The following is a 72,089-nucleotide window of genomic DNA, read 5'->3' as shown; positions in this document are numbered from 1 at the left end:
AGCGTTTTGAACACTAAAGATCAACTTTGTCCCTTGTCTATAATTTGGTCCCTGAAATTACAATTTCCATTTTTAAATCATTGGAACCGTGTTTCATTCATTTAAATAACATACCAAATTGAACCAGCGGTTAGATTACACCAGCCCGCCAAATAATTAACTGGTGATGGCTCTCAGTCATTGCTTTCGGATTTAGAATGGATGAAGCAGGAAAATAACCCGTTGGGAAAGGGATCGCGGCAGCGCCAGTTTCAGGGGCTGTGTTTTTATTAGCCCCAACCCCAGCCCGCTCCTCACAAAGGCGCCTTTCAGCCAGAGAGCCGAGTCAATGTCTGCCACTCGCCACAGAGTGAAATTAGCAAGCGCGGGTGATCACAACCAACTCCCTATGACAGGAACAGTCCCCTTCCAGCTACAACCCCCCCGGCTCACAAACTCCAAATGCGTCTTCCAATTAATAATCGGTACACAGCGTGAAACCAGCAAAACATTCCGTTAAATAAACAAGCAGCAACATGTGGCAAACTTCCCCCAAAAACAACATCTGGGAAACCGTTTCTCATATTCCACTTGTAGCGCGACTCGGTGACGTCCTTGATAAATGGTTGCAGAAACCGATGGAGGAGAATGTTAATAAATCAACAAATTAATAAAATGGTGCAGGGAGATGAGATAACTCAGTGTCCGGCACTGGTCACCGTCGCTTCCTCTGCACCAGCGCTATTACAGCGCGGCTGGCTAGAATTACAACGCCGCCGCTGCGCTCACAACAACTTTCTTGGCTTTTCTCAAAAGTAAAGAAATTAAACAACACGTTTATTTCATATAAAAAAAAGAAAAACAAAAAATGGGCGCGACAAACCACGAGCGTTTAAGACCATATTTTCCATATTAGCAGCATTATGTCAAACTCACGTTCCAACATTTGCCAGACGCATAAACAAAACTCATTTAGGCGAAACCCTTCAGATCTTTTTGAGCAAAATAAAGATAGATTCGACTTACTATGTGCAGATTCTGGACAATCGAGTCGTGTGTGAGCGAGAGAGAGAGAGACAGACAGAGAGACCTCAACGTTAACAGCAAAGTCCCGTCAAAGAAACTTGAAGCTTAAAAAGTGGCCCCTTTAGTAGTAGCAACGCCCTGGTTACGCGCGGCGCCTGGGGTGTGTCTGCAGTCAGTTTCCAATCGCCCGCAGCGTGCGGGGGTCAGCAGTCATCGGCGGCGCTGCTGTGAAACCAGAGGGATGGCAGGCTACAGGACCAACACACTCACACTTACTCACACACACATACTCACACACACACACACACTCACACACACACACTCATACACTCACACACACACACTCATACACTCACACTCACTCACACACTCATACACACACACACACACACTCACACTCACACACACACACACACACACACACACACACACACAGTCACACACACACTCACACACACTCACACATACACATACACATACACACACACACACACTCACATACACACACTCACACACACACACACAAATTGCAGCCAGGAGATGCCAAGCCTCGCTGCTGCCAATTCCAACGGGCGCTGCATGAAGCGGGCAGCTCCCCGTTCTGAGTCAGACCCACTGTGTACACTGAAGGCAGACACAAAAATGCTGGAGCAACATAGCGGCTCAGGGAGCAACTCTGGAGAGAAGGAATAGGCGACGTTTCAGTCTGAAGGGCCTCACCCATTCCTTCTTTCCAGAGATGCTGCCTGACCCGCTGAGTGACTCCAGCTTTTAGCGTCTATCTTCGATGTAAACCAGCACCTGCAGTTCCTTCCTGTACAGTACTGTCACTGCCGTTTTAAAATGTTGCTGCATTTGGGAAAACCGCCTTGAGACCGGCCCCACACTCACGTATTATCAAATGTTGCACCTTTATCGTGAGCCTAATTGACTCCGATTATTTTTTATCTGCTTCAGAATAAAGCGTAGACGATTATCAGTGAATGCAGTAAAATTGTGTGTGTTTCATTGGGAAAAGTAAAGGGGCTGTGACGGGAGGATCCCAGATCTCCACAAGTTCCCCGCCCCGCTCACACTAGTGCATTCGGCTGTGATGCATCAGGGTGCTGTCCAGGAATGCCAGTGACTCAGTTCCCCTGGACACTGCCCTGACTTTTTTTTAGTGTCTGCAATGTTTATAGATACAAAGGGAAACAACACGGCAGAGGCAGCAAGGGAAATCCTGCGGATTACTCAACTGAAGGAAGCGCACTAATGTCAGTGGGAACTCCCTTTCGCCGAGACAGAAGGGAGTTGGTTGCAGTCCTTAACATTACTTCGACCGTTCCTTTTTCCGTCCTGTTCGGTTGAACCTCGCACCTTCATAGTTGAATGCAGCTCCCCCCCCCCCTCCCCCCCTCCCCCCCCCTTCCCCCCCCCCCCCCCCCCCCCCCCCTCCCCCCCCCTCCCCCCCCCCCTCCCCCCCCTCTCCCCCCCCCCCCCTCCCTCCCCCTCCTCCATTCTCTCCTCCATGTGCCCGATTTGGAAGTTAAATAACACCACTTCCCCACCTTTCCCCCCTCTGTTTGGAAGGTAAATAACTATCATTTCCCCCCTCTCCCCTTCCCCTGTGCCCCAGCTGGATGTGTACCCATTTCCCTCTTTCCATTGGAGCAGAGTTGACCCATCGAGCCTGCTCCACCTAGATGCCTGATCTATTTTCCCTCTCAACCCCAATTCTCCTGCCTTCTCTCTGTAACCTTTGACACCCTCACTAATCAAGAACCTATTTAAAAATACCCATTGATTTGGCCTCCATCACAGTCTTGTGGCAATGAATTCCACAGATTCACCACCCTCTGGCTAAAGGAATCCCTCCACCTATATTCCTTTCTCTGGCATCATATTTCACACCTCTGCTCTCCTTAACGCAAGCGTTTTGGCTTTTCACCTCTGGCCTTTGACCACGATCTGCTAATCAAACCATCCATCACCTGTATCTACCTATTACTTGCCAGGCTTTGTCCTGCCTTCAACTCTCTTCCAGCTTTCCTCCGCCTAGTCCCCCAGTACAATCAGTTCTTAAGACTCCCAGAAACATCGCCTATCCATGTTCTTCAGAGATGCTGCCTAACCTGCTGAGTTACTCCAGTACTTTGTATATTTTTTGCATAATTGGTTGAGCCTATTTTGGGACCTGTGGCTCTGATAAATTGTAGAAAATTGTCACTGTTCACACACATGCTCCAGAGATGAGTGAACCAAGAGCAAACACCAGCTCAATGTTCATTCACCAGAAGGAATTGTGGACATCGTCATGAAACACTAACCAATTTTCAATCACCACTAGTTTAGTTTAGAGATACAGCGCGGGGACAGGCCCTTTAGCTCACCGAGTGCACGCCGACCAGTGATTACACGTACACGTACATGATCTTACACACACTAGGGACCAAACTCAATTAACCTACAAACCTGCACATCTTTGGAATCTGGGGAGAAACCGGAGCACTCGGAGAAAGCCCACGCAGTCATGGGGAGAAGTACAAACACCGTACAGTCAGCACCCGTAGTCAGGATTGAACCCGTGTCTCTGGCGCTGTAAGGCAGCAACTCTACCGCTAAGCCACCGTGTTGCCCCCAATTTCTCGAAAATTGTCGCTGTTTTTAATACATGCTCAAGGGGTGAGATGGCACCTGCGGTGAGTGCAATAAGAGCAAACACCAGCTCGATGTTCATTCACCAGAAGGAATAATGGACATTTTTAATCTCCGCCACTTTCACATTTTTCTGGTTGCCCCATTACAGGAAGGATATGGAGGCTTTGGAGAAGGTCCAGAAGATATTTACCAGAATTCCATTTCGATTAGGGAGTATTAGCTCCAAGAAAAGGTTGGACAAACTTCTTTAGAACATTAGAGATTGAGGGTTGACCTGATAGAACTATATACATTTAAGTGAGGCATCGATAGCTGAGGAAGTCAGAATCTTTTTTTCCATTTTTTTTTTTTTTGTTTTTTGCGTGGTTTTTTTTTTTATCAGAATTTTTTTTTCCGGAGTGGAAATATCAAAGACGAAAGCTTGAAATGAAAGGGGCGAGGTTTAAAGGAGGTGTGCGGGACAATTTTGTTTACACAGAACGCACTGCCAGGGATGGTGGGGGAGGCAGATAGTGGTGTTTAAGAGGCTTTTAGACAGACACATGGATATGCAGGGAGTGGACGGATATGGATCGCATGCATGCAGAGGAGATTAGGTTTAACGTGGCAACACATTTGGCACAGACATAGGGGGCTGAAGGTCCTGTTCCTGTGCAGTAACTGTTTACTTCATGTTTCCAACATCTGTGATGTTTCTCTTTGCTTTGTTTTAAAATCTATCAATGCTGAATGATCTTCTGCGGCATTGATCACGGGTAGCTTAACATCTGCCATTTGATTACAATGTATATTTAAGTGGTTGTAGTTCTGTACTATAAATGTGTATAAACTGGTGCATTCCGATGTTGGATAGGAACCAGAGGCTCAAAGTTGTCCCTTCGTGACCCTTTCTACACCCATTGACTGCAAGTGGTTTGTTAACTCCCCTTCTGCACCACGTTGGGAAGACCAATATATTTGTGCTGAGAAGCTACAAGGCTGGAGGAGATTACACAGATAAGTAGAGAAGTGAGACTGTGGAGAGTTGGCGGTATATGTGAACAAGCAAAGAATGTTCACAGTCATGGTGCTAATAAAATAGAAACATAACATTATTTCTACATGTCTGAACAACCCTGTCAGAAAAGAAGGTTACACAAAAAAGCTGGAGAAACTCAGCGGGTGCAGCAGCATCTATGGAGCGAAGGAAATAGGCAACGTTTCGGGCCGAAACCCTTCTTCAGACTGTCAGAAAAGAGTTGGTCTTGGCATCATGGTCAGCATGGGCATTGTGGGCTGAAGGGCCTGTTCCTGCGTTGTACTATTTTATCTTCTATGTTCTGTCTTGGTAAATGTTACACCACATAATTTAGATGTTTACATGACAAATCTTTATATACAGTATAAGCTGGTTACAAGTAAGCAAGGACGAGAGATTGTCAAAAGCATCACAACAATATTTGCAATTGGAAGCAATTAATTACTGCAATGCAGATTAGGTTATTCTGGAAGTCGAAACGTTTAAGAGATAGGGTCAAGTGGAAGTGCCATAGTGAAATAATTAATTCTGAAAGTGCTTCAGTACAAATTAAAGTATTGGATGGATATTAAGATGATTAAGAAATGCCAGGCGAAACTGTAGGGAAATATACAGAAAGGATCTGACATTCAATTGTTTGAAGCAACAATTTACTGAATAGTTGATTTAGTTTAGAGAGATACAGCACAATGGTGACCATTGACCTCCCATTTTACACTGATTTAATCCAATTTTATTTTTTCCATGTATTTATCCATTTTCTCCAGATTCTACCACTCACTCATACATTAGATACAATTCAGGGCAGCTAATTAACCCACCAACCACATGCCTTTGGGATGCGGTTTCTGTGTGTTTCTGCAGACCCATCTTTTAAGTTTACAAAAAAAGACAAAAACCTGTAGTAACCCAATGGGTCAGGCAGCATCTCTGGAGAACTGGATAACTGAGGTTTCAGGCTGGGACTTTTTGTAGGGTCTGAAGTGTAGATGGGCATGTTGGTTGGCATGGGCAAGTTGGGCCGAAGGGCTTGCTTCCACGCTGAGTGACTCTAAAGCACAAGATTTTGTGGGATTGTTCCGAACAGTCACCCAGCAAAGTGTTTCATCAGACATTCTTATGTAGTAGTGACACCATCAAGAGTTTCCATACAGCTTCCTTTGAGTAAAGGCCCAACACTTTGTCTAAACAGGGCCTGCAGTTGGACTTCTTCAGTTATTGGAATAATTGTTCCTGGAATAATTGCATTGATTCTTCCTTCATCTTGAGCATGACATGGAGACCTGTCATTTTTAATTCTTCTGGTAAGTGCAAAAATAAATAAAAGTTTTGCGATATAAAGATGAAACAGATATCACCATTGGAGTTTTGTCCTAAGGTGAATAGCCCCAGAATAACTGATCCTAAAAGCAGACGGCATGAGCTTAAAATGAGAGGAAAGAGTGATTCGAAGATTAACTTTTTCCACACAGAGGGTGGTGTATATAAGGGATCAGCTGCCAGAGGAGGTGGTAGAGGCATGCATGATTATGACATTAAAAATACATTGTTAGGAAAAGGTTTGGAGGGATATGAGCCAGATACTGGCAAGTGGGACTAGTTCAGTTAGACCTGGACAAGTTGGGCCAAATGGGCCAGTTTGTGTTGTGCAGCTCACCATGACTACGATGCTAGACATTTCTAGACTAATTGCTGGCAAGTTATGAGCGTGACCACTTCTTCCAGAGGACCTGAATCTTTGGAATCTCAACCCAGTGCAGCGTGGAGACTGAGTCATTGAATATGGGAATGTAGGTTCTGGGGAAGGGGCAGGGAAATAAACTTGTGGCCAAGGTTTATTCAGATGAGTCATGCAGTGGCAGGGTTGGTTCAACAGGCCGCATAGAGCGCTGCTGCTTTTTTTTCCGATATGACAAAGGAATTAGTCATTTTATACTGAGTGTTTCTTAGAAAAAATCCAAACATTTCCTGCCACTCACTTATATCAATGAGAACATTCTATTTTAACTTGGATGTAACACACCCTGAATACTTCTTCCTGATCGACATTTCAGATGTATTTTTCATCTTGAGACACTGCCAGCTGAATGTTTGGGTTGGTGGACACCCCCTGAGTAATCGGATGTAGAGGCCATCGTCACCTTCTCTTTACACAGCTATAACAATTGACCTCCGTAACGCAAAAGATGACTACTCCTGGTCATTTTCCTTCCGAGAAAAGAGATTTCGAGCACGCTTGACCATGTTTAATATTGTATCTCGGGTTATTGAGTTGAGTTTTGAGATACAGCGTGGAAACAGGCCCTTCGGCCCACCGTGTCCACCCCGACCCTTTCACACTCATTCTATGCTATCCCACTTTCACGTCCTACACACAAAGGCCAATTCATCTACAAACCTGCACAACTTTGGAATGTGGGAAGAAACTGCAGCACCTGATGAAAACCCAAGTGGTCACAGGGAGAACTTGCAAACTTCACACACACACGGCACCCGCAGTGAGGATCGAAGCTGGATCTCTGGCGCTCCAGGTAGTAGCTCTACCTGTGCAATACTGTGCTGCCCAATTACATTTCATATTGTTTAAACTGTCAAGGAACATAAAACATAGAACAGTAATGTAAAGGAACAATGTCAAAGGCGAACATGATGCCAAGATCAATTCTTATCTTCCTGCACATCATCCATATCCCTCCATTCCGTGCAGATCCAAGAGCCCATCTAAAAGTCTCTAAACACCATGATTTAATCTGCCTCCACCACCACCCCAGGCAGCATGTTCTAGGCACTCACCACCATCTGTTTAAACTTTGCCCTTTAAACTTTGCCCCTTTCACTGTAAGGCTATGCCTTCTGGTATTTGATATTTCTATCCTGGGGAAAAGGTTCTACCGTATCTATGCCTCTCATAATGTTATATACTTCTGTCAGGTTTAGTTTAGTTTAGAGACACAGCATAGAAACATATCCTTCAGCCCCACTGAGTCCATGCAGACCAGTAATCACCAAATTCTATCCCACACACTGTGTACACTGTGTACAGAGGTAATTAACCTCCAAACCTGCACGTCTGGAATGTGGGAGGAAACCGGAGTACCTGGAGAAAACCCACATGGTCGCAGGGAGTACGTGCAAACTCCATACAGACAGCACCCATAGTCAGGATCGAACCCGGGCCTCTGGCGCAGTAAGGCAGCAACTCTACCGCTGCGCCACTGTGCCACCCCAGGTCTTCCATCAAACACCGACATTCCAAAGAAAACAATCCAAGGCTATTCAAACTCTCCCTGAAGCTAATACCCCCCCTAATCCCGCCTTCATTCTGGTAAATCATCCATGCATGCATGCACTCTCTCGAAAGCCTAGCCACCCTTTCTAAATCGGGGCATCCAGAACTTAACACAATACTCCAAATGTGGCTTATGAAGGAACACAATGCAGATTTTAATTTAGATTCAATAAATAATCTACAACTAAACCAAACTACAAATATTAGAAGCTCATTAATTTTGTACTTCATGACATTCACAATAATCGGGCTGCACCAACATTTATTGCCATCAGTTGATGACTGATTGTTTAATGTCCTTTGAGGCTTTAAGTTATGCCTAACATCAAAGATGCTATTAATTTAAATTGGCTCACAATATCCCAGCCTGTGTATGTCAAGAGAGAATTTAATGTCACAATGTTTAGTGTTGGTTCATTGCCTAAACCCTATTTCTAGTTCAAGTCTAAGAAAGGCACCCGGTATTGATAAAGAGAGCTGCATGCTTTTTATGAAATGAAAGAGAAACAAAATGAATGAGCCTAATGGGACCAAACTGCCCCTAAGCATGATGTCCCACAGTTGCATTTGTGAGCTATGGGCCAGCATTTGTTTGATTGTCTGAATCACATTTGGCTTTCTGATTCCCTTGCACCTAATTAGTGCTGGTCCAGAGCCATCAGTCCATTTCATGGTATTGCCTCATTAGGATTATACAGAAGGTTTTTATTCTCAACGATCCAGGTACAAATTCCATGCAGATTGCAACCTGAATTTCATCTGTTGACCAGGAGAATTCTGTCATTTTTGTTGTTGCTGCCTGCACAAATTATGTCCAAACGTACTTTTTTTTCTTACTGACACTAAGGGTGAAAAACCATGAAAAACATGGAGTGGGAACACCAAATATGAGACGAGAAGATGCATTACAGTAATTGATCATTTACAATTGCTATTGAGTTTGGCAGCATCTTGGCATAACCATAATTTTCAGATTTATCCCAGCATTATTCAACCATCATCAATCACTCAATCCCACTCCCTTCCTAGAACCACTCTTGCTACCACAGTACTGTCCTGCAGAGTTACTCCAATATTTTGTGCCTATCTTCAGAGTAAGCCAACATCTGCAGTTGTTCCCTACACACACAGATCTTTGCGTGGTGGTCTCAGAAGGGCATTTGCTATCAAAACCAACAATCGTACCTCTCATTTATTTGCGTATGGTAGTCATGTCTAGTATAATGTGACTGGATAGGACACAACACAATGTTTTCCACTGAATCTCAGCACATGTGACAATATAATTAACTGAATTATAGCTTGCATGCCCATTCATTAAGCCACATGATCTTACAGCTTGACAACTGTACAGTTCCACAATGAACACATGAATATGTAAACTGCTGATAACACAACAGCAGATGATATTTTTAGGGGAAAGGAAGATTTCAAGTATATAGATTAAAGAGATACAGCATGGAAACAAGACCATTGCCCCATCAATTCCTCAATTGCAATCATCTCATCCATTTACACTAATCCAACATATTGTCATCAGTTCCTGCCAGATTACACCATTTACCTACACACAAGGGGGCAATGTACAGTGACCAACTAACCTATCATCCCACATGTCTTTGGGTTATTGGGGGGGGGGGGGGTGGGGAACTGAAGCCTTCCGAGGAAACCCACACGGTCACAGGGAGAACATGCAAACTCCACACTGATAGCACCCGAGGTCACGATTGAATCGGGGGGTCTGCAGCACTGTGAGGCAGCAGCTCTGCCAGCTGTGTCTTTGTGCCAGCTGGATAGAATAAATGAGTAGACAAGAACACAGCACAGGGCCAGAGACCCGGGTTCCATCCTGACTATGGGTGCTGCCTGTACAGAGTTTGTAGCTTCTCCCCGTGACTAACTGCGTTTTTTCCAGCTGTACTGGCTTTCTCTGATATTCCAAAGATGGACGGGGTTTGTAGGTTAGTTAGCTTTAGTACAATTGTAAATTGTCCCTCTTGTGTAGTATAGTGTTAGTGTACAGGAGCTCGCTGGTTGGTGCGGACTTGGTGGGCCAAAGGGCCTGTTTCCACTGTGTGTCTAAAGTCTACTAACATGACACACGCAATCTGGTTACATGCCCTCAAATGTAGGATGGGTTCAGATTCCAGACAAATACTGTGAAGTTATCTACATGGATACACAAAACCAGATTTTCTTTTAATATGGTGAGATTGAAGTACTAATATTCAAATTGACCTAAATGTCCTTGTCCATAAGTCATTGAACTGCAACATGTGGGAGCAACAAGCTAATAGGATGGGATATTATATATTGGTCTTTGCATATCTCAGTACAGGCATAATGATGTTCTTATTTGTTCAAAGACAAAGATGTGATTTCTCAGCGAATGCCAGATGAGTCATGCCAAGCGGGTGTAATATTCTGAAGGGGTTGGTGGATTTCGGTTACACTTGGATATTTTTCAGCAACTTACTGTTGGTAGCAAATTCAAGTCTACTTTGTTTGCTAACATCCAAACAAATGCGTACGCGGCTTCAAGCTTTTATTTCACTGCGGCAACACCTTTTGAAGTACCGTGCATTTCTCTTTGCTGCCAATTAGTCTGAGCACCTACCATTGTGACTGATATTTGTTCCACCCTTATTGCTACACCCATAGCCTGTAGGAAGAAACTGCAGATGCAGGTTTAAACCGAAGATAGACACAAAATGCTGGAGTAACTCAGTGGGCCAGGCAGCATCTCTGGAGAGAAGGAATGGGTGATGTTTCGTGTCGAGATATCACCCATTCCTTCTCTCCAGCGATGCTGCTTCTCCCGCTGAGTTGCTCCAGCATTGTGTCTACCCACACTCTATTACGCTTTACTCAGATAGACACAAAATAAAACAGCTCGTAGATCAGTGGCGAGTCTATCAAACAAGTTGGTTTATTGAGGGCCTTAAACAGCATGCACTGGGAAACACTGAGAGAGCCCAAATTGTTTAAAGCCAGATACAGGGTACGGGTATAGCACAACATTCTCACCTCGCTCAGTACAGAAGAACTTCATGCAAATGTTTTAAAGAATAGTTTCTTCAACTAAGTAAGTAATTTTATTCACATACAAGGAATTTGCCTTGGTGCTCTGCCCACAAGTAACAACATGACATACAGTGACAATTACGAATGACTCAGAAAACACTAAACATTAATAATAATAAAACATTAATGATAAAACACCATTGATCAAGCATGTGAACCAACAAAATATCAGATCAAAGGGAGGCTACAGATTTTTGGATGTTGAGTAGAGCAACTACTCGTGGATAAAAACAGTTTTTATGTCTGGCTGTGGCAGCTTTGACAGTCCGGAGTCGCCTTCCAGAGGGAAGTGATTCAAAGAGTTTGTGGCCAGGGTGAGAGGGGTCAGAGATGATCTTGCCCGCTCGCTTCCTGGCAAATCTGGGACTGGGCAATCAAACAGCAGTTCATAACCAATTGCATTGGGCAACATACCCCTTGATGTCCATGCCCCATGTTCCATGCCCTGCATTAACTGTAAAAAGGGTTCCAATTCCAGATTAAAATCACATCACAATTCAAAAGGAGCCAACACCCACTTCACGAAGGCTGAACGCATGAATAGATAACTTGAGTTTGTGTAGGAAGGAACTGCAGATGCTGGTTTATACCGAAGATAGACACAAAATGCTGGAGTAACTCAGTGGATCAGGCAGCATCTGGAGAAAAAGAATAGGTGAACCTTCGGGAATCTACCAATAGATTATTTGATCAAGTTTTCGGTGTGTAAGTTTATCAATGAGATGACTGAAACCTAAGGAAGTGCAAATATAATATACACCTCTATTTCAGATTGGAACGATAAGGGTTAACGTAAACATAGACATCAGGGATGTGTTCCAAGCAAATTATAAATAAAGACTGAATGTGATGACATATGGGTGGTGCAATAAAGTTCCCATCCTAATTATCTGAATAATAATTGATGTCGAACTATCATGGGCATTGTAGCATTTCTGCCTTGTGGTTTTTTTTCCTTTTTACCACAAGCTTCAATTGTTTTGGATTATTAGTCACATTCCAATTGAGACAGCATCATGCGAGATCACAGTGTACACGATATTGGCAACTCAATTGTCTGCAGAGCAATAGAGTCTTTCATCTGTTTGTTTTCCCCAGTAAATGGCAGTGTTCTTCCTCATACTTGGTGTGCCACAGTCCCCAACAAGTTGTTCTGCATCTCCGCAATCAAGTTTTTAAACTGAGAACCGCAACTCAAGTCTGAATTAATTCTTGTTGCGACAGATATTTTTCTATTTCAAAAAATCAGCATGGAACCCACGCATTGAACAAGCTCGTAATTTATGTAAACCCTTCTATGTGATTGATTATTCTGAGAGATATGATTCAATCAAAACTATTTAATGCTGTATGAGTCACTGATAGCCATACCAACGGCAAATACATGATTTGTTTAGCTTTGGCCATTCTGATATGCTCCATTTCCTGGGTGCCAAACCCAAGAGTAAATAAGATTATTCTGTATGTTAAAAATGTCAATGATATTCCAATTATTTTTAACGTTATTTTAAAATGTTTATTACAGCAAAGTAAACATATAAATACATTGGCTCTTCAAATTATCACCAGGCCAATCATTCAGTGTTCTTACTGCAGCCCATGCTCATTCCTGGATATCCAAGGAGATCTAGAGAGTTCAAATCCCACCAATGCAGCTACGGAACTTAGTTTATAAAGCTGTACAGCACGGAAACAGGCCCTTAAGCCCACCTTGTCCATGCTGACCAAGTTCACAGAGTCACAGTCATATAGTGTGAAATCAGGGCCATCAGCCCAAATTGTGCACATTGACCAACATGTCCCATCTACACTTGTCCCACCTGTTTGCATTTAGCCTATATCCCTCTAATCCCAACCTATCCATGTACGTGTCTAAATGTGTGATAGTACCTGTCTACACGACCTCTCCGAATTGGTACATTATTTTGAATAAAATTTTAACATTAACACAAATCATGCAGACACACACTGCAGACACTGGAACCTTGAGCAAAATGCAACGTGCTGGAGGAACTCAGCAGGACAGGAAGCACCAGTGTAGGGAAATGGACAGGTTTGTTCAGAGTTAGGAGAAGGGATGTTGCCTGTCCATTCCCTTCCTAGATGCTGCCTGAGCCACAGTTCCTCTAGCACTTTGTGTTTTGTACAGTTTAGAGATACAGCATAGAAACAAGTCCTTTGGCCCACCGGGTTTGCCTGACCAGCGATTCCCACACACCAGTATTACCCTGCAGACCGGGACAATTTACAGAAGCCAAATAACCTGTATGTCTTTGTAAGTTAGGAGGAAAGCAAAGTACCCATAGTAAACCAACACAGTCACAGAGAGAATGTGCAGATTCCTTACCTACAGCACCCACAGTCAGGATCGAACTCGGGCCTCTGGTGCTGTAAGGCAGCAACTCAACCGCTGCACCACTGTATCGCCCCAAATATGTTTAATAATAAACGTGTTTGATACAAAGACACAAGCAATTATCAACTTCGGCATACAAATTAGAGCTTCTTATCATTGTAATTCGTGCCAATTCAGGACGTGTGAGTTATAACATACAAGGCGTTTCCCGGACAGCACGATGGGGCGGGAGCAGTGTTATACCAGTAATACTTTGTGCCTTGAATTGATATGACAACTGATTTGCCTGGTGTTCACCCTGTTGAATATATTGTCGGCTGTCGTGAGGGTCACATATCAACAACCACTCATTCACTGCGGTGTCTGAGGTTTTGTCCTGACATCCAGATCTCTACACAGAGGCTCCTGCAACTACTTTTAAATAATTACACTACCTGCTATCTACTAAACACCAAGCAAGCACAATGATGTTAAGAGAGGGTTCTCATATCCTGAGGACCTGCACCTTTGTGATAAGTTTCGCAGAAACTAATTGTGCTGATTCATTATTTAACTGGAGAAACTCAGCGGTTGAGGCAGCATCTATGGAGTGAAGGAATAGGTGACGTTTCGGGTCAAGACCCTTCTTCAGTCTGAAGAAGGGTCACCTATTCCTTCGCTCCATAGATGCTGCTGCCCGCTGAGTTTCTCCAGCATTTGTATCTACTTTTTTGAGGCAGTTCCCACAATAATTACCCCTCAGTCAGTATCTCTCAAAACAGTCTCTCTGCAGATTACCTGACCATGATTATATTGCTGTTATTGAAGGCTGCTCTGTAAAAAAAAAAATTTAGTTGCTGCATTACAAACATTACATCCAGTGGCTCCAGTCAAGTGTTTTATTGTCATATGTCCCAGATAGAATAATGGCAACAGGCCCTTCTGGTAGGCAATGTTTTGTGTCGGGACCCTTATTTGAGTCAGGAGGAGGTTTCGCCACCCGAAACATCATCTATCCACTTTGGGTGACATTTCGGGTCGGGACACTTTTTCAGACTGAAGGTCAGTTTTAAGGCTTCCGACACAGAACGTCACCTATCCATGTTCTCCAGGGATGCTACCTGACCCGCTGAGTTACTCCAGCACTTTGTGTCTTTTTTTTGTAAACCAGCATCTGCAGTTGTTTGTGGTTCCAACACAGATTTTCACTGGTAAATCAGTTATATAAATGCAAGAAGTACTTCATTGAAAAATCAGAATCAAAGACTGGTTTAGAATGAATGTAGTCTTAACCCCATTACAAACAGATGATAATATGTTGTTTCTTTGTTGAATGGATATGTCTGTTGGGTGGGCTGGGGAATCATCATTACTTTATGGGCAGACAAAACGCTTCCTTTTGGTTGGGTATCCAGCTTCTAATCTTCCCAGATGAAAGAATAGAAATCCACAAAGTGGATCTAAACTAGCTACGTTTTTCAGTTGCAGATTCAATCATTTACTTGTCAAGGGACAACATTTTTTCTTTGATGCTCCACCCACCCGAATGTTCTCATACGCACTCCAGTTTACTTTAGACGAGAGACTTTAGAGATACAGCACAGAAACAAGCTCCTCAACTCACTGAGTCCGTGCCGACCGGCTATCGAGCCGTGCCCTGGCACTATCCCGCACTAGGGCCAATTTTACCAACTTTACCAAAGCCAATTAACCCACTTTTGGAGTGGGGGTGGAGACCTGGGCACCCGGAGAAAACCCAAGCAGTCACAGGGAGAACGTACAAACAGGCAGCACAAAAGTCTGGTCTCTGGAGCTCTCTCCGTGCACCATTGTGATGTCCCTTTCGCCCTTTATGGAATCCTCTAGATCCAGTTACATGGTCTTCAGCCACTCTCCAGTATCTTTCCCGGTTACTGGGAGGGCAGGACATTGATACACTAAGGGTGGTACAGTGGTTCAGCCGCTAGACCTGCTGTTCCACAGTGCCAGAGACACAGGTTCGATCCTGACCTCAGGTGCTGTTTGGGTGGAGTTTACACGTTCTCCCTGCGACCTTGTAGGTTTCCTCCGGGTTTCCTCCCACATCCCAAAGATGTCCAGGTGAGTAGGTTAATTGGTCCCTGTGAATTGTCCCTGGTATGTAGGGAGTGGATGAAAAAGTCGGATAAGATAGAACAAGTGTGAGCATGTGCTTGATGGTCGGTGTGGACTCAGTGACCCCAAGCGCTGTATCTCTAAGCTAAACTAAACTAGATAGGGAGAACTTAAGGTCCTGTCCCACTGCTTGGACCTAATTTGCGAGTTTAGAAGAGTTTGCCCTGGACTCATACTGGTCCTAGGAGATCTATTTAACTCTCCTTCATGCTCGAGAGTAGTCCCCGCGTACTCGAGGCCTCAGTTTGGTCGAGGCATTTTTTTTTAGCTTGTTGAAAATTGTCCACCAGTAAAAAAACGGTCGACATGGAAAAAGCAATATTTTCTTTACTCGTAGATTTAGTTGAAGTAGGTCGTAGTAGGTCAGCATGTTACTCGTAGGTGAATCTAAGGCAATCAAAGGTAATCAAGGGTAGTCGAAGGTAATCGAAGGAAGTCAAAGGACAAATGTGTGGATGAGGCAGAGATAGGTTCTGGATGGTTAATGTTGACTTGTTGGTCTGAATGTCCTGTTTCTTGCTGTATCTCAAGGATTCTGTGACTCTAAGTATCATTTAAAACTCAGCGATATTACTCCTGAACAGCTTCAGTAATTGAATATTCAGTGTTTAAGAAGGAACTGCAGATGCTGGAGAATCGAAGGTACACAAAAAAGCTGGAGAAACTCAGCGGGTGCAGCAGCATCTATGGAGCGAAGGAAATAGGCAACGTTTCGGGCCGAAACCCTTTGGGTTTCGACCCGAAACGTTGCCTATTTCCTTTGGGTTTCGTCCTGAAACGTTGCCTATTTCCTTTGGGTTTCGTCCTGAAACGTTGCCTATTTCCTTCGCTCCATAGATGCTGCTGCACCCGCTGACTTTCTCCAGCTTTTTTGTGTACCATTGAATATTCAGCTCTGTGTTAGGTCATTACCACACTACTAACTGTTACGGCCAAAAGTGAAATTGTGGCTTATCCGACAAGATGTTAAATTAGCGAAGTGGTGGAGTTGCTCCCCTACAGCGTCAGGTTCGATCCTGACTATGGGCGCTGTCTGTACGGAGTTTATACGTTTCCCCCGTGACTGCATGGGTTTCCTCTGGGCGCTCCGGTTTCCTCCCAAACTCCACAGACATACAGGTTCGTCGGTTAATCAACTTTGGGAAAGATTGTAAATTGTCCCCAATGTGCAGGATAGTACGGGCTCGGTGGGCCGAAGGGCCTGTCTCCGCGCTGTAACTCTAAGCTAAACTAAAATAAACTTGCAACATTTTATGTTTGATTTTCTTGCAGAGACAAAGAAAACCTTTAAGTTTCAAGCATTCATTTTCAAGGAAAGAACTTAGTTGTAGTTGCCTGGTTCAGATCTTTTTATTATTTCTTTGTGGAGGTCTGTCATTTAAGGAAGTTAATATGTTTGCCTGTGGCACACATGTGCTATTCTACACAAAGAGCTACTGTGGTAGTTGTAGGCTGTACTTAAAGGTTCCAGCAAATTTTCACTTGGTTCCTTGCAATGCATACCATATATGATTTGGTTGGGATGGTTTTGTCTCAACTGTCTATTACACTTATGTCAGTTGGAGCTGACTTCCTTTATCATAATTGCAAGCAGACGATGCCCTGCACCCCTTAGATATTTATAAAATGCAAATCAAAATAGCCTTGTACAATGCCTATGGAAAATAAATACTCTGGGCGATTGAGAACCACGGGACATAGGCTTAAGGTGAGGGGAAATGATTCAATACGAAGCTGAGGGGTAACTTTTTTACACAAAAGGTGGTGGGTGTATGGAACGAGCTGCCGGAGGAGGTAGTTGAGGCAAGGACTATCACAACGTTTAAGAAACAATCAGACAGGTACATGGATAGGACATGTTTAGAGGGATATGGGCCAAACGCAGGCAGGTGGGACTAGTGTAGATGGTACATGTTGGTCGGTGTGGGCAAGTTGGGCCGATGGTTCTGTTTCCATGCTGAATGACTCCATGACTCTATGACAGGCAAGATTCTTTATACAGTGGATGGTGGGTGCCAGGGGCTGAGGCAGATATAGTCATATTTATGAGACATTTAGATAGGCACATAGGAAAAGGAGGTGGGGTAGCGTTGCTGGTTAGAGAGGAGATTAACGCAAGAAATCAAATTGGCAGGGGTGCTGAGGAAGAGGAGTTCTGGAATGTATGTAAACTAAATGCCATAAAGTTTAATGATCTATAACCATGATGTGCTCCTGATAACAATCCAATCTTTGTCAATCCTTTCCTGGCAGTTTGGGAGAGAAACAATGGCAAGGTGCTCCTAGCGAGTCAATGTCTGGATGATATCAACACCCATGCATTCGAGCACAGCAATCAGGAACACAGTGAAAACCACCAATGTTGGTGCACCTAAACTTTACTACTGTTCTGGCCTTGCCATTTAATCTAGGGTTCCTTCTGAATAGCCTCAACGGAGAGTCGAGATGCACTTTGTATTTGGTCTTTCAGCTCAATGCTGGCATATGACTAGTAAGGGTGTCAACAGTTACAGCTAAAAGGCAGAAGAATGGTGTAGAGAGAAAAATAGATCAGCCACAATTAAATGGCGGAGAAGACTCGATGGGCCGAATGGCCTAATTCTACTCCTATATCATATGATATTATTGTATGATCTTCATTCAAAATTATGTTTTTCCCCAGGCAACTGAGCCATCCTATCACCAATTAGAGAGCAGTCATGTCCTACCATGTACTTCATTGGAGACCTGTGGAAACCCGTGCAAGCTTTAATCAAACATTATCCTGCACTAAAACATTATCCATTATCCGTACACTGTAGACTGCTTGATTATGACCATGTATAGTATTTTCACTGATTGGATAGCATGCAACAACAACTGATCATCCAACGGTTTTCACTCTACCTTGGTACATGTGACAATAATAAATGAAACTGAACTTTCCTGGATGGAAAAAGAGTTATTTATTTTTCTCTTTAGTTTTCCTAGTCTTTGTATTCTTAATTAATGTGGTTTTATTTTTATATTTCTTAATTTGTTTCTCGAAATATGTATTTTTATTATTTAGAAGTATTTCAATATGTTAAATGTCTCTGCCGTAAGACTAAATATGCTGCCTAGATTAGGGAGGGTCACAAGTGAGGCACAATCTTGAGTCAAACACAAAGTGCTGGAGTTATTCAGTGGGTCCAACCACAGATACTAAGAGAATGGACAAGTGACGTTTTTGGGTTGGGATACTTCTTCAGGTGTAGGAGATGAAGTTTGAAGAAGGGCCCCCGTCCCGAAACGTCACCTACCCATGTCCTCCAGAGATGCTGCTTGACCTGCTGAGTTACTCCGTAATCCAGAAATTGGTGGTGTATTAGCTCCAAGGAGAGGTAAGACAAACTTGGATTATTTCTCTGAAAAGCCAGAGGTTGAGGGGAGAACTGATGGAAGTATATAAAATGATGAGAAGCATAGATTGTGTAGGCAGTCAGAACCTTTTCCAAGGGAGGATATTGACCATGTGCAGACTAATGAGGTTTTAACACAAGAGTTTATCATGGCACCATGTTCAGCAGCAACATGGTGGGTTGAAGTGTTTGTTCTTGCTCTGTGCATTTTTATGTTTGATGAAGTGCTTTGGGATGGTTAAGGTACCGTATTCGGGAACTTTTCCAAAACTTTAATATAGCAAATGTTTGCTATTATATGACCAGGATATCCCGGACTCACATTTTTCAATCAGGTTTGGGTCACAGAAGCACATCCTGAGTATTTCAATTGAAGCATTCCTGAGAGTGAAGAAATTAGGAATGGCTTTTCAGATTCATCTTAGCAGATCAGGAGTAGCTGTGGAAAATGAAAGATGCTTGGCTAAACTACTTTCAAGTGAAATGAAATCCAATAGCTTTCCCTGCTGACTAACTGGAAAATGTATTTATTTCCAGCAATAATTTTAATGCTTATTCATAAAGAAGGTCTCATGAGAGTTTTATTGAGCTGTTCGCTGAACTGACGTCACGTTATGATAGTTCATGTTCATAAGCTCTGGGAACAGAATTACGCCATTCGGCCCATCAAGTCTAGTCCGCCATTCAATCATGGCATATCTATCTTTCCCTCTCAACCCCATTCTCCTGCCTTTTCCCCCATTTCCCCAGTATATATTTATATTATGGTATATGGACACACTGATCTGTTTTGTAGTAAATGCCTACTATGTTCTGTTGTGCTGAAGCAAAGCAAGAATTCCATTGTCCTATACAGGGACACATGACAATAAACTCACTTGAACTTGAACTTGATTTCCCCTGACACTCGTACTAATCACAAATCCGTCAATCTCCGCCTTAAAAATATCCTTTGACTTGGTTTCCACAGCTGTCTGTGGCAATAAATTCCACAGACTCACCACTCTCTGACTAAAGAAATTCCTCCTCATTGCTATTACTCATCAGCCATAAGGAATAATTGGATGAATGTTGATTGAAACGTTCTAATTCCATGTGTCATGTAATGGGCCTGTCTATCATAGGCTATTTTTAGGCGATTGCCGGCAACTGTCATAGATGTAGCAGGTCATCGAAAGACTGGCAACTGGACCTCCCTTCGACATAATATTTGAAGTAGAATCATTACTTTAGCAACAAAAAAAACACGAAGTCAGCGCCGGCAACCATCTACGTCACCTGGCGACAGCCTACGTTAAACTGGCGACATCCGACAACAGCGCCTACATCAGGAGAAGTCAAGCTACGCTCATTGGTGTCAAACACACTGTCGCTGACTGTCTTCGAAAATGTTTCAACATATTGAAAATCCACGCCGACCAGAAAGATGCTACGATTCTTTGGGCGACTGAGGAGACTGCTCAGGACTATACAGGCGACACCCCGGAGACCACGTGGAGACAGTCTAGTCGCTTAAAGAATCGCCTAAGTGGGACAGGACCTTAACATGACACAAGAGAAATAATGTCGCACCTGCAAGCCACACTGTTCCTGTGACCACAAATACCTTCTGCAGTTTGTCAACACATTGCTGCACTCGAGGCTTCATAGTAACCTGGCCTGATGTAACAGATTCTGAGGATCTGCCCCAACCAGTCCCCATGGAACATCGAATCATAGACCATCCAACTGTGCAGCAATGTGGTACCAACAGGCCCCAAGGCCCAGCATGGTGTCAGGACAAATTAATCTCACCTAACCATCATTAATCTCGTTTCAAACTTTACCCCTCTCACCTTAAAGCCACACCCTCTAGTCATTGATATTTCTCCCCTGGGTAAAAAGGTTCTGTTGGTCTGTCCTATTGGTGCCTATATCCTTCTATCAGGTCTCCCCTCAACCTCTGGTGTTCCAGAGAAAACAACCTCTTCTTGTAGCTGTTTAAGAAGGAACTACAGATGCTGGAAAATCGAAGGTACACAAAAATTCTGGAGAAACTCAGCGGGTGCAACAGCATCTATGGAGCGAAGGAAATAGGCAACGTTTCGGGCCGAAACGTTGCCTATTTCCTTCGCTCCATAGATGCTGTTGCACCCGCTGAGTTTCTCCAGCATTTTTGTGCCCTCTTCTTATAGCTAATGCCTCTTAACCCAGGGAGCATTCTGGTAAATCTCTTCTGCACTCCCTCCAAAACCTCACATCCTTTTTTGTAGAGGGGCGACCAGAATGGCGTGCAATACTCCAAATGCTGCCTAACGAGTCTTACAGAAGTGTTTCATGACTTCCTGACTCTTATTCCCAATGTCCCGGTCAATGAAGGTGAGCTTACCGTATGACTTCTTCATCATTCTATCTACTTGTGTGTGCAGGAAGGAACTGCAGATGCAGGTTTACACCGAAGATAGATATCAAATGCTGGGGTAACTCAGCGGGTCAGGCAGCATCTCTGGATAGAAGGAATGGGTGACGTTTCGGGGCGAGACTCTACTTGTGTTGCTACTTTCAGAGTGCTGTGGACGTCTTAGAATTTTTGGAAGAGGTGATTTGAGGAAGACGTTAAGAAGATGGAGGTGGAGGAAGCTTTGGCAAAGCAACTGAAGAAGCTAACCTATATAAAGCTGTAAATGTCCAATTGTCAATGATGAGGTAATATATACACACACGGCCAGAAATAGATAAAGGGTGAGCAGGTTGAGAAGGATTAGTAGCACAATCTGATGTTATTGAAGTTAGGGAGGTTTAATACAATGTGTAGGAAGCAACTGCAGATGCCAGTTTACACCGAAGATAGACACCAAAGATACTCTGAAGAAGGATCTCGACCCGAATTCTTCTCACCCATTCCTCCTCTTCAGAGATGCAGCTTGTCCCGCTGAGTTACTCCAGCATCTTTGGTTAATGACAATGAATGGATTTAGACATCAAGGGGGACAGGAGGCTGACCGGAATAGCATTGGGATCGTACCCTGCAGCTAATCCAGTTTTTAATGCAAATCTGGTAACATATGGAATGGAAAGAGAGAAATGCAAATCCTCAATTAATCTACAAGCAACCTTGCAAATATCGCGTCTTGAGATGAATAAAATTAAATATTGGATCGGGGACTTAAACCAGTAAAGTCAGTGGTTAAAATTGAAAATGCTGGAAAAACGCAACAGGTTCAGCAGTATCCTTGGATAAAAATGTTAACGTTTCAGGTTAAGAATCCTTCATCAGATATTGCCTGACCTGCTGATTACTTCAAGCAGTTTCTGTTTTTATTTCAGATACCCAGCATCTGCAGTTTTCGTTGACTAATATTTGTACCTTGTACATGTGCATTTACAAATTCATAGGATTTTATCAATTTTAACCCGTTTGCTGAATTTTGTTGGTCTCTAGAAATATCTAAACAAAATGCTGGTGTAGTTTGTGATGGTAAAATGTCATATATTTATTCGGCATCAACCAAATAAATCATTGCTAGCCACTGTAAGAGTAGTTTTATTATTGGGCGGCATAGTAGAGTTGCCTCACAGTGCCTGAGATATGGGATCGAACCTGACCTTAGGTGCTGTCTGTGTGGAGTTTGCATGTTCTCCCGGTGACTGCATGGGTTTCCTATGCGTGCTCTGGCTTCCTCCCACCTCCCAGAGATATTTGCCTTTAGGTTCATTTTCCTCTGTAAATTCCCCCTAGTACGTAGGGAAAGTAGGAAACATAGAGTTAGTGTGAACGGGTGATCAGTGGTGAGACTCTGTGAGAGGGACCTGTATCTTGCAGTATCTCCAACCCAAACAAATTAGCTTTTATCTCGTTAAAATCAACTCAATATACTGTAGTTAGCACGGACCTACTGGGCAATAAGAAAGCATACCTTTCAGTAACCATCTAAAATGATTTATTTTGTTTTTAACATCAGTTGCAACATGAAGAAAAAGTGCAAGAAGCTTAAAAGAGTTAACGTCTTTTCATCAAATCAACAATATGCTTTGTGTCGAACTTCAACGAACAATTTACATCAGTCATCGGGTTAGAATGCATTTCGTTGTCTCTGTACTGTACACAGACAATGACAATTAAAATTGAATCTGAATCTAGACAGAGAAATGGTTTTCACAGCAAAGTCTTGATTATCACTGTGCTTATTGAAAATAAGTTTCACAAAGAGATAGAATCAGGTATAGGCCACTTAATTGATAAAAATAAACCAACTTCAAATCTGTCCCTTTCAAGTACAGTATATATCAACATTCTTCTGAAAATTACTATGAAATATTGATTATAAACCGATGTTTATCTGTTTGTTTTATTGCTTGGTGTAATAATGAACATTGATTAATAGATTGTATGAAATAATCCAGGTCAAATGAATATGTTTTACTGACATTAAATAAAGTTATCAATGAGGTACAGAGCATACATCAAGAAAATATCTAGAAAGGAATTGCAGATGCTGGTTTATACCGAAGAAAGATACAAAGTGCTGGAGTAATTCAGTGGGTCTGTCGGCATCTCTGGAGAAAAAGGATGGGTGAGGATTTCTGGTCAGGATCCTTCTTCAGATTCTAGTCTCAGGCCAAAGAAGGTGTGAAGAAGGTGAAGACACGTGACCCATCTGTTTCCTCCAGAGATGCTGCCTGACATATTAAAGAAAATAATTTGGTGATGATATTAAGTTTTAATCTTTACTTTGTCAAAAGATCATGACTCAGTGGTGACGGCAGCACCTGAGATCTACACTTCCTTTACACTCAGTAAGGAGCTCATATATTTCCCCAGCAGCAGTGAAACAGTCTAAATATGATTTTAAGCCATTGTTACCCATGATGATGTATAGTAAATTCCAATCACTGCGAGCTAAAGCAAGTATCAGTTCAATCTCATGTGTATCCAATCAGTCTCGGAGTGCTTGGAAAATTCTTCCGCATTCCCATACATTTTTCCTGATCGATGAAGAGCGAGTTTGCTTTCACGGAGAGGTTGTACTCTAAGGCTGATTTTGTTTGTACCAACATTTGTAAGGTATCTTCTGCATCCTTTAGCCTCTGCTGCAAGGTCTGGATAGTTGTGTCCAGCTCCCGAACCTCATTAACAAGGCTGTGATAAAAAATAAAATAAAAATAAGGACTACACAATGTTTCCGAATAATATTATGTTTGAAATGAACAACCGAATCCCAGTGGCAAGATTATTTCCTTCTTGTTACCATTTATCATTTGTCATTTGTCTATAGAAACATAGAAACATAGAAATTAGGTGTAGGAGTAGGCCATTCGGCCCTTCGAGCCTGCACCGCCATTCAATATGATCATGGCTGATCATCCAACTCAGTATCCCGTACCTGCCTTCTCTCCATACCCTCTGATCCCCTTGGCCACAAGGGCCACATCTAACTCCCTCTTAAATATAGCCAATGAACTGGCCTCAACTACCCTCTGTGGCAGAGAGTTCCAGAGATTCACCACTCTCTGTGTGAAAAAAGTTTCTCCTCATCTCGGTTTTAAAGGATTTCCCCCTTATCCTTAAGCTGTGACTCCTTGTCCTGGACTTCCCCAACATCGGGAACAATCTTCCTGCATCTAGCCTGTCCAACCCCTTAAGAATTTTGTAAATTTCTATAAGATCCCCTCTCAATCTCCTAAATTCTAGAGAGTATAAACCAAGTCTATCCAGTCTTTCTTCATAAGACAGTCCTGACATCCCAGGAATCAGTCTGGTGAACCTTCTCTGCACTCCCTCTATGGCAATAATGTCCTTCCTTCTATAATATCGGTTATTGATTTATTTCCTTCCAATTGAAGTTTGCTGTGTTTACAACAAAACACAAAGTGCTGGAGAAACTCAGCTGGTCCGGCAGCATCTGAGGAAGGAATGGACAGGTATATTTCAAGTCGGGACCCTTCTTCAGACCTTATTTAGCCTGAGATGTTCTATTCAAGTCATAGATTCGTACAGTGTGGGAAGAGGCCCTTTGGCCCAACTTGCCCACATCAACCAACATGTCCCATCTACACTGGTCCCACTTGCCTGTGTTTGGCCTATATCCATCTAAACCTGTTCTATACATTTAGACTGTACCCGTCTACTTGCTTCTTACATGTTCCAATAGTCCCTGCCTCAACTACTTCCTCTGGCAGCTCGTTCCGTACACCCACTACCTTTTCCGTGAAAAAATAACCTCTCAGATTCCTGTTAAATCTTTCCCCTTCACCTTAACCCTATGCCATCTAGTTCTCGATTCCCCCACTCTTGGCAAGAGACTCTTGTGCGTCCATCCGATCTATTCCTCTCTTGATTTTATACACCTTGAGAAGATCACCCCTCATCCTCCTGTGCTCTAGGGAATAAAATCCCACCCTTCTCAACCTCTCCCTATAGCTCAGACCCTCGAGTCCTGGCAACAGAACATAATACTCGAAATGCAGCCTCACCGACATCTTATCTCATTGGGGAGTCCAGAATCAGGCATCACAGTTTAAGAAGAAAGGGTAGGCTGTTTAGGACTGAGATGGGGGAAAACCTTTTTAGACAGAGAGTTGTGAATCTGTGGAATTCTCTGCCACAGAAGGCAATGGAGGCCAATTCAATAGATGTATTCAGGAGAGAGTTATATATAGCTCTTAGGGCTAACGGAATCAAGGGGTATGGAGAAAAAGCAGGAAGAGGGTACTGATTCTGGATGATCAGCCATGATCATATTGAATGGCGGTGCTGGCTCGAAGGACCGAATGGCCTTCTCCTGCACCTATTTTCTATGTTCTATATAACTGCAACATCTGTACAGTTCACAGTTTCTTCACCCGGCTAGTGGTTGAATAAGCCCTTTATTTCAGTCATGAACCTATTGTTATTATGAAACATTGACAATATTTCCAGGATTTGTACAAGAAGATTCCAAAACCATAACTGTGAAAATAAGTGAAAGTGTGCAAAACTATTACTAAATGAATCGCATTTCAAGGTGAGCCCAGTTGCTTCAAGCAAGGCGATCCATTCTGTTTAACACACATGATGAATTACATAGAAACCTGCAGTTAACTTTCAACTTATGAAAGGTAAACTAATAAACACAGGCAGTGCTCTGCTCTCTCTTCAGACCCTGCCTTATTTGCTGAATATGTCCAGCACTTACTGTTTTAGATTTACAGCATTTGGAGATTTATTTTGTCCTCCCACACGGCCCAAGTTTTAATTTCATCTTGTACTGAGTACTTCAGATAAAACAATGAATACACTTTGGTCAAGACAAATAAGCAGAGAAGATAAGAAAGTAAGAATTATGACTGTGGCAAATGATTGAAACTAATTTTGCAGGACTGTGACTAATGTTAGAAAATGAAGAACTTCGTAGGGAGTGGTCAGATTTAATTTTTAACACTGAAAGCCCTTCTTAAAACCGGTTCTGTCCTGTCACAAACTAAGTTCATGTTTTTGATTTCATTCCATCATTTTAAGTAATATAACATTCACACTTGTTCTATAATAACAAACATATTCTGGTGTTCACTACCATTAGGTTTGTTAAGAGTGCTCTGCAGTAGTTATTTGTGCACAGTTCATAGTTAAGTATAAAGTTGTGAATTTGTGGAAAAATAACATGTTCCCGAGATTCTGACAATTCCACACTTTGTCAGAATCACCCAAATTGAATGGAATGAAACCAAATGCCATGCACGTTAATGAACGGAACACAAACACACTTCATTTGAAGTTCAAATTACAGTCCATGCCAACTGCAGTTGTGTTACCCCAGGTTGGGTAATCTTTCTCGCTGAATTGGGTTGAGGTATCTGCTGTCCCTTCTGCCCTTCATCTATTATCTATCTATTTGCCAAAATTAAAATTAAAATCAAAGGGCAACTGTCGTGGGGGAGACTGACCCCCCCCCCCCCTCTCAATCTCCTCCCCCTCGACCCCCCCCCCCCCCCCCCCTCCCTACCCTACCCTACCCTCCCTCCACCTCTCAACTTCCTCCCCGTCCCCAATCCTTTCCACTCGTTACTTTAATATCACGTTTTATGTATCTTGTGTGTTACGACTGTTGGCAGTTCAATTTCCTTCCTGGGATAAATAAAATTCTATCGTGTCGTATCGTATCGTATTTCCTCAAAACTGAGGGCATTCTGTTCCGTTCAGCAGCATTTCATGTTGTAAGAATGATTTTCAAATGTTAAAACTGAAGTATTGAAAATATGCACTTCCCTTTTTCCAGCAAGTACAGTTTTGTCTAGCTTTGTCTAGCACACAGTTTTGTGTGTTTCCAGCTACAGGGTTGAGCGGTGTATGGGAGCTGGCTGATTTAACAGGGGACAAGCATCAATGTTCAACAACGAAGGATACCATTTACATAGCATGGCAGACGGGTTGGTTTTTTTTATAGTACAAACAGGCTTAAGTCTTTTGAGGCAAAGGCATGTATGAGACATTGTGTGAAACTGCAGGTTGCTGTGTGCATAGCAACAGTTTCTATGTTGTCACAGCCACTGCGTTGCTGTATCGCTTTCATCCCGTATCCACGCTTTTACAATAAACATTTCACAATGAGCTCAGTAACAATCTAATGACTCAGATGAACATTGAAGCCAATGGAAGGTGGTTTAAAACAATGTTTCCAGTTTGTAGGCTCTAGTCAAGGGTGGTGCAGTGGTAGAGTTGCTGTCTTACAGCGCCAGAGACCCGGGTTCCATCTACGGAGTTTATACATTCCCCCCGTGACTGCGTGGGTTTTCTCCGGGTGCTCCGGTTTCCTTCCACACTATTAGGCCGTACAGGTTTGTAGATTAATTATCCCTAGTGCGTAGGATAGTGTTAGCGTACGGGGTGAGCTCTGGTCCACATGGACTCAGTGGGCTGTTGGGCCTGTTTCCACTCTATCTCGAACTAAACTAAACTAAACTATAGTTATTAGATAGACACAAAATGCTGGAGTAACTCAGCGGGACAGGTAGCATCTCTCGAGAGAAGGAATGGGTGACGTTTCGGGTCAAGACCCCATCTTCAAACTGATGTCAGGGGAGAGGGAGATAAATAGATAAGGAAGTTGAAATCAGTGTTAGCTGGGAGAAGGGAACAACAAAGCAAACTGAGATAACATGTAGTTAGAGACAGTAAGACTGGTCTGAGAACTGGGAAGGGGGAGGAGATGGAGGGAGAGGGAAAGCAAGGGTTATTTAAAGTTAGAGAAGTCAATGTTCATACCGCTGGGGTGTAAGCTGCACAAGCGAAATATGAGGTGCTGCTCCTCCAATTGTGCTGGGCCTCACTCTGACAATGGAGGAGGCCCAGGACAGAAAGATCAGTGTGGGAATGGGACGGGGAGTTGAACCAGGTAGGTTAAGGTGGACTGAGTGGAGGTGTTCAGCAAAACGGTGGCTGAGCCTCCGATATATAGGCGTCCACACCTGGAACAGCAGATACAGTAGATGAGGTTGGAGGAGGTGCAAGTGAACCTCTGTCTCACCTGTCAGGGTCCTTGGACAGAGTCGAGGGGGTTGTTGCGGTTGCAGGGGAAAGTACTTGGGGACGGGGTGGTTTGTGTGGGAAGGGACGAGTGAGTTGACCAGGGATTTGCAGAGAGAACGGTCTCTGTGGAACGCGGAAAGGGGTGGAGATGGGAAGATGTGGCTAGTGGTGGGATCCCGTTGGAGGTGGCAAAAATGTTGGAGGACTATGTGCTGTATGCGTCGGCTGATGGGGTGGAAGGTGAGGACTATGGGGACTCTGTCCCTGTTACGGCTGGGGGAGGGGGAACAAGAGCTGAGCTGCGGGATAGAGGAGAGAAGACCCTAGTGATGGAAGAGGGGAAAGCCCCATTCCCAAAAGAGTGAGCACTGGTATGGAACACCTCATCTTGGGCCTAGATGCTGCATATGCGGAGGCATTGGGAGTAGGGGATAGAATATTTACAGGTAGGAAGGTGTGTGGTCTAGATACCTGTGGGTCAGTGGGTTTATATTGCTGAAGATTTCAGTTGATAGTCTGTCTCCTGTGATGGAGACAGTGAGATCAAGAAAAGGTAGGGAGATGTCAGAGATGGTCCAAGTGAATTTGAGTGCAGGATGGAAATCAGTAGTAAAGTTAATGGCCAGTGAGTTCTGCATGGGTGAGGTAGAGTTCTTGGAACAATTATTGTTTGATGTACCCTACAAAGAGGCAGGCACAGCTGGGGCCCATGCAAGTGCCCATGGCCACGCTTTGTATTTGAAGGATGTGGGGAGGAGTGGAAGGAGAAGTTGATAAGGGCAAGGGGAGCTCTGCTGGGTGGAGGAGAGGGTTGGGAGATGGAAATTGGCTGGTTCTACGGTCGAGGAGGAAATGAAGGGCCTTAAGACCTTCCTGGTGGCGGATGGAAGTGTAGAGTGACTGGACATCCATAGTAAAGATGAGGGAGTGGGGGCCTGGAAAACGGAAGTCATTGAAGAGGTGTAGGGTGTGTGAGGTGGCTTGGACATAGGTAGGGAGGGGGATAGGACGGAGTCGAGGTATGTGGAAACTAATTCAGTGGGACAGGAACAAGCAGAAACAATGGGTCTGCCAGGGCAGTTCTGTTTATGGATTTTGGGGAGAAGATAAAACTGGGCCATGCAGGGCTGGGGAACTATAGGTTGGAGGGCAGACAGCAGGAAGTGGTAAGATCTGAAGTGGTCTATGAGATGATGGCCTGGTGCTCATCTGTGGGGTCATGGTCCGAGGATAAGTAGGAGGAAGTGTCTGAAAGTTGGCGCCTGGCCTCAGCCGGGAGAGGTCAGCGCACCAGACTACCACGGCACCTCCCTTGCCGGCGGGTTTGATAATATAGTTATTAGATGACAGGCAGCAGGAGGAACTTGTTATACAACTCAATTTCACTTCAAATTTCTGATGACTGTGAAGGATTAATCCTAAAATTACAACAAAAATCTGGAAATAGAACAAACACATTTTCAAACCTGTTCAACTTTAAATGAATAGAACAGCAAAACATCATTGCTTTTTTTGGATGCCAATTTGAAGTGGCCCCTCCTGCTCCTTACGCCTATTACATTTCACAGAACATGAGCATTTAATTGAGCAACAAGCGAGGTGCTGCCTCATGGTGAATATCCATTTAAATAATATGCTACGATTTGACTCATTTCAGAAAGGAGCTTTTGAAATCAATGCACCTGGTAAATGGACAATTGTAATAAATGGCATGAAGAATATTTCCATTGCCAGAGTGAGGTCACACAAACTGGAGGAACAACATCCCATAATCCGCTTAGGTAGCATTCGAACATTGAATTCTCCAATTTTAGGTAACTGCTACAAAACAACCCCCTCCCCTCTATTTTCTCATAAACCCCCCTCTTTCATTCCCCCAACCCCCCTCCCTTCCATTCACTAAGCCCGGGCTGACCTTCCACCTATCTCCCCTCTCCCCCTCCATCTACATATTTTCCCCAATCTACACAACTCGCACTTCATCAATCCTCTAGCTTCACAATTTGCAACTGTCTAATCCTTTTGTCTCACACCTCGTGTGCGTTCGTCGCTGGTCTTTGTCCACTCTGCTCTTCTAGCATTCTTTTCCCCACTCCCGCAAACAATAGGACCCAAAACGTCACCGAAACATGTTCTCCCGGGATGCAGTCTAACCCACTGAGTGACTCCAGCCTTTTGTGTTTTTCCTGAAAAATGCTGCACTTGCTTCGTTAATGAGTGATGGCCATCCATTATAAATGTGTCTAAATTCCCAGTTGCCATGAGCTTCTCAAGAAATATTAAAAGTTTGCATATAATTGGTTCTGTGACTTGTAAGGGTTTTCTCAATGATTCAATGATGCAATAATGTTTTATTGCCACATGTATCTAGATACAGTGAAATGCTTTGTTTTGCATTTCTCCAGGTGCTCTGGTTTCTTCCCACTAAAGACACAAGTTTGTAGGTTAATTGGTTTCTGGAACTTGTCCCTATGGTGCAGGAGAGAACTAGTGTAGGGGTAAATATTGATGGGCGCAGACTCAGTGGGCCAAGGGCCTGTTTTGACACTGTATCTCTAAACTGGAGGTTGAATGGCCTAATTCTGCTCCTTGGTCTAATACGGGTACCAGGGAGCCATGCCAACAAAAGTCCAATCACCTAGGTCACAGTTGTGTACACTCATGACCATTCTGGTTATGGGCCTCCTGCCAAAACACCTCGGCAGCAGTAGCTTGAGGCTCAAAGCACAGAAGTAAGGTCTGTCCTCTGTTGCTGCACCAGTGCACAGAGCAGCCTGGAAGAATATTGCATGGCGAATGGACTCAGTATGTGTGCATCTGAAACAGAAAACAACTGTTCTATGCAAGTGTGATTTGGGCAGGAGTTTCCAAAGCAACTCAAAAATATGCTCCACTCCAGGAGATACTGATTTTCATAAATGTGGCATATTGAAAAAAAAAGGCATATCTTTATGACAATTTTTTTTGACTAGTGGAAAAAGAGAAATGTATAACAGGTCCTATCTTGAAGGTTGAATTGTAAATTACTATCTTTCACAGCAGCCCGGTAGCGCAGTGGTAGGGCTGCTGCCTTACAGCGCTTGCTGTGCCAGAGACCAGGGTTCGATCCTAACTACGGGGCTGACTGTACGGAGTTTGTACATTCGCCCAGTGGCCAATTGGACTTTCTCCGAGATCTTCGGTTTCCTCCCACACTCCAAAGACGTACATGTATGTGGGTAAATTGGCTTGGTAAATGTAAAGATTGTCTCTAGTGGGTGTAGGATAGTGTTTAGATGCGGGGATCGCTGGTCGGCGCGGACCTGGTGGGCCGAAGGACCTGTTTCCGCGCTGTATCTCTAAACTAAACTAAACTAAATTAAGCCCGAATTAGATCCAATTCTCAGAAAACCCTTTCAGGGCAAGACTAAGGTCAACAGAGGGAGAATAACAGTAGAATTTGACAATGAGTCTGAACTTTAACATGATGTCTCCCTTCGATTTAAACCAGCATCTGCAGTTCTTTCCAGCATATATTACACAATGTCAGGTAACTTGCTTTTTCTGTCCATATCCGAAGTGGTTATTTCTGATGTAACTTTTCCATCTGTGATATTAGCTCAGTATTCTCACCATTCTCCCATCTTGACCTAATGGACATGTCCGTGACCCTGCAATCTGCAATGTGTGCATCCCTTGTTTGTGTCCTCACACTCTACATGTCCTTATTTTATGGCTTTTGTTCATTTTCTCTGTCCCCACTAACACATTAATGCTGTAACTCCTGAATCTTCAAGACAAGGTCACTGCCACCATGAAGCCATTGACCAGATGATTATTAGCACTGTAGACACAAAATGCTGGAGTAACTCTGTGGGACAGGCAGCATCTCTGGAGAGAGGGAATGGGTGACGTTTCAGGCCACTTATCACCATGGCAACCCTACCTGACATTTTCAATTTTTCATATCCATTGTACCCACACTCTCTCTAAAACATCTTTCCCAGATCTCATGAAGGGTCTTTGATGTAAAACATTTCTCTTTCCACAGATGCTAACCCAATTTCTGTATTACCTCGGATTTACCATATCTGCAATTAATTTACATTTTTTCAGCGGACTTGAATCTGAGATGTAAATCATGATGTATTGGAGAAACTCAGCGGATCGGAATGTATCAAGCCTGTATCGGAATGCCAGGATAATAAGTTCATGAGCCATAGGAGAAAAAGTAGACCATTCAGCCCATCAAGTCCCCTTCATCATTCAGTTATGGCTGAGTTATCTTTCCATCCCAAACCTATTCACCTGCCTTCTCCTCATAACCCTTGACATCTTTACCAATAATGTATCTGTCGATCTCCGACTTAAAAATATACAATGACGGCCTCCACAGCCGTCTGTAGCAATTAATTCCACAGATTCACCACCCTCTGACTAAAGAAATTCATCCTCACCTCCTTTCTAAAGGTAACTCCTTTTATTCTGAGGCTATGGCCTCAGGTCCAAGACTCTCCCACTAGTGGAAACATCCTCCCCACATCCACTCTATCCACACCTTTCTCTATTTGGTAAGTTTCAATGTGGTTCAATAATGTTATTTTTTGGATACATTTTAATCACCTTGAGATTAATTTTGTATTCCTTCCAATTTAATCTTCATAAAACACTACATAAGCGTAAAAATAAAGCCTTGTGTTTAGATCTAAGCCCCACCATTTAGGAAGGATGACAAGCCTTTGATAATTATACACAGAGGCTGAAGGGCTTCACCCGATAACCTGTGGGCAGAAAGGTAATGAGGAGATTCGATGGAGATGTTTAAATTATATATGATGTTTACGGGCAACACCTAATGATACCATTGCCTGAATTAATCACAAAGCAAAGATTCAAGATCATTTGCAAAAAAATGTGACAAGGACCCATATTTAAACAAGGTGAATTGCCGTGAACGGAGATAGAATTCTTGAGACAGTGGAGAACATTCAAAAGAGAACTGGATAAATTCTAGGAGGAAAAAGAATGGCAAAGTCAGAGGCTCGGAGCAGGGGCGTGGAATGAATTGGATGACACAATTGAAGGCTTTCCGCCCTTCTTCAGCGGCGAACCATTTCATTCCTTCAATTAGTCATTTTAACAACTTGAGTACGTGGCTCTGTGTTTATGGATTGTGGTGACAAGGACACGTGAGGCTGGGGCCAAGGTGAATGAACCTGTATGGCACCTTCATGCGTTCATGTCTGTAAGATTGGCAGTATCTGGGTGGTTACTTTGCAGGTGAGAGGGTCAGAGACTTTTCAAGAAAGGGAAATGTATTACTTTGTTGTGGTTGTGTGGAACTGTAGATGCTGGTTTACACCAAAGATAGACACAAAATGCTGGAGTAACTCAGTGGGTCAGGCAGCATCTCTGGAGAAAAGAAGTAGGTGACTTTTAGGGTTGAGACCCTTCTTCAGAGTCAGGAGGGAGGGAGATTCGAGGTATGGAGAGCTACAGAACAAATCAGAGCCAGAATACTCAGAATTGGAGCATTGTGGGCTCCGTGGCCATTGGTGCTGGCTCTGATTTATTCTGTACCTTTTGACACCCTCTAAAGAATGATTTTCTAATCCTTTTATCCAGAGATGTTATCTGATCCGCTGAGTTACTCCAACATTTCGTGTCAATCTACACTGAGAAGGGTCTCGATCCGAAACATCACCCATTCCTTCTCTCCATAGATGCTGCCTGTCCCTCTGAGTTACTCCAGCTTTTTGTATCTATCCTCGGTGTAAACCAGCATCTGCAGTTCCTTCTTACACTTTATTGTGGCTGCTGCTCAGCTGACACATGGGGTGGGAGATTGCAACCTTCACATGGTCTGCCCTGTTTCGACGAATGCAATCAACCTGGCATGCACAATCAAGTAAGATCAAATAGAACAAGTTGTCCTGCAACTGAAGGCTGTGCACGTCATACGCAAGAAGAGGAAGCTGCCACGTAAAGATTGGATGTGACGTTTCGGGTCGAGACTCTTCAGACTGATGTAAGGGGATAGGGAGACACATAGCTAAGGAAGTGTAAGGTGTGAAAATAGGACAAAGGTAATGGTGAACAAGGACAATGTAGAATAGGTCATTGTTAGCTGGGAAACGGTAACAACAAAGCAAACAGATAAAATGTAGTTGGAGACAATAAGACTGGTCGGAGTACTGGGAAGGGGGAGGCATAGAGAGAGTGGGATAGAAAGGGTTACTCGAAGTTAGAGCAGTCAATGTACATACCACTGGGACTGAATCTTTGACTTACTGAATTTGTACTGGATCACGGCAGAGCTCCACATTTGGTCTCCGTGTACGCTCATCAAGACGGGTTTGAGCTACTTTCAGAGGTCCTTCCTTGTCTCTGACTGCTCGTTTGATTTGCTCAATGGTCAGTTCAGTTTGGAAGATTGTTTGAAGAGTCTGCAGGGGCAGAGAGGACACATACAGAGAGGAGTCATGAACTTGGCCCTGTAACTTTTGCATGTCCAGCTGCTTATATATTGTACCACAAAAATATGTTCTGAACCAATAATTGGTTTATTGAACTTATCGATAGCAAAACATGATAAGATCTACAGGAGGCACTGCCTCAGAAAGGAACAGCCAATATCATCAGACCAGGCATGTGACATCAGGGTAGGCAAGTTAGGCAGTGCCTATCCTGCCTAAAATTATAAAAAGGTCATTATTTAATCTAAATAGTAAAGATTTCCAATTCATTTACTAAATTCAGTATTGCTACACATGTCAATAGAACACTCTTGACGTCTTGGAGTATGTTCTTCTTCTGTATGAAAAACTAAGATGATGGGGCGGTATTTTCATTTTCACAACATTCGGGAGAAATAATCACCAGCTAACCTTGGGATTGCATTGTTCCATATTTGCTTCTGTTCAGACTTTAGGTCAATGGAGGAGATGATTACATTATTTTCTCTCTACACTCCAAAGACGTACAGGCTTGTAGGTTCATTGACTTTGTAAATGTAAAAGAATGTCCCTAGTGGGTGTAGGATAATGATAATGTGCGGGGATCGCTGGTTGGCGTTGACCCGATGGGCCGAAAGGTCTGTTTCCACGCTGTATATCTGACCTAAACTAAACTAAACTATCCACCTTCAAAATTTGTCAGCTTATCATCGCACAAGGTTGTTGCTGGGCTAATATTAGATCAATAGGTTAATACCAAGTAATACGTTGTTGGCAGTGGGTAAATAATCTGCAGATATTTTAGACAAATACATTTAACAGCCAGCCCCCCTGCTGTAAAGTATCTTTTATTGGAGATATGTACTGTATATATGTTAAACAGCAACATCAAAGTTCCAAAAGTCAAGCCTAACTTACATTGCTCAGTTGAAATGTAATTAAACAGATAGTTAAAGGGCCTGTCCCACTAACGCGACCTTTCAGCGACTATCGTTGACCTTCAACCTCGAGGGCAGCCGCCTGAAAAACCTCGAGCTGGATTGACCGTCAGCGATGAAACCGCGAGTCGGATTGACCGTCTGCGCACACACACACACACACACACACACGCGCACACACTCGCGCACACACACACTCGCGCACACACACACACACACACACACACACACATCACGCACACACACACGCGCACACACATCACACACACACACACACACACACATACACATCGCGCACACACACATCGCAAAGGCGGGGGCCAGGGAAAGCGGGGGAGCGCTGTCTGAAATTCACACCCGTGATGAACAGGAAGGTAAAAAACGACTGGCACAGTTACGGTAAGTCCTTTAGAGAGAGCGCAGAGGGGGAGGGGGGAGTGAAGGGGAGAGAGGGGGAGAGAAGCGGAGAGAAGGGGGGGGGGGGGGAGGGGGAAGAAGGAGTGGAGAAACTTTAAGAAGCCAGACAACGTTTAATAAAGTTTAGCGGGCATTTAACATTATCGGTCGGTTTACTTACCTTTTTTTTTTCTCAACGAGCTTTACCTTTTACCTTCGACTACCTTTGAGTGCCTTCAATTACCTACAATAGCATGCAGACCTACTACAACCTACCTCAACTAAACTTACGAGTAAAAAAATATAGATTTTTCCCATGGCAACCTTTTTTTAAATCGCGGGCATTTTTCAGCATGTTGAAAAAAACGCAGCGACTTAACTGAGGCCTCGAGTACGCGGGGACTACTCTCGAGCATGAAGGAGAGTTACAAAGACCTCCTAGGACCTCGAGTCGACCATGCTGTGACTATGAGTCAAGGGCAAACTCTTCTAAACTCGCGAATCAGGTCGCCGCAGTGGGACAGGCCCTTATATCTTTCACAGACAGAGATAATGAAAGAGAGAATAAATACATGTCTCTTTAATTGTCCTTTATGCCTCTAATATCCAAATGTTACTGTACTTATCCCAACTGCATTCCATCCTTTTTTCTTAAACACTTTCTATGTTTATGCTTGTCTTGGCAGTGATGTCTCAGTTCAACGTTGAATTGAAACTTTTCAAGCCCAAGTTCTCTCATGTTAATCCATATCATTTTATTTGGAAACTTAATTTTTATTAATATTATCTTGAGAGGTAGATTCATAAAATCTCCCCTAAATATACCCCCCCCCCCCCCCCCCCCCCCCCCCCCCCGCCAAAACGACTGCCTTTGCCACACAGAGGGTTAAAGGCAACCACATCCTGTTGGGGAATTATCACCATTCATTCATCGTTTAATTAAAGGGAGACATTCCTAGAAAACATTTTGCTAAGTGAATTTCCATACGTCAACAAGGCGAGGTGAAATGCATCAAGAGATGTTGACAAAGTATTCTTATGTTTAGGGAGTGAAGATTGGCTTTGTAATTCGAGGACGTTAAGTACCCAAAAGACACAGCGTGAAAATTCATAGATCAAATGAAAGTTGAGGAATGTCTCCAGCCTGTTTCTTTATTCTTACTGGGAGCTCCCTACTAAACAACCCTAGTGAGCAGGGTAGGATCAGGAGTGATTCATCCAAACTCCAGGCCAAACATTACCATAGATAGTTTGGTGGTTGGGTAGTTAGTGCGGCTTCACCACAAGGACTGTAATGGCTCAAGGACATTATCCCAATCTTCCAACCTACCTCACTGCAGACCTTGTTCATTAAAAAAAATCTGCACTTCTCTGTAACTGCATAAAGCTGTACCACTATTGTCTACACTCTGGTAGTCTCTTTGCACTACCTGTTGTATTTGTGTATGGTTTGATAGTACTTATACAGTATAACTTAACTGATAGCACGCAACCAAAGCTTTTCAATTGGTACATGTAACAATAATAAACCAATACCAATTTTCTCAAGGATAATTAGAGATCAACAATGATTGCTGGCTACAACTGGAATGTAGACTTTCTATACAAGTTAAGAAAAAAACATAACCACTCAGTGATATTACACCAGCAATGAAATGTCTGGAAACCTGCCCTTTTGGTAAAATAATGCTATATTTATGATATTAACTCCATATACTTTGGATGGTGCAAAGATGCTTTTACATACCTCATACTGAATGACTAGTGACCCTATAGGAAATATTAACCTGAAGCCTATATTTACCTTAGCAAGATGTATCTGCAACTTATTTTTGGCATCACTTGTCTCGGAGATTCGGTTTGTCAATGAAGTATTCAACGTATTGTACTGGTTCCACATCTCACTGGACGTTGAATTGAGGAGATTTTCTATATCATCCCGGACTTTAGCAGAAGTGACCCGTTCATTCTGAGACCGTAATATATTATTATCTGTGAACTTGGCCCAGGTCTCTGGAATTGAAATTCTGTTTGAAAGAAACATTAAAATGATTGCACTTTCTTTTGGCAGCTAGAAGTTCATCCCGTTAGTAGCACTGAGAAACCAGATAGTTATCACCGATCTTTGCATTCGTTTCCAAAATGTATTACATTGACAGCAGCTTTACTGTTATCATAGTTGGACAACAGTGCATTTAATAATTCATATCAGTTGTCATATTTAGCAAAGCTGTAACATTTAATTTTAAATCTCATTTGTAAATTATTATGCATGATAGATAAATACCGATTTTGCATTAAGAGGAGAAATTGGTCCATTGCCAATATGCAGCAAATCCGACTGCACTGAGAGATGAATGCAGCTTTAAATACAGGAATCAAGGGAGCTGTCCTTTCAAATGTCCATGTTGTTTCAATACACTGGCAAGGATAGAGTCCTCACCATTCACCCCACCAGCCTTCGCATTACAACACACCATCCTCCTATATTCCATCATCTCCAACATGGTCCCACCACTGGTCACATCTTCCCATCTCCACCCCTTTCCACCTTCCACAGAAATCGCTACATCCACATTTCCTTACTTTACTTATACCTTTCCACCCTAAAGTCCTCCTCCTCAGCCACTTTCCACTGCATCCGCAGGAGATGTAACATCTGTCCCCTGAACCTCCCCCATCGTCTCCATCCAGGGACCCCTTCCTGGTTGAGACGGAGGTTCACACGCATCTCCTCTAACCTCATCCACCGCATCCGGGTTCCCGATGTGGCCTCTTGTGCGTTGGCAAGACCAAGCAACCACTTCACTGAACACTTATGCTCGGTTTGCCAAGGCTACTGGATCTAATTGCTAACCATTTTAACTCCCCTTCCAATTCCCACACTGACCTTTCTGTCCTGGGCGTCTCCCATTACCAAAGTGAGGCCACATGCAAACAGGAATAACAGTACCTCTTGCATTGCCACTTTCATTTCACTGTACATCTTGTATGTGTATGTGACAAAGACAGTTGACTTGACTTGACTCATATTCCATTTGGGTAGTTTACAACCCAACAGTATGAACATTGAATTCTCCAATGTTAGGTAACTCCTCCATCCCGCCCCACCTGGACTCACACCTCTTTTTCTCCTCCCCATCTTCCTACATTCATTCCTCTGGCTTCACAATTTGCAACTCTTCAACAATTCAATCTCACACCTTCTGAGTTAATCTCTGGCCTTTATTCCAAATGTCTGTCTGTCCCACACACCCCCTTGCCTATGTCCACATATTACCTACCATGCTTAATTCCTGTCTCTCCTCTCTCCCAGCTTTCTTCTCCACCCCTTTACAATCAATCTGAAGAAGGGTCCTGACCTGAAACGTCACCTATCCATGTTCTCCAAAGAACAGGGTGGCGCAGTGGTGCAGCGGTAAAATTGCTGCCTTACAGCGCCAGTGACCCAGGTTCAATCCTGACCATAGGTGCTGCCTGTATGGAGTTTGTACATTCTCCTTGTGACCATGTGGGTTTTCTCTGGGTGCTCCGGGTTTCTTCCCGCAACCTAAAGACGTACAGGTTTGAACATTAATTGGCTTCTGTAAATTGTCCCTAGTCTGTAAGATAGTGGTAGTGTATGGGACACTAGAGCCAGTGCATAGTGTATAGTGTATAGTGCTAGTATAGTGTTGGGCTGGTCGGTACGGAATCAGTGGGTCGAATGGCCTGTTTCTGCGCTGTATCTCTAAAGTCTATAAATACAGATGTTGCCCGACCTGCTGAGTTGCTCCAGCACTTTGTGTTCTGAAGGGTAACAATCGCCCAATGTGAAACCGTTAAATGATGACTTTTCTCTTGGAACATTAGAGTATACTTTAAAGTTTAGAATGAAGCACACTTGGATAAGGTACACCAAGGAACACTGGAGCTAATCTGGCCCCAGACTGTCACCAGATTCCTTATAAACTGATGGAGATTCCTCAAATGACACGAATTTAATGTGAAAATAAGGAAGTTCATTTATATACATTCAGAATTGAAAACATTAGTTAAAAGCACACCACTTTATAGTATTTAAATTACCCATAAAGGTATTAACAGGTTTTGTAGATACATTTAGAATGAGTTGAGGCATCTCTGTAACTTCATAGAAGAATTGTCTAGGTTTTACATGCCAAATTTCGTTTATATTATATTTCTTATATCTCCTGAATACTCAACCAGAGACCGGTAAAATTAAGAATACTTGTTCAGATCAAACAGCAGCCATTTAAATAGATGTTTGACAATTTCATTGGTATGGATTTCAATGTAGACATTTCCAGGGCAACTCATGAACACCATGTGTAACTCTAATTTACACTTAGGAATTGTTGTGATAAATATATAGAGGCAATTTGCACATCTGTTTTCTGAATCTGAATCTTTATAAAGTTCACACAAAGAAAATGTAACAGCTGTGGAATAGATGAAGGAAACGACAAGGTTTGATCAAAGGGACAATCTGACCTTAATGTCGAAGAAAGATGTAAATGAAAATTTTACCACATCAGCCTGAAACTATCATTATAGACTTGAAGGTCTGGATAGAGTAGATGTGGAGAGGATGTTTCCATTAACGGGAGAGTATAGGGCTAGAGGCCACAGCCTCAGAATAAATGGACGTACTATTAGGAAGTTGAGAAGGAATTTCTGTTGTTAGAGGGTGGTGAATCTGTGAAATTCATTGCCACAGACGGCTGAGGAGACCAAGTCAATGGATATTTTTAAGGCGTAGATTGAGAGTAATAAGGGTGTCAGGGGCTATGGGGCGAAGGCAGGAGAATGGTGTTGAGAGGGAACGATAGATCCATGATTGAATGGCGGAGCAGAGTGATGGGTCGAATGGCCTAAATCTGCCCCTAGAATTTATGAACTTATGAATTCATAATGTACTCTCAGCGACCATTACCATAAGGAATAACAATTTCTAAACAAGAGCACGATACAATAACACAATCTGCAGTAATGAAGGAATAGATGGATTTATGCGTAATAAAGTGTATTGGTTGAATATGTAAAGACTTTGTCTCTATTGCCAGGCAGATAAGGTGTGTAGGAAAGATCTGCAGGTGCTGGTTTAAGCCGAAGATAGACACAAAACGCTGGAGTAACTCAGCGGGACAGGCAGCATCTCTGGAGAGAAGGAATGGGTGACGTTTCAGGTCAAGACCTTTCTTCAGACTGAAAGTAACAGGAAAGGGAAACAAGTGATATAGATGATGATGTGGAGGGAAGCAGCACAAATGAATGAAAGGTTTGCAAAAAAGTAACAATGTTTAAGGAAACAGGCCATTGTTTAGCTGTATGCTCGGTGAGAACAGCAGGTCAGAGTTGTCAGGCAGATAAGAGTTGGTCTATGTATCATGTTTGGCACAGACATTGTTGGCTGAAGGACCTGTTCCTATGCTGTACTGTTATATGTTAAATGTTCTATAGTATTTCTTAAAGACTAGCATGCTTCCAAACACCTTTGATAATTTGACTGAATGTATGCCTCCACTGCACATAGAGAATGAAAATACTAAAAGTAAGGAAATAATTTATAGCTGGGAATTGGCTTCATTTTCACATTGATGTTTTTAGAGACTCACAACTATATAGCACGGCAACAGGCCATCCAGCCCACCTTGTCCATGCCAACCAAGTTAACATGATGAGCTAGACCCTTTTGCCTGCATTTGCATTGTCCTCTTAATCCTTTCTATCCAGCCATCTGACCAGGAGTTTGCCTGAAACATTCCCACATTGACTTTTGTTATTAAGACATTTTAAGTCATAAGTTATAGGAGGAGAATTAGGCTGTTTGCCCAATATAGTCTACTCCGCCATTCAATCATGGCTGATCTATCTTTCCCTCTCAACCCCATTCTCTTGCCTTCTCCTCATAACCCTTGGAACCGGCACTAATCAAAGTCAACAAGACTGCAATTGTAGTCATTGTAACTAACGTATTTAGGTATTTGACAGCACTAGGCACGGCCAATTTGCATAAGATTTGTAATTATGCAAACTTTAATAATCCATAAATTATCCATAAACTGGAATTTCTTTATTTAAAAACCTTTAAGGTGAGAGGGGCAAAGTTCGAAGAAATATGTAAATAAGTTTATTGGCCAGGTATTCACATACAAGGAATTTGCCTTGGTGCTCCGCCCACAAGTAACAACATGACATACATCAAGGTTACACAAAAAAGCTGGAGAAACTCAGCGGGTGCAGCAGCATCTATGGAGCGAAGGAAATAGACAACGTTTCGGCCTGAAACGGTGCCTATTTCCTTCGCTCCATAGATGCTGCTGCACCCGCTGAGTTTCTCCAGCTTTTTTGTGTAACCTTCGATTCTCCAGCATCTGCAGTTCCCTCTTAAACACTGACATACATCAAGTTTTATTTTAGAAACATAGAAACATAGAAATTAGGTGCAGGAGTAGGCCATTCGGCCCTTCGAGCCTGCACCGCCATTCAATATGATCATGGCTGATCATCCAACTCAGTATCCCGTACCTGCCTTCTCTCCATACCCTCTGATCCCCTTAGCCACAAGGGCCACATCTAACTCCCTCTTAAATATAGCCAATTAACTGGCCTCAACTACCCTCCGTGGCAGAGAGTTCCAGAGATTCACCACTCTCTGTGTGAAAAAAAAACATTTTACTATGGTGAGTGCATGAAATGTGCTGCCAGTGGCATTTAAAATACTTTTGGTTTGGCATGTGGATATGCAGGGAAAGGAGGGATAGGGGTTATGTGCAGGTGGATAAGTGATGGTCTTGGCAGACATTGTGGGCCGAAGGGCTTGTTCTTGTGCTGTCTGTTCAATGTTCTAAAAAAGTACCAGTTCAGTAACTCCTCAAATGTTGTTATATCTTACGTGGCATCCATGCGATCCACCCCTCTGTAGTAACCGATGCCATCAGATGTGTTTCGTAGTTGATGGCACTTGCCGTCAATTCTATACGCTACGTTTTTATCATTGATATCCCGCTCCAACTCATGCTGAGCTCCTCTATTTGATCTGCAAAAAAGAACAACCTTGATGTTTCGGTACTGCAAAAATAAGAAGCAAATTGGGGGACAAAAAAAACTGTACCAAAGCAAAACACCCCACAGAGTTTGCAAACCTGGAATATAAGCAGAAAAAAGCAACAGGGTCGAAAACGGATTTAATGATTCAAGTTGTTGACATTTTATAATGACAGGAGAGAACTGCAGATGCTGGTTTAAGTCGAAGATAGACACAAAATGCTGGAGTAACTCAGCGGGACAGGCAACATCTCTGGAGAAGGAACGGGTGACATTTGATACGTCTTTCAAATTCTAAAGGTTTCTGTGCAAATAAGTATCGGGTGCTTTCTCTATTGGGAGACCAATCCACAATATCCGACATACACAACTTCACACAATCTCCTGTGCCCAACCTGGATGTGCACCCATTTCCCCCACACTCCAAAGGGCAGCACAGTGAAGCAGCGGTAGAGATGCTGTCTTACAGCACCAGAGACCCAGGTTCGATCCTGACTATGGGAGCTGTTTGTATGAAGATTGTACTTTCTCTCTGTGACCACGTGGGTTTTCTCTGGGTGCTCCGGTTCCATCCAACACACTAAAGTTTGTAGGTTAATTGGCTTTGGTAAAATTGTAAACTTGTCACTGGTGTGTACGATACGGTTAGTGAATGGGATGATCGCACAGACTCTGTGGGTCAAATGTCCTGTTCTCGCGTTGGTCGGTCTAAATTCCCACTGCCCCCTTTCCCCTCCCCCCCTGATCCCTTCCACAATTTCACCTTCTGCCTATACCACCTTCCTCTGGTTTTACTTTGCACGCCTCTTCTCTCTGTATCTCAGTCATTTGTCTTGTCATCTCCAGCCTTTGTCCAACTCTCTGCCAATCAAACCCCCCTCATCTGTACCCACCTATCACTCGCCGGGCTTTGTGCTCCCCCACCTCTCCTCAACTTTCTTCCCACTACTATGATCAGTCTAAAGAAGGGTCCCAACTCGAACTGTCCTCCAGAGATGTCCTCCAGAGATGCTGGCCGGCCAAGAGTTACTCCAGCACTTTGTGTCTTTTTTTTTTGTAAACTTGCAGCTGCACTTCCTTGTGCCTGCATTTTATACAGTCTCCATCAGCACCCATTTCTTTCCCACAAAAACGAAAAATATATAGGTATTGGAAAAGTGAAACAAAAATCAGAAAATCCTGAAAGCACCCAGCAGGTCAAACAAGCATTCCTGGCTTGGAGATACAGAGTTAGCTTCCAAAATGAATAGTATTCGACAGACAGCCTGGGTTGGTGCCCGTGGCCCCTGTCCATCTGTACTTATCAAGGGTGGATACACGCTGCCAAAACCTTCACTCCTGGGAATCTGACTGTGAGGCTTTAGTACTAAGCCACTCCCAGGCAGTATGTTGTTGTGCACCACCTGATAAAGTTGCAAGGTCTTGTATCAGTTTCAATGGTATTTATTCCTAAATCTTTCTGATAACCTATCAAAATTGCCACCATTATTCAAAACTCAATATGTTATTTCAAAGCACACTAACATACCAAGCAACGGTGAAAAATTCAAACAAAACCATTTAGGGTCAAAATGGCTTTTAGATTCAGATTCAGATTCAGATTCAATTTTAATTGTCATTGTCAGTGTACAGTACAGAGACAACAAAATGCATTTAGCATCTCCCTGGAAGAGCGACATAGCAAATGATTTGAATAAATAATAATAAGTGTCCGGGGGGGGTGGTGATTGGCAGTCACAGAGGTACGTTGTTGAGTAGAGTGACAGCCACCAGAAAGAAGCTGTTCCTCGACCTGCTGGTTCGGCAACGGAGAGACCTGTACAGGGTCTTAGTACATTGGGCTTCGTCAGTCAGAGTATTATGGAAGTTGAGACATCATTTTGCAGTTATATAAGACGTTGGTGAGGCCGCATTTAGACTATTATGTTTAGTTTTGGGCACCGTGTTGTGGGAAAGATGTTGTCAAGTTGGTAAGGGTACAGAGAAGATGTTGCCAGGACTCAAGAGCCTGAGCTACAGAGATAGGTTGAGCAGGCTGGGACTCTATTCCTTGGAGTGCAGAAGGATGAGGGGTGATCTGATCGAGCTGTATAAAACCATGAAAGGAATAGATCGGGTAGATGAGTCTCTTGCCTAAAGTAGCAAATCGAGAACCGGAGGACATAAGCTTAAGGTGAAGGAGGAAAGATTTAATAAGAAACTGAGGGGTCACTTTTTCACACAGAGGGTGGGTGGTGTATGGAAGGAGCTGCCAGAGGAGGAAGTTGAGGCAGTGACTATTGCAATGTCTAAGAAATAATTAGACAGGCACAGGTTTAGAGGGGTATGGGCCAAATGCAGGCAGGTAGATGGGACATGTTGGTCGTTGTGGGCAAGTTGGGCCTAAGGGCCTGTTTTCATGCTGTGTCTCCATGACTCTAAGAGTCTTTGTCTGAAACTCCAGATTCAGAATCCCAGTCAGACCAATTATAATAAAAAGGAACTGCAGATGCTGGTTTATACCAAAGATGGACACAAAATGCTGGCAATCAGTCTGAAGAAGGGTCTCAATCCACGTTCTCTAGAGATGCTGCCTGACCCGCTGAGTTATGCTGGCTGAAGCAGATTCAGCATTGGAATGACTGTATTAGACAATCTGCTCCCATGCCAGGCAGAATTTCCCAGTGAAAGGCTGCCCTCTGAAGCTTTCACACACCTTATCCCAGACTTACAGCAGGTCAGCTGGATCCCAGTGACTGCGTTCAAAATTGCCAGCTACAGCCAGCATAATTCAGCCCAATGTATCGCGTCCCAAAACAAGGTCTGTCCATTCTCTCTGCAGACGTTGCCTGACCTGCTGAGCTCCAGAATCTATGGATTCTTGTGTCTCCAACTTCAGATAGGCAATCAGCAGAACAATGATGAACCTGTACCCTTCTCTCTCCATTGAGACCTACCTGATCTGTTGAGTATTTCATTCATTTTACTTCTTAAACATGTGTAAATTGGAACACAACAGAAAACTGCAGGCATCGTATGGGGCGTGTCTTGATGGTGAGATTTAGCCAAAAACCACCAGTATATAATACGCCTTTCATGCATGAGTTAATTGGCATGATATTACAGTGGGCGGCTTGATTAAGACTAATCTCCAAGCATCAAACATGTCCTAAATCATTCAGTGAGTTAAACACCACAATTCTGTTTGCATGTATTCAGGATTGTTAAAAATTCCTTTAACTATACCTTGGACACAATAAAGGAGCTATTTAAAAATTCAATCATGGTGAGAGAGGCTTCTGCAAATCACCATTCAGACACTGCATTAATATTTGAACATAATCAATGATGTAGGGTAACCTGACCAGAGGGTGGGATGGCAGATTTCCGCCCGCCTTCAGTGTTTCAGAAACCTGAAAAGATGTTTAAGGAAATGTACGATGGGTGAATTGTCAAATTTTTTAAAAGTTCACAAATTTTCTTTAATGATATCCAGGCACAAGGACTGCCGATGCTGGTTTACTAAATAAGACACAAAGGTGGAATAACGCAGCAGGTCAGGCAACATCCCTGGAGGAGATCCAAAAATGTCCCGACTCGTAACTTTGCCCATTCAGGTCCTTCAGAGATGAATGGGCCTGTCTGACCCGCTGAGTTACTCCAGCACTTTGTGTCTTCTTTAGGAATATTATATTTTCTTTAAGCAAACTGAATTGGTCATCTACAAGTTATTTCTCATGTCCCCTCTAAACCTCCTAGAGCTTACCCTAAACCTATGCCCTCTTGTCTTAGATACCAATACTGTTGGGGCTTGATCATTTCTGTGAGATAACTTCATTACAAAAACAACCAATGTGAAAATGTCCCCTATAGATTCCTCTGGAATTCGCTTGGTGCTTAAGTATTAGTGAATATTTAGTTGCTGTCATTTCAATAAAGAGTTTGGTCTGAAGAAGGGTCTCGACCTGAAATGTCACCCATTCCTTTTCCCTGGAGTTGTTGCATGTCCCGCTGAATGACTCCAATATTTTGTGTCTATATTTGATGAAAAGATTATTGGGTCTGAAAGATCTAATTAGTTACAAAGAGAAATGATAGGGTGGCTCTCTGCAATTAGTTTGCTAAGAGACACTTACTACAACATTCACATCAACATTAAAAAGTTGCTGTACTGTACTTGGTGTTTTAAAACATGTTCTTCACCAAACGCTATTAATTTAAGAATATAGAACATGAAAATACCATGCAGTACACTGAAACTATTCAATACACAAAATTCACTTCAGAACTCAAGTTAACAAATTCTCGTCAAATTGTAGCTCTGGAAATTTTTTTCCTGAATGTTTTAAATTTATGGTTTGGTTTGTAATTTATAATTATTCTTTCGTAATTCAAAGTGTTGCTCTTACCCAAGTTGGGCTATCGCCCAATCCAGGTGTCTCCTCATTCTTCCTTGACAGGACTTTATACAATCAACCTCCTGGTGAAAAAATGTACATGTTACTCAATTACCGAACTGAAATACATTCGTAACAAATGAATGGTGGAATTCTTGTTATTCAATTGCACTAACCTTTATCAACTGTTTCTCCACATCATCGTGGACGAGATCTATCCCCAGTCTTTTCTCTCTCTGGTAAAGGCATTCCTGTGCCATCTGTTGTAATAATGATTGACAAACAAATCAAAAATGGTCTGTAAACCAAGTGAACTGGATACAAGATCCCTGGCCTTTAATGCATGCCCAGTGACAATTTATTAGAGTCATGGAATGAACAGGCCCTTCGGCCCAACTTGCCCACACCAGCCAACATGTCCCAGCTACATTAGTACCGTTTGGTCCATATCCCTCCAAACCTGTCCTATCCATATTGTTGATTAAGACTCACAAATTCACTCAAATTATGTAGTCATGTGTAAAAAAACATCTCCTTTGAACATTGCTCCTCTCACCTTGAAACTCTGCACTCTAGACTTTGACATTTTCAACCTGGGAAAAAGATTCCGACTACCCTATCTATGCTTCTCATCATTTTATATTAGTGAAACATTATAACTAAATGCTTGTCACAATAACAACAACGGCACATTTTCTTTCCAACTAAATCAATGTTCTTCATTAGGATCATAAAAAGGTTGTTAGACTAAGCTAATAAGTAATGGGACCTAACTGCACCAAAGCTACTTTGCCTAGGCTATTTATCAATGAATATCTGAAGCTGAACCAGGTAATATGGAGGGAAATAATTGTTATCTATTAAACAATTAAAATATCTTCTCTATAAAATAGTTCCTTTCCTCTGAACATTACTTGATTAGTTGCTGGATATTATCTTTGCACATTTTCAAGGATCCATTATTAGTGCATTAAGACATCAAATAATGAATGATTAAAGATCAATATACCTGTAGAGGTCCGTCAGTTTCCATTAGGGCTCGCTCCAATCGTTTCTTGATGTGCATGAGAGCATTAGTTTCTCCGCTCATCTGCTCAGCCTCATGATCCAATTCAGATTTCCAAAACATAATGTCATTGACACGTTCTCCTAAGTTTTTGTTGCTTTCAAACTGTATTTTCTTGGTGACGTTATCCTTGAACTGAAGCAGGCGTGCGGTGTCAACCCTGAGCCTGTCTGCAAAATGTCTAGAGGTCTCCGACTCCTTGTAATTGTACTGGTTGGATTCGTACCAATCCTGGGGGGTGTATCTAGTAAGTATCGCCGTTCTGTTGGATGGCGAATGTGCACTCTTGACCTCAACAGGTCCAGGGACATTCATAGTAAAAGAGGCCAGGTTTGGAGCAATGCTTGCAATCTTGTAGTAAGTGCTAGGTCGCCAAGGCATCATTAAATTGTGCCTGTATCCATTAAGAGCATAGTGCCCTTTGTAACTTGATGCCATTGTTGATATGGTCGGCAGAAAGTTAACAGTAGCTGGTCTAGGACGAGTGTAAGTAGCAGTCATTGTTGGGTCTCAAAGCTCAGTGACGCCTCTTCCTGTAAAGGACACAAATCATTACTTTATTTTTAAAACATTATTTTATTCTTATTGTGTAATATTATCTGTTCTGATTACATAGCATGCAAGATAAAGTTTTCACTGTACCTCGGTACATGTGACAATAATGAGTCTATATTATGTTCAATGTTATCCCTATAGGCATTGACTTGAATCAACATATCCTGTACCTCCAACAGTGAATTACGTTCAGTGAAAGAGTAGGTGAAGGATCATTACAGCTCTATTCATCTCCTTCAAATAACAAAATATTATTCTATCTTCATTTGAAAACAAGGGACAGCTTCTTCCCCACAGCCATCAGACTATTAAACTCAACTCAAACAAAAATCTGAACTTTAATAGCCTATTGCACTTTATATGCTTATATATGTGTGTATATATATATATTCAATGGTATATGGACACACTGATCTGTTCTGTATTATTTATGCCTACTATATTCTGTTGTGCTGAAGCAAAGCAAGAATTTCATTGTCCTATCTGGGACCCATGACAATAAACTCTCTTGAATCTTAAATCTATTAAATAGTGCAATAAGTAACCCATAAATAGAGGTTGTTGAGTCAACATAGTTGGTTTTTACCTCTCTTAATGATTTAACCAAAATCTTTTGCAAATGTAATTGAAATAAAACCTCAGGTATTGCTCGATGGAAGGTACATCATTGAGATTAACTTTCATATTTTCATTAGATTATTCCAATTTTGTTTAGATTCATGATTTTTAAAATTATTTTCACCACTTCTAAAACCATTCCCAATAATCTACGACCCTTTAAACCAAATATTATTTGCTATGAATCGTAGTAACGCCACCAATCAAGTGTGAACCAATATTCAAATACCTACTTAATAGCTGAGAGCTGATAACTATGTTCTCAGTTATTACAGAGTTCTATATAGAACTAAGAGCTCCAGCTATGCAGTTCCTGTACAGATTTTTTTCTTGATTCTTGGTTTCTTGGTTTCCTGGTCCTCCAAAATATTCCAAATGGAATTTAAACTGGAGGGAGGACTTAAGCCAGAAAGGGTTTTTGGGAAGAAAGAGCTACCTTAAATTTAGTACCTTAAATTTAAACTGTATAGCTGTAACTAAGACTTTAAATTAATTGGTTTACAATGATTAACCGCATTAAAGTTCCGGTTACCTTTCAGGAGGCATCAAAAGGCACTGAAAAATACCACCCACGCTGTCTCAGCAAACTCTTCAACTGTAACATCCCTGACATGGATGTCTGAGTTAATCTCAATTGGCTGTGTTGGGCTGGCCACATTGTTTGTATACTCAGCACTGAACTCATAAAAACAAAAGTTATATCAAGCTCTGTCTTGGGAGATGTTAGTCAGGTGCACTGCAAGAGAGATTTGAGGCTCAGAGTTGCTTGAAGAAACGTACCATCCCCATTAATTGATTCCCAAGAAAACCTTTGACCCATGAGGCCATGAGGAGTGGGAGCAACCAGGATGGTATTGAGAACTTCCAGGGTTTGTATCAGGGCAATGACACAGAGCAACAGAAGACACACTTTTTCCCCACAAACTACCCACCTGCCCATCCCGTATTATCTCCTGCCCACATCCATGAAACAGTTTCCACACCGACATCATTAGTCACCTTAGAACCCACAAAACTGGAATAAAGGCAAGTAATCCTTCATCCCAAGAAAAACGCATAAAATACCACTTTTATTGTTTGCTGAACATTTATTCCCTGTATTTCCTTCACAGACTTTTCCTGTTGGTTGATCAACAATCTACCAATTCCATAGTTTGCATATTCACGTACACAGAGAGCTATCCCCTCCCCCACAAAACAAAACCCAAAGAAATGTCCTTCAAGTATCATCCACAATCTTTGTAAATTATCCGGATAAATATACAATATACAATGATTAAAATACAAGAATATCCAACCGTGTAATGTCCACAACCTTAATAACTAAATGCAACCATTTTCCATGCATGCACACATACATGAACGCTCGACAATATAGTTTTTATTTCTTATGACAACTAACAACATTAAACATGGTAATTAATTAACTCTACTGTAAATGCCATTAACATATCACCATTAACAGGCGTACAATTGGAGGATTATGCCTAATTGGAGGATTTCAACTTCTAAACCTTGATTATTGTAATGCATTTTTCTCAACTATTCAAATATGAATGGAAGCAACTTCTGCACTTAAGAGTACATTTTGAACAATGTGTGTTTATACATACAAATATATATATATATACATATATACATACAAACAAATATATATATATTGCAAATATATTCATAAATACATATTGTTCAAAATTTACTGTCCAAGTGCAAAAGTAACTTCCACTTATATATGTATATGTATATATATATATATACATACATATATATATATACACACACACATATATATCTATAAACAAACATTGTTCAAAATGTATATATATATATATATATGTTATATATCATATATATATATTTTGAACCATGTGTGTTCGCATGGTTCAAAAGAAAAAAAAATATATATATATATATAGGAACGATGTGTGTTTATGTATATATTAGAAACTAATTCCTGGACTATTTGCATTTCTGTAACATACATATATACATATGATTAGCCATAAATATATATATATATATATATATATAACAGTAATGCAAATTGTCCAGGAATTTATTTCTAGTTCTTTTCCTAAAAGGAAACCAAATGATGCAAAATATTACAGGTTTTACCGATCAGATACCAGGATATTTTGCAGGTACGACGGTGTTCACTGTCTTCGTGCTGTCACAAGTGCAGCGCAGGTGGATAGTTAGCGGTGGCTGCGAGCCGGCAGCCCGGGCTGTGTTGACTGACAGCCGTGTGGGCGACCTGGTTTAGGGCTCCGGGGCCATTCGGGCTGATGAGCAAATGAGCGGGCGGCGTGGGCGGGCTCGGGTGCCGGGGCTAGACGTACAGCGCTGTGTGTACAGCAAACCCTGCAGTCCCGTTACCATGGACGCCGTGGGTTGGCAACGACCTCCCCGGGACAGAGGACAGACAGAGCCTGCAGATAGAATGGGAACAAGTTGCAAGTTTGGATGCCAGGTGAACCAGCTGGGCAGGAGACACACAAGCCAACACTTTGCAAGCAATTCAACATAAATTTAATTTGCATGCAATTCAACATCATAAACTTAAAGTCATTGAAATGTTAATTAGAACCAGTTATTAATGTTCCTGTCTGATTCCAATATCTACCAAGCAAATACAAGCATCTGCATACATACAATGCCTTTAGGACATCCAAATTCATTTTTATAACTGATGGACACTTTCCAAGTCTGACTAGTTTATTGTCACGTGTACCTAGGTACAGTGAAAAGTTGTGTAGGAAGGAACTGCAGATGCTGGTTTACCCCAAATGCTGGAGTAACTCAGTGGGACAGGCAGCATCTCTGGAGAGAAGGAATAGGTGACGTTTTGGGGCAAGACACTTGCACTTCTTCACTATGAAGAAGAGTCTGGGCCCGAAACGTCACCTATTCCCTTTCTACAGTGAAATGTTTTTTGTTGGGTGTTATCCAGACAGAGGAAATACTATACATGATTGCATGACGTTAATTTTTAGTTTTTGTTTTAGAGATACTGCTTGGAAACAAGCCCTTCAGCCCACTGAGTCCACCAATCCCCACACACTAAGACTATCCTACATACACTAGGGACAATTTACAAATTTACCAAGTCAATTAAACTACAAACCTATACGTCATTGGAGTGTAGGATGAAACCGGAGCACCCAGAGAAAACCCACGCAGGTCATGGGGAGAACGCACAAACACCATACAGACAGCACCCGTAGTTAGGATCGAACCCAGGTCCATGGCACTGTAAGGCAGCAAATCTACCGCTGCACCACTGTGCCACACTTAGTGCAAGATAAAGTTCAGTGAAGTCTGATTAAAGATAGACTGAGGGTCCCCAGTGAGGTAGAGGTCTCCAATGAATTTAGAAGATTGAGGGGGGATCTTATAGAAACTTACAAAATTCTTAAGGGGTTGGACAGGCTAGATGCAGGAAGATTGTTCCCGATGTTGGGGAAGTCCAGAACAAGGGGTCACAATTTAAGGATAAGGGAGAAATCTTTTAGGACCGAGATGAGAAAAACATTTTTCACACAGAGAGTGGGGAATCTCAGGAATTCTCTGCCACAGAAGGTAGTTGAGGCCAGTTCATTGGCTATATTTAAGAGGGAGTTGGATCTGGCCCTTGTGGCTAAAGGTAGGTATGTTACAAAACCTACCTGAATCGTGGCTGAGCATCTGCCCTACCCCATGTGTGTGATTTTGGCGCTGTTTAGAGGGGGCGGGTTTAAAACGCGATTTTTACTAGGCTGTTCCAATCGAAAATGTTCAGCCTAGTAAATCATTAACGGAAAATCGCTGAAAGACCCCGTCGCAAAAGGTATTATTAGTTTTTATGGCCTTGTATAATATTTATAGTAGTTTAAAAATCACTCTCTCACTCCGCAACCTCTCGCAGCCCCAGGGTTTTATAAAGCAAACAATTAAAGGTATGTACCTTATTTTTACATTAAATGGGGCTTGTATATAACCCTGTTTATAAAGTTTTCTATAGCGAGTAGTTCATTTTGGGCTCTTTATATCCCGCAGTATTTTTCTGGGCACTTGAGGGCACAAATCCAGCGCAATGTGAACGTTCTAAACCAGCGCGTTCACAGGAACCCACTAGAAAGCCGATTTAAATTGACTTTAATTTACAGCAAATGAACACTAAATTCCTTCCATTTGGCCTATAAATTGATGTAAATGAGATTTTAAAAATCATGTTTTATTGTGAATTATTTGTGAATATTATTTGGACACTTGGGCTATTTAAAAATGTTAATCATTTATTAAGAAATGGATAGATGTTTACATCTAGTAATTGAAGTTTGAAATTAGCTACAATTGGGTAACTAACTAATTATATGCTTTAATTTCAGGTCATCCAAGTAAGATTATTTTATATTTGTTTCAGAATGCTTCAATCTATGATAACTGAAAATTTCATTCAGTTCTCTTAATTTTTAAGAAGGTTATGGGCTTTTGACTGTCCACGATCACAGCTTTTTTGTTATGTCCATAGAAAATCAATAGGGAACAAGATGCTAATTTCCGAGTATGAAAATGGCCATAACTTTTTTATTACTTGAGATATGAAAGTGAATTAGGTGTCAAATTAAACTTATTGTTATGCTTTATCTGATGGGATAAATTGTAGACTTGATTTTTTAAATCTCAAAATTTTGTAACATTGCTACTAAAGGGATCAGGGGGTATGGAGAGAAGGCAGGTACGGGATACTGAGTTGGATGATCGGCCATGATCATATTGAATGGTGGTGCAGGCTCGATGGGCCGAATGGCCTACTCCTGCACCTAATTTCTATCTTTCTATGTCTATGAGGTAGTGGTCACTGCTGTCATGAATAAAACAGCAGTTATTTTGTGCACATCGAAGTCCCGCAGCACAGAAACAGGCCCTTTGATCCATTGTATCCATAGTGACAAACCAAGAACCTCATTACTCAAATGTAACAGCTCTTTGTTCCTAGCCTTCTATGCCATGGCAATTCCTGTGTCCATGTAGATACATAGATGTTGCAAGGGTATTTCCCTCCAGTCAATGCATTCCTGATATCCACTATTTTCTAGATGAAAAAGTTATTCCTTAAGTGAATTACAGAATTATGAAAGGCCTGGATAGAGTGGATGTGTTTCCTTCAGGGAGAGTCTGAAACCAGGGGGCATAGCCTCAAAATGAAGGGACATACCTTTAGAAAGGAGATGGGGAGGAATTTATTTAGTCAGAGGGTGGCAATGGAATTCATTGCCGCAGACGGCCGTGGAGGCCACGTCATTGGCGGAGATTGACAGGTACTTGTTTGGTACGGGGAGAAGGCAGGAGAATGTGGTTGAGAGAGTAAAATAGGTCAGCAATGATTGAATGGTGGAGTACATTTGATGGGCCGAATGGCCTACTTCTGCTGCTATGACCAATGAACTTATGAACTTTTGTGTTTTCTGTATAAACCGGCATCTGTGTGTCGACAAGTTCTTCCTCAGTTCCCCTCTAAACCTCCTGCACCTTCCCCTAAACCAATGCTGAAGGAGGTCTCGACCCATTCCTTCTCACCAGAGATACTCCTGCATTTTGTGTCTATCGTCAGTTTAAACCAGCATCTGCAGTTACCTCCCTACACAAAGGTCCTTCTGATTCCCTACCACGGGGCACAGAACTGTGCCAAAGACTTTACAGAGGAAGAGTGATTTCATTCATTTTAATGGAGAGAAACGGCTGTCAAATAATGACATAAATTGTAGGTCAATCACTTTTTATAAATTTATTAAACTTTTTAAACAGTTTAACATCTTCAATTATTTCAATTTGTTATTGTTTTGAATATTGTATAAAGGATTCATGTTTCCCAATATATATTGCTCCAGACAGTACTGAACTACTGAACATGTGTTTTAGGTTAAACCCTAATACCAATATCCTTCTTTAAATTTGATTTTGGAATCTAGGCATTGCCAACAAATCCAGCCTTTATTGCCCGCCTTGCATTGACCTTGAGAAGGTGTTGGTGATGGTTGGCACAGACATTGTGGGCTGGCTGCAGGGCCTGGTTCCTGTGCCTCTATGTTTAATGTAGTTCCTACATGCTGCAGCCCTACTGGTGAAACATAGAAACATAGAAACTAGGTGCAGGAGTAAGCCCTTCGAGCCTGCACCGCCATTCAATATGATATTTTCCAACTCAGTAAGTACCTGCCTTCTCTCCATACCCCCTGATCCCCTTAGCCACAAGGGCTTAAATATAGCCAATGAAGACCCTCTGTGGCAAAGAGTTCCAGAGATTTCCCACTCTCTGTGTGCTGGTTCTTCTCATCTCGGTTTTAAAGGCTTCCCCCCTTATCCTTAAGCTGTGACCCCTTGTCCCGGACTTCCCTAAAATCGGGAACAATCTTCCTGCATCTAGCCTGTCCAACCCCTTAAGAATTTTGTAAGTTTCTATAAGATCCCCTCTCAAAAGATATTGATAATATTTTTCAAGAAGGAACTGCAGATGCTGGAAGATCGAAGGTGCACAAAATTGCTGGAGAAACTCAGCGGGTGCAGCAGCATCTGCAGACTGATGCAGTCTGAAGAAGGGTTTTGGCCCGAAACTTCGCCTATTTCCTTCGCTCCATAGATGCTGCTGCACCCGCCGAGTTTCTCCAGCAATTTTGTGTACCTTTGCTAATAGTTTTGTTGTGCAGAGATTTCCAGGGTTTTGAGCTAGCAATGATTAAAAGATCGGATATACACTTCGGAAGCGGAATGGTGCAAGATTTGGATCGCATTCTGTAAGAGGTTGTGAGTGACATTAATCCATGTACCTGTTCACCATCTAATTAGTGAAACGATATGATTTGCGTGCTCCATTCACCGACTTGGTACATTTCTCACTTGATAGTTACGTCTCTCAGCATTCAATATGTGACCTTGTACTATGTGTTAAATGACCTAAATTCTCATTGAAAAGATTACAAATGGATGAAAAATATGTTTGAATTCAGAAAACGGTATCTTTATGGAACGTTGAGCAAACCTCTGCTCCATGGGAACGCTGAAAAAACAAATCCTATAATTATCATTAAATATTAATCAAGACAGTCATACCAAAATACATTGAATGGAAAGTTATACCTTTCTGGGTGTCAGATTATTCACTAGGGAACTAAAAGTGTACTAAATGAAAATAGGATCTAATGAATTTTACTTGCAACATACACTGAAATAAAATGTTCAATTGGTTGGATTCTAAAGAGAAATAAAGTAAGTCTTTGCAGGAGCCTAGCCATTAATATAATTACCAGGGATATAATGTTATATAACTTTTTTTAACAGATTTATATTTGTAAAATATAGTTAGTATAGTATAGGTGCCAAGAGAGACTTCCAAAACAAGCAAGAGGCTCAACTCATTCAAATGAGTGCCAGGTACTTAGGCAGGGGCCTCAATTTTATCACAGGGTACAAGACTAAAAATTGGAGCTAATCTCTGGCAACGACATGTCTCTTCTAGATAAACTTTGATACCCGTTTTGAACAGGAAAATGAGGGCAGTGCAGTGCCATAGTGGTAGAGCTACTGCTTTACAGAGACCGGTTCGATCCTGACTACGGGTCCTTGTCTGCACGAAACATGTACGTTCTCCCCGTGACCCCATGGGTTTTCTCCGAGATCTTCGGTTTCCTCCCACACTCCAAACACTTCCAAAACAAGCAAGGTTAATTGGTTTGGTATATATGAAAAATTGCCCCTAGTGGGTGGAGGGTAGTGTTAATGAGAAGTGATCGTTGGTCAGTGCAGACACGGTGGGCCGAAGGGCCTGTTTCTGCGCTGTATCTCCAAACTAAACTAAAATATAACGTTCCACCAAGATGTATTTGCCATTCTTCACTGGCTCTGGCCAATAAATCCCAGCAACAGAAGTTCCAGGTACATGGGCATTCACGAAGGTACACACTCGGAATGCAGTCAGCTCTGATTCTGAGGGACATGTTCTGAAACATTATGGCGACCAATTGGCCACAATCTGGCCCGACATCTTCATCCTCCTCTCACTTCAGCAGTCTACTGTCTCCCAGGATACCTCCTTCCTTCCAGTCCTCAAGTTGACCTGTCTCAATGACTGCCGCACTGTCATTCTAACATCATCCACAATTATGTGCTTTAAAAGGTTTGTAATAGTCCACGTCTGTGTCTGTATTCCAGATAAAGACCCCCTGCAACTTGTCTATAGGAAAAATAGATCAGTTTTATCACATCTAGGTTAAGATGCCATGTTGAAAGACTACAGCTCATCTTTCAACAGCATCATGCTGAATAAGCCTATCCCTAAACATCTGGATCTTGATATTGGGCCCTGACTTCTGACTTCCTGACTGGTAGACCTCAGTTGCTAGAATCGGTCAGAACTTTTCCCCCATCCTGACCCTCAACTCATGATGTGTTGTCAATCTCTTGCCCTGCTCCCTGTACACCAACGATAGTGTGGCCAGGTACAACATTCACTCGCTCATTAATATTGCCAATGATACCACTGTTGGTCAGATCAACAATGAAGATGAGATAAAGTACAGAGAAAAGATCAAAAAGAGATTGTGTCATAAAACAAACTCACCCTTAAATGCCAGCAAGACCAACAAAAGTGAGGGGGTGAATCCTGTTCTCATCGATGGAACTGTTGTAGAAATGGTCAACAGCTTCAAGTTCCTTGACATCCATATCACCAGCAAGACAACAAGGTCCCTTCACACTGATGTGGTGATTGAGAAGGTACATCAGCATATTTAGTTTTCTTAGGTATAGTTTCTCGATCTGTACAGATGTGGTCTGGAAAACACATTCTGACAATTTGCACCTCAGCTTGGAATATCAACTACTTGACCACTTGGACCTGCAGCGAGTGGTGAAAACAACCTGTGTCACTTCATACAGGCTCACCACTTCATTCCATGCAGTCCACCTTCACGATGCATTGTATGGGGAAGGGTGGAAGTACTGTCAAGCATGCCTACCTCCCTGGCTATTCTCTTTTCTTGCTTCTACCTTCTGGAAGAAGATATAGGAACATGGAAGTCCAAATGTCCAGATGATGATAATTTCTCCTCCACTGCTACCTGAAACACTCACCTCTTCCCACAGCTGCTGCTATGCACTCTTACACTTAACTACCTTATTTGGGTATTGTCCTTTAAATCTTTTGCAACATGGATTGTACTACAATCTTGCCCTTTGCACCTGCCTATGTTGGTGTATTTAGCATTAATGAAATTATACTGATTGCTCTATGAGTTTCATATGAACAAGGAAGTTAATTGCATTCTGATGTATTGGCAATAAATAAACAAATTTGAATCTGATTTAAGTATTGCAGCCATCTGAGATGAGGAAGCACCTGAAATTGATTGAGAGTGTATTGTTCACATTGCTAACACCTAAGCTTTATAACAATAGTATCTGTCACATGTTTTAACTCTGCTTCAAACTGTTAAAATGTTTGTTTGTTCTTGCAGACTACCCTTTCTCTAAGGCCGGGAAGATTTACGAGCTGCTCACAACGCTTAGAAATGTGGAGCACCTTCAGCATCAGACTGTTACCACCAAGATGCAGCACAGAATGCCACAGGAGATGCCTTTTCCCTGTGGCTATCAAACGGTACATCCCCTCCCCCTTCTATCCTGGGGTAGACTGACTCCTCTCCTCCTCTCCCTCCCCACCCCACCCCTCCACAATCTTTGCACATACCCAATCCTGACTTTCCATTCGTCACCTTAATTTTAGTTTCATGTACAGCTGCTCCTCGACCTACGATGCGGTTACGTTCCGAAAACCCCATCGTAAATCGAAAATATCGTAAGTTGAAAATGTATTTAATACAATTTGATCACGTGACTGGAAGTGAGCTGCGGCTCGTTGCTGTTGCCCAGCGCTGACACCATCGTGAAGTCGAAATATCGTAAGTCGAAGCATCGTAAATCGGGGAGCATCTGTATCTTGTTATGTTTCATGACTGTTGGCTGACTAATTTCCCTCCCGGGAAAAATAAAGTTCTATTGGATCGTATCGTATTGTATCGTATAGTAACGTATTGTATCATATCTAGCCTATCCAGTGTTTTATATAGTGAGAGGTTACACAGAAAATGCTCTATAGTTAAACATCATGATAAACTGCAGTATATAGTCTCACTAAATGTATGTTAAATCCAATTTTTTTATAATAATCGTGTTAAATAATATAATAAACTGTATATGCTCTGTAAATCTCACTGTTGAATTTCATTTAAAAAAAAAATAATCCTGTTTCCATCTACCTTGTTGAATGCCGTGACCATTTGTAATGTGTTGGTTATGCTTCAGTCGAAATAGTAGGTCATGCCTTTCCATATTTTGCTTCAAGTCCTTTAGGCAAGTCAGTACTTGATTCAGCATCTGAAGGCTATAACCCGCAAACCACTTTCAATTCTTACATCCGTTTTACAATAATCAATTTATTAAAATTAATATTTAAGTCAGATAACCACAGCGGACTGAAAGGTGTGAAAATAGTTGATGTGTAGTTCCCATAAATATTCTTTCATTGCACGCAATATAGGTTTAGAGGAAACATGTTGAATGGATACTGTTATTATAAACCTCTGTAGTTAAGGAAGTTTTTGCTGTTGTTGCCTTTTGTACCTGGAACTTCTAAAGCGACACATTCTTGGTCAAACACAAAAATCCTTGCTCTTCCCCATCACAGCCCACTGAACCTATGCCAAAGTAGTCCTTTGGTGCAAGAATAATGACTCATTTCATTTCAACGGAGATGGATGGCTTTCAGATATCCAGGTAAAAAAAAGGTTATTTAATTTCTTTGAATTAATTGAGTTTATTCAACACTTTTTAAACTTTTTAACATTTTCAATGATTGTAATTAGTTATTCGTTTTGGATACTTTACAAGGTTTAATGTTTCCAAATGTCAGAAATATTAAGGTATGTTGTCAATATCATTAATAACCAGGTAAACTGGCTGTGAATGTTTGTTCATTATGCTCCGGTCCTGCCTAGAGATGGGATTTCCATCCAAAAGGTTTCCACCAGTCTGGATCTATCAGGTGATGATCAGCACAGCTTTCGCATGGACGTTATCATGGACCTTTTGCTTGAAGTAGTTGTCGACCAAGCAAGGAATAAATTGTGAGCCCAAATTATTTTCCTTGCAAGATTGTCATTGCCAGGAATTTCTGAACCCTATATATTTGTGGATGCTTTATTTCATTTTGTGATCAACAAGTATTTATGATCATAACTTTGAATGAAAGCTCTTTTAGTTATTATTTTCCATGTTGCAAAGCTGTTGTCATTTGGCAGCGACTGGTCTTTTTAGTTTAGTTTAGAGATACAGTGTGGAAACAGGCCTTCGACCCACCGAGTCTGCAGCGACCAGCGATCCCTGCACACTAACACTATCCTACCCACACACTAGGGACAATTTATACCTAACCAATTAACCTACAAACCTGTACACCTTTGGAGAGCGGAAAGAAACCGAAGATCTCGGAGAAAACCCATGCGGTCACGGGGAGAACTTACAAACTCCATACAGACAGCACCGACAGTCAGGATTGAACCCGGATCTCTGGCGCTGCAAGTGCTGTAAGACAGCAACTCTACCGCTGCGCCACCGTGCTGCCCTCAAACTATAAAGTCATCAATAAAATCATTTTAACTAGGTCCCATTGCCCCGAATCTTCAAAAAATTCCAATTACCACGGGGAAAAATGAACTAGTTGCAAGGATGATTTGGAATCTCCTCGCTTAATGTTCCATGTTCTGAAGTCAAAGTTTAACATTACACTACAAATCAAACTTAGCGTAAATAAAAGAGACATTTGGATTCCTGTCACTAGACCCTCAAGCCCAGTGAGTGCTCAGCCAACTTTGCACTTGAATCTTCATTCTGGCTTCAAATCTTGGCTGAGTAAAGAAATATAGGGACCAAGCTTCAAACGGTTGAACTAGTATTATTTCATCTGCAGCACTTTCCAGAGAAAATATTTTTGGGGATTAATAGTGTATTAAAAGTAACAACTATTTCCTCAGCCATGAAGTAATTTAGCCACGGTGTATTTTTTGTATTTTGGTACATTTACTATATGACACATCTTTGTACTATATTGTATGATACTTAATGTTATGGGTTGGCTCTTGTTGGTAAGCACTGTATTAGCAGTTCCATGGAAAACTGCTGATGTTCGTCTCTGCAAGTTGAAAACTGGCACATGTACATCAAAACATTAAAGTCTCGAACGCTGACAGAATCCATCCAACGGGTATGCCTATATGCACTTGCTGTAGTAATGCCAGTGATTGTCTGCAGATCCTGCCACAGTCTAGTGTCTAGTTCTGGCACACAATCCATATTTCAGTGAAGATTACACATCTATTTAAAAATGTACTAAGAATAAACCTATATATCATATTTTTTAATGTCTGCAATGAAGATTTCCATTATTAAAAATTATTTATTTTTTATTTCATTTTCTATTTTTTGTTAATGTCAATAGTTTTGGAAGGCGTCTGATAATTAGGAATTCAGAGACATTCCAAGATCTTGCGTGCTCTGGCAGGTGATATAACTGGGGCATCTCTCTGTTGCTGGTCACAGGGATTTTCACCAGTGTGGTGGCTGGACAAGACAAGTGAAACAAGATGAGTAGGAAGGAAGTGTAAATACTGGTTTAAACCAAAGGATAGACACAAAATGCTAGAGTAACTCAGTGGGACAGGCAGCATCTCTGGAGAGAAGGAATGGGTGACGTTTCGGGTTGAGACAAACAGCCAACAATGGTCTGTTTCCTTCAACATTGTTACTTTCTTGCAAATCTTTCATTCACTTGTTCTAAATCTCTCCACACCGCTGTCTATATCTTTTGTTTGCCGTTCTCGTGACTAGTCTGGTCTCGACTGAAACGTCACCCATTCCTTCTCTCCAGGGATGTTGCCTGTGTTGCTCCAACATTTTGTGCTTGTCTAGTGTAACAAGATTTTGTTCCACACCAAGGCCAAGCCTTTTGTCCGCCAGCTCCTGTCATTGTAATTTGAGACGAGGAAATTAATCTGGTGAGCATTAATACTGTGAGCATTCGATGTGTAGGAGAATAAGGGAGGTTGAGGCTGCATTGCAGCAGAAGATTGAGGTACAAAGTGGAGCAGTCCCAGGGGTTGGGATAAATCGATGTGAGAATTAGATATGGAGGATTCATTATCAGCTAGAAAGCCAATTGTACATTGGGCAGAGAAAGGACCAGCAAGTAGGAATGGGGTGGAGAGACAATAGATAGGTTACATACCTCTGCATGTACCAAAATAATAATTTTAATGCATTCTACACAATCAGAGGGTGCTCCAAATTAATGTACATTTAAATTTGCTTATCTCATTTATATGGGAATGGAGAGATGCAACCAACTTAATGCCTCCAGAAAACCTTTGGACATTTCTAAAACTTATTTGGCTAGAATGCTGGCAGGAAATCTCACCTTCAAATAATGCAGCTTGATCATTAATGTCCATCGAAAATATCAGACTGGACATCACTTTAACCCACCTCCAATAAAAAAGTACCTCAGATGACTCGCCAGTTCCTAACTACTGAACAGAAGTGTGAGCCAAGGTTGTACGCTGAAGTGTCTGACGTGACGACCCCATAATCTTCTTGATGCTCTGAACTGAATAACAGCTAACATAGCAATTTGGCAGCAGCTTCATCTTGCAATGGAGAATGGCCCCGATATTTATTATTTAGTTGAAAGATTGGGGGTTAGTATCAGCCAATGCCCAGCTAAACCTACAGAGGAGCAGACTATGCAAAACACTGTGGACTGTGTACCACACAGTAATGGAAATCGTGATGTTTGCTAGAATATTCATAAGATAAATTGCAATCGTATCTCTGAATCAACAGCAGGATTCACTCTTCAGGGAATATAAGAATATAAGATTTCTTTTGAATAACATTTTGAACTTTATAAGTGTAAGAAGAGATTTATTCATCTGAAGCAAATCAAGAGACTTGTGCTTCAACTATTAACCAGTTATAATTTATCCTGGTTAATTGTTGATCTTAGAATTATTGTTCAATGACACAGTTGTCAAGCAGCTAATCCCATGTAATAAAGTGTTTGATTGTTGTCTAAACTGTTGTTCGTAACTTCCATGGAAATCCAATCGACCGGTTGGTAAGGTGATAAGGAAACCACAAAGTAGAATATAAGTTGAATGCAGCAATAAAATATAAGAGTCGGGATTTGATCTGAGAGCAGAATAGAGGGCAGACCACCACATTTTAGTAACGATAGGAAGGCCGTGGTAAGATTACAGAGAGGTTTATTAAGTTGACAAAGGGGCAAGAAGCTTCCGTTTAACCAAAGGACGTTGGCATAAAATAATTCGCAAGAGGGCCAGAAGCGAAATCAGGAGCTTTATTAACACATGTCTTTTATTTGTGAGTTTGAAAGGCATCTCCCATGGTCGAAGTGCCATGATGTCAAAGATGTCAAAGACTATTGGAATTGCTGCCACTGCAGAACAGATTTTGTCTTTCTCTGCTGATCCAAAGGCGTGCGGGTTTGCGTGTTAATTAGCCTCTGTAAACTGCCTCTAATGTGTCGGGAATGGAAGCAAAAGTGGGGTAACATGGAGCTAGTGTGAACAGGTGATCGATGGCCAGTTTGAATTTGGTGGAACTAATGGCCTGTTTCCAGGCTGTCATGAGTCGAGAGTGTTTTATTGTCATGTGTCCCAGGTACAACAATGGAATTCTTACTTGCTGCAGCAGAACAGAACGTGTAAACATAGTACACTGTAAACAATATAATAAATTAGAATATAGTTGGATTAGAAATAGTTCAGTGTGTGTATATTGGAATGGTACCATTCGGCGCTGCCATTTGGGCTCCTCCGTTTCAGGGTGTTAGAGTTAGGGTTAGGGTGCCACAGCGGTGGGCCAGTGGAAACCAATTTCCAAACTAGTTAACATAAAGCTGATCTCACTTGCAATATCCTTGGCATAGGAACTTCTTGCAGAGGGTGATGAATCTCTGGAATTCACAATCCCGGAGTATTGTGATGCATGGAACACTTTTATTTATCTGGAGGTATTTACAGAGGTTAGGGTTAGGTTAGGTTTCTGATGAGTACAGATATTATAAACGGAGGCGCCGAAACGGCAGCGCCGAAAAGTACCCGACCCTTTGATGGTGGGGAGGTCAGAACCTGTGATGGACTGGGCAGTGATCACCACTTTTTGCATTCTTAGTTCCTGGACATTCAAGTTGCCGAACCAGGCCATGATTCAACCAGTCAATATGCTCTCTCCTGCCCAACAGCAGAAGTTCAAGAGAGTCCTCTCTGATATACTGAATCCTTCAATAAATCAGTTTGCTGAAATATCAAAATCTTTCTTTAAACAATTAATATTAGGTGGTTTAATACTCTACATGGAGTTCAATTCAGATTTCCAGGCTCAGCAATTATTGTCTGAACTAGTAATGAAGATAAAGTATAATGTAGATAAAGTATGAAAACTTGCACGAGAAACATAGAAATTAGGTGCAGGAGTAGGCCATTCGGCCCTTCGAGCCTGCACCGCCATTCAATATGATCATGGCTGATCATCCAACTCAGTATCCCATACCTGCCTTCTCTCCATACCCTCTGATCCCCTTAGCCACAAGGGCCACATCTAACTCCCTCTTAAATATAGCCAATGAACTGGCCTCGACTACCCTCTGTGGCAGAGAGTTCCAGAGATTCACCACTCTCTGTGTGAAAAAAGTTCTTCTCATCTCGGTTTTAAAGGATTTCCCCCTTATCCTTAAGCTGTGACCCCTTGTCCTGGACTTCCCCAATGCGCATGACTCTATATGAAGAATAACTTTACCCAAGATTAAGCTAAAACAAGAATGTTAACAGTTATTGAAAAGTTTGCCTCAGTAAATCTACTAACTCTACTGACTAGTACATACATACAGTGAGTTGATATTCATGCTTTGATGCATGGCAAAACTAACTAATGTGAAACTACAAGGTTAAAACACAACTTTTTAAATTTCATTTTTGAAGGCATTAAGGAAGCTGGATATTCAGTGCAGGATAGGCAGTGAAAGAACGACAGCCCTTAATGAATAACATGCTGGTAGCATACTGCTACTTGGCCGTCACTAAATATCATCGAGAGACCAGATTGTAGAACTGCAGCCTTCAGACTGCAAAAGCGTGGTCTGAAAGTATTTAAGATATCCAAAGAATGTTCTTGTAGAATTATGCAAATTTGAAAGGAGAAAGGAGAAAGGGAAAGAACATTTCTGAGAAGTGGAATAATTTGAAATAATTCATCTCAACGTTTAAAAATAGCAAAATAATAGCAGCGGATAACACAAGTGATATTATCCCCTTTGTTTTATCTTTCTTGTTCTTTTACTGCTCCTCGAACTATTCCATCAGTGTCTTGCAGGAGCTGGTGAGAACGAGCCATCGAGACTTACTATTTTGATGCCAACATTTTTTCCTTGCGATTAGAATTTATATTGTGAGTCTAAAAGTAGAAGAACAAAGTTGCAATCTCTGTCCAAGAAATAAATCTAGTCAAACTTAAACTGAGTTTAACCAATAATTGTTAAGTCTTTTTAAGATATTAAAATGGGATTACCCGCAGGTAGTGACGAGACTTTGTTTAACTTTGTAATAAGCCTTTTGTCAGTAACTCCATCAATTTGCTGTTCTTAAAAATCTTTAGGAATTATTTTTCAAACTAAGTAATTAAAAAATAAAGTTATTCATTGTTTGTTCTTAGTGGATGTTACACTTGGTGCAAATGAGCTTGAGCAGAAACCAGTTGGAAAAGTTCTCACTTCTAATGAACGTATTACCTTGGCCTCCTGAATACTAATTGTCTTTCCACAGTCTCATAATATAATGATCAATCATATTGTCACTAATCCTTACCCTTTTTCAGTATGTTTGTCCCATCAATTTCAACATTTTCTTCCATGTTTCATATTCCCTCCATTTGCTCCATATTCCCTTTATGATCTCTTACTATGGGTGACTCCAGCATTAGGAGGGGTGGCGTTCCTAGAAAACAGCTCTTATCGTGCTTACCCTGTGTCTGTATATTGATTCAGTTCAGACCCAGGGTAGTGTCTGGCAGGTGAGGTGATTACCCAGGATAAGGATAAGAGGGAAGTCTTTAAGGACCGAGATGAGAAAATCATTTTTCACACAGAGAGTGGTGAATCTGTGGAATTCTCTGCCACAGAAGGTAGTTGAAGCCAGTTCATTGGCTATATTTAAGAGGGAGTTAGATGTGGCCCTTGTGGCTAAAGGGATCAGGGGGTATGGAGAGAAGGCAGGGATGGGATACTGAGTTGGATGATCAGCCATGATCATATCAAATGGCGGTGCAGGCTCGATGGGCCGAATGGCCTACTCCTGCACCTATTTTCTATGTTTCTATGATGCTGGGACATCTAGCAATTGCATGCTACATCCTCAGGTTGGTGATGTTTGTGCAGTTCCACACTTGGAAAGGGATGTGTCAAAGGCCCTCACAGTCATCCCACTGGTTGATGGAGGTCAAGTGTTGATCAGATTTGAATTTCAAGTTTCCATTATCTCTCCAAGCCTTGACACATATTGAAGAGAGCATGGGTAGGACAATTACTTTTCTTTCCCTGTTAAAATACTTCTATTATTTGAAACACGAGGAACTGGAGTTGCTGGAATCCTGAACATAGTGCCGGAGTAACTCAATGGGCCAAGCAGCATCTTTGGAGGGATTGGACAGATTATGTTTCGTGCCGGGACCCTTCTTCAGACTTTTATTTATATTTTCATAATCCTTGCTGGAACTGCACATAAAATGATGCATATGGGAGTAATCCATTAAAAAGTTGTCCTGAGTCAGTGCGGCATCTTAAAAGGTAATTCCGCCAAGTGTGGTTCACTTTGAAGTCTTCGTTCTATTGTGGCATGTTTTGGCAGTTTCCTTGCCCTGCACTCACAAGTTCACAAGTTATAGGAGTAGAATTAGGCCATTCGGCCCATCGAGTCTACTCTGCCATTCAATCATGGCTGATCTCTGCCTCCTAATCCAATTTTCCTGCCTTCTCCCCATAACCCTTGACTCCCGTTCTAATCAATAATTTGCCTATCTCTGCCTTAAATATATCTATTGACTTGGCCTCCACAGCGCTCTGTGGCAATGAGTTCCACATATTAACTACCCTCTGACTAAAAACGTTCCTCCTCACCCCCTTTCTAAAAGAGTTCCCTTTAATTCTGAGGCTATGACCTCTGGTCCTAGACTTTCTCACTAGTGGAAACATCCTCTCCACATCCACTCTATCTATGCCTTTCACTATTCTGTATGTTTCAATGAGATAGCCCCTCATCCTTCTAAACTCCAGTGAGTACAGGCCCAGTGCCGTTAAACACTCATCATAGGTTAACCCACTCATTCCTGGAATCATTCTTGTAAATCTCCTCTGGACCCTCTCCATAGCCAGCACATCCGTCCTCAGATATGGGGCACAAATTTGCTCCCAGTACTCCAAATGCAGCCGCCTGATGAAGTTAAATGCTGGTAATGTAATTAAACAACTATCACGGTTACTGTTAATAGATATTTGTTTACCTATCCAAATATAGACATTTAGAAAAGCTAAAAATAAAAAATAGCATCACACGCACAATATAACTTATCTACAAAGACCGCTTCAAAAATAGTATTGTATCTAACTTAGAACAAGCTAAAAATACTTTAAATTACAAACAATAATAGGCTTTGTACTTCTGGTGATAGCTGAACATTATGTGAATAACCTTCCAAGGACAAGTGAAATTTAAAGTTTCTTACCTCCATGTTGGTTTATGATGCCAAATGATATCCCTTAGTTTGAAGCAGTAGTCATTTGTTGCATTACTTTTAATTCATGTGAATGAACTTGTATTTAAAGAATCTAAGCCTGCTAGTTATCGTTTTTATTGTGATGCGACTCCATTTTTAGCGTTGTTTCTGCATATTGTTTAGGGAATGGTACCTACAACGGACAGAGTACTGGTGCATAAAGGCATGGTTTCTGCGAGGAAACATGAGCAGTTGTGACAGACTCATTGGCATTTCTAATGCCATGCTAATGTTGGCATTTCCTTGCATGAGACCCCAAGATATTGCAGAGAGTTGTCTACACAAACCAGACTAGACTCCCCATCATCTACTCCATCTACACTTCATGATGCCACAACACAGCAGTCAACATAGTCAAGGACATCCCGGTCACTCCCTCTTCTCCCTGCTCCCATTGGGGAGAAGATATAAAGGTTTATGAGCATGTACCACCGTTTATTCCTCTCTGTTTTCAGATTTCTGAATGATTCTCCCAGAAGCTTGGACATAGTCCCAATCCTCCAACCTACCTCATTTTGGACATTGTATTTTTTTCTCTGGAACTGTAACTGAAATCTATAATCTGCACTCAGGCACTTTTCTTTTTGCTCTACCTGCTATATTTGAGTACAGCTTGATTGTGTTCATATATCGTATGATCTGATTTAATTGGTGGGCAGGTGGGACTAGCAGAGATGGAACATCTCGGTCACCATGGACAGGTTTGGCCAAAGGGCCTGTTTATATGCTGTTTGACTCCATGACTCTATGGATAGCATGTGAACAAATGTTTTCCACTGTACCTGTGACAATAATCAACTAATAGAAACCCTTCTTCAGACTGATGTGAGGAGGGTGGGGGGGGGGGGGGGGGGGGGGGGGGGAGAAAGGAAGAGGTGGAGCCAGTGGGCTGAGGGAGACCTGAGAAGGGGAGGAGAAAGTAAGGACTACCTGAAATTAGAGAAGTCAATGCTCATACCGCTGGGGTGCAAACTGCCCCAGAGAAATATGAGGTGCTGCTCCTCCAATTTACAGTGGTCCTCACTCTGGCCATGGAGGAGGCCCAGGACAGAAAGGTTGGATTGGGAATGGGAGGGGGAGTTGAAGTGCTGAGCCACCGGGAGATCTGGTTGGTTATTGCGAACCGAGCGGAGGTGTTGGGCGAAGCGATCGCCAAGCCTATGCTTGGTCTCATCGATGTAGAGCAACTGACATCTAGAGCAGCGGATGCAATAGATGAGGTTGGAGGAGGTGCAGGTGAACCTCTGCTGCACCTGGAAAGACTCTTGGGTCCTTGAATGGAGTCAAGGGGGGAGGTAAAGCGACAAGTGTAGCATTTCCTGCGGTTGCAAGGGAAAGTTCCCGGAGAGGGGGCGGTTCGGGTGGGAAGGGACGAATTGACGAGGGAATATCGATGTTGAGGTGGGCGAAGGCGGTGGTCTGGGCCTGAGGTCGGTCCGGGAGGCGGTGAGTGGTGGTGCTGCTCCTCGTGGCCAAGATGGCGTTGCAGGACTGTGGCAGGCAGCGCGGGCCAGCGTTGGGGCCCGGGGCCTGCAGGCGGTCGAGTCGCGGAGTGCTGGTGGCAGGAGCGGCTGCGAGGTGGAGTTCAGGTGGGCCAGGAATCATTGATTGAAGACGTGATTCTTCCGTAGAGTGAAGTAGAGTTGGGTCTGGGTGAGTGAGGCCCAATGTTTTGGGAGAGTCAAATATATCAAGTTCCTCCAAGATCAAAATTTGCGTGCACATGCACACAGGCACAGAAGTTATAAAGTTGCTGGGCTCTCATTTCTGACTCTGCACATCTCCAGCAGTGCACAGCAGAGTTGCAGTAATGCCCCAGCATGTTGGCTGGAGAATCAGCTTAACGCCTTTGCACCAGGCTAGAGCTGGTGCAGGAAAATAAGTTCCATTCATTTGAATGAACTGCTGCAGGAGGTTGAGGCAGTTACCAGATAGTTTGCATCTTTGAATTAATTGCATTAAATTAAATTAATATTGAATTATTTTTCCAGTCCCATGTTTTTGTTCTTTATTTTAAATAATCATTTCACTTTTAGTGGTGGGGGATATTTCATAGAAACATAGAAACATAGAAATTAGGTGCAGGAGTAGGCCATTCGGCCCTTCGAGCCTGCACCGCCATTCAATATGATCATGGCTGATCATTTCAAAGCATAGATGCAGACAGTGTAGCTCAGATTGGTTTCTGGAATTAGAGAACATTCCTGGCAGGAAAGTTTGAGTGCTGTGGCTCACTGTCTACAAGGAAGAGGATATCTACTGTAGTTCTTGTAGAAGCCCAGAACCAACTAAATATGTTTAAGAAGGAACTGCAGATGCTGGAAAATCGAAGGTACTCAAAAATGCTGGAGAAACTCAGCGAGTGCAGCAGCATCTATGGAGCGAAGGAAATAGGCAACGTTTCGGGCGGCTCTTCCTAAAACAAAATATGTTATGTATTTAGCACATTTTGAAGAACAATACGATCAGTATGTTTGCAAATGACATGATCATTGTTGGAGTCATGGATAGTGGGGAAGGTTTCTTTTGATACAATAGTCCGCGGAACAGCTAGAAAGTTGGGTGGAGCAGTAGCGTGTGTGTGTGCATGGTAATGCAATTTTGGTAGTCAAATTCTGTGAGGACATATACAGTAAATGGCAGAGACCTCAGGGGAGTAAAGTACAAAGACAACAAAATAACTAAACCACTGAGTTACTCCAGCATTTTGTGTCTATCTTCGGTGTAAATCAGCATCTGCAGTTCCTTTCTACACAAAGTACAGAGAGACCTTGGGAAGCAAGTCCATAACTCCCTGAGAGTGGTGGTGTAGATGGTAGGGATTTAAAAATAATGTTTGGCATGTATTGTGCCCAAGAGTCGGTACATCGTGTTGCAATTGTACACAACATTAGTTGGACCGCACTTGAAGTAATGACTACAGTTCTGGTCACTACATTGCGGGAAGGTTGTGATAGATAGATAGTTTTACATAAATGATGCTATATTAGCAGTGGGCAGAAAATGAAAACAATGGGTTGTATAATGTAAATTCAGCTAAACTTATTTATTGTGACTCGATAAATAGTTAATCTGTAATTGATTTTGGACTTTAATCATTGTTCTATAGAGGTGAAGTTCCCCAGCATCAAACTTTCACCGGATTGGGCGTTAATAATGGTGATCTTCCCACAGAATGTGACCTGGAGCCTACAATGAATACTGCCTCTGCAAGGCCATTCAATGCATTGCAATCATGTAATTTCCCTTCTATAACATAAAACCTTTGGACCTTAATGTTTGACATTGATGTTGCAGCTCTGCTTTTTCTGAGCATTTCAGGGATTGATTTATC

General features: G+C 42.1%; 2 protein-coding genes across 2 annotated transcripts in view; both read right to left on the bottom strand.

The window, feature by feature from the left end:
• Positions 1 to 1,165, bottom strand: part of pmp22b (peripheral myelin protein 22b) — a 17,757-nt gene extending 16,592 nt beyond the window's left edge. The window contains exon 1 of the mRNA XM_055653660.1: positions 1,006 to 1,165. The gene's annotated coding sequence lies outside the window, so the exon portion shown is untranslated. The remainder of the gene's footprint in view (positions 1 to 1,005) is intronic.
• Positions 1,166 to 23,534: 22,369 nt separating this feature from the next.
• On the bottom strand, positions 23,535 to 52,051 carry tekt3 (tektin 3). Its single transcript, XM_055653658.1, has 8 exons — positions 51,938 to 52,051; positions 48,593 to 49,182; positions 47,760 to 47,843; positions 47,596 to 47,666; positions 43,056 to 43,199; positions 37,962 to 38,184; positions 34,660 to 34,814; positions 23,535 to 24,024 (listed from the first exon to the last, which is right to left on the bottom strand). The coding sequence occupies exons 2-8, from the start codon at positions 49,148 to 49,150 to the stop codon at positions 23,808 to 23,810; spliced, it is 1,452 nt and encodes a 483-aa protein (XP_055509633.1). The 5' UTR covers positions 49,151 to 49,182; positions 51,938 to 52,051; the 3' UTR covers positions 23,535 to 23,807.
• Between the last annotated feature and the right edge of the window lie 20,038 nt (positions 52,052 to 72,089).

This window comes from Leucoraja erinacea, chromosome 23 (assembly GCF_028641065.1).
Source record: "Leucoraja erinacea ecotype New England chromosome 23, Leri_hhj_1, whole genome shotgun sequence".
Classification (NCBI taxonomy): Eukaryota; Metazoa; Chordata; class Chondrichthyes; order Rajiformes; family Rajidae; genus Leucoraja; species Leucoraja erinaceus.
This window is presented reverse-complemented; position numbering and strand designations above follow the sequence as displayed.

What these genes read in the sequence shown, in the direction of transcription:
- tekt3 (XM_055653658.1), bottom strand. Translation starts at nt 49,150, where the DNA reads ATGACTGCTACTTACACTCGTCCTAGACCAGCTACTGTTAACTTTCTG. An exon ending in AAACTGACGGACCTCTACAG is followed by an intron (nt 47,844 to 48,592) that starts GTATATTGATCT and finishes TTATTACAACAG; the next exon opens with ATGGCACAGGAATGCCTTTA. An exon ending in GTGGATCGCATGGATGCCAC is followed by an intron (nt 38,185 to 43,055) that starts GTAAGATATAAC and finishes TCTTTCAAACAG; the next exon opens with AATTTCAATTCCAGAGACCT.